Here is a 72,089-nt window from a genome sequence, read left to right on the forward strand (position 1 = left end):
AAACAAGTTGGGCAAGTTTAGAAACTCATCATTTTTGCTAAATGAGATAATCAGAGTATCTGGTAAGCAAAAATATTCTAAAAAGGGTATAGCTTTTGTTGAAATTCCACCACCGTTTTATAATGATTATACAGCAAATCCTTTTGCTAGAAAAGAAAAAGATGTGATCATGAAAGAATCTATTGTTTCTGACAAACCTAAACCAGTAAAATCTGAAAATGTTAAAACCCAACCACCAACTCAAAAACCTCATGTTGAAAGCAACAAAGTATTTGTTGAGAATGTTGATAAAGTCATCATTTAGGACGTGTTTGAACCCGAAGTTATACACAAGAACCAGAACATTCCAAGTTCTAATCACATTCTATGTGAACCTTATGAATTTAAGGAGGCCGTGTATGGTTCAAACACAACTCATGTGAGAAAAGAAGATCAAGTCAAGGTAAAACCAGTGAAGGCTAAGAAACTAGAAAAGCCTAAAATTTTATGATAAGGATTTGATACGTTTCATCAATCCTAATGTTTCCAAGTCATCAACGGGCCGTGTGTTTAAATTAAAAGGCATAGACACGATGTTCACTGAGAAAGACATTCCGATTAGCATTATCAAACTGGAACTGATTGAAAGTGTCTTTCACAATGAAACCACCAAGATACAAGATCTTGAACGTCAGTATGCTTCTGCCAAAACATCAAACACATCAGACCCATTGATTAAAGCTAAACAAGTATTAAAAATTGCTAAGAAAGTTCAGTTTGTGAAATCTACTGGAATTGACACTTTGCAAAGTTATTCAAACTGCTCTAATTTTGATTTCTATTTGAAAAAGAAATCGGTGTCGTCTGATGATTGGCTAAGAGTTTTACTAAGAACGTGAGTCATCAACCTTCTAATGAATCTGTTTATGCTAAATCTCAAACTGATCGTGTGGACATGCGAAGTTGTTTTCTTTGTGGTCAACAAGGTCATGTTGTGAGAAACTGTGGAGAGAGAAATCTCAGAATCTTCATCCGTTTGTCAAGGACCAATCAAAACCGGTTCCTTTGATAAAGGAGATTTTGAAGCGACCTTTTTCGTGTGATGATGATACTCACATCATGTTCTCAAATGTGAATCAACGGGCCGTGTGTTTAAATTAAAAGGCATAGACACGATGTTCACTGAGAAAGACATTCCGATTAGCATTATCAAACTGGAACTGATTGAAAGTGTCTTTCACAATGAAACCACCAAGATACAAGATCTTGAACGTCAGTATGCTTCTGCCAAAACATCAAACACATCAGACCCATTGATTAAAGCTAAACAAGTATTAAAAATTGCTAAGAAAGTTCAGTTTGTGAAATCTACTGGAATTGACACTTTGCAAAGTTATTCAAACTGCTCTAATTTTGATTTCTATTTGAAAAAGAAATCGGTGTCGTCTGATGATTGGCTAAGAGTTTTACTAAGAACGTGAGTCATCAACCTTCTAATGAATCTGTTTATGCTAAATCTCAAACTGATCGTGTGGACATGCGAAGTTGTTTTCTTTGTGGTCAACAAGGTCATGTTGTGAGAAACTGTGGAGAGAAGAAATCTCAGAATCTTCATCCGTTTGTCAAGGACCAATCAAAACCGGTTCTTTGATAAAGGAGATTTTGAAGCGACCTTTTTTCGTGTGATGATGATACTCACATCATGTTCTCAAATGTGAATCCACGAAAAGTAGTTCATGTGAATGAAATTTATGGTCAAGTGAAACCGAAGTTTGTTCCAACTGAGCCAATATGCAAGAACGTGAACTCAAATGTCGTTCAAGCGGCCTATCTGAGACGAAAGTCTAAAAGGCCTGTAACTTATTCTCAAGTTACTGAACAACAACTGAATTCGGCTAAATTTACTTCTTCTCATGAAAATCAAAAGGTGCCCAAACTGAGGCCTTGGCTGCCTTTTTGAACTAATCGCTTTTACTTTGTGTGTAGGGTACATCCAAGACCGTGTCTGGTGAAAACTGGATAATGGATAGTGGATGTTCTCGTCATATTACTGGAAATCTCGACCTCTTAATAAATGTAAGAAATATTCAATGTGTTATGTCGCGTTTGCTGGGAATTCTGGGGGTATGATCACACAAGAAGGTGAAGTTTCAAATGGTCACATTACATTTGAGAAAGTCAATTACTGTGACAAGGTAGACCATAACTTATTAAGTGTGTGCAAATCTGTGACAAGAAGTACACTACAATATTACCGATAAAGAATGTCTGATTTTGAAACCGGGATACGTAATTCCCGAGGACATGGTAGTCATGCGATCACCTTGATCGAATGATATTTATGTCTTAAATATGAGTTCTAAAGTATCAACATCAATTGAAACATGTTTTGTCTCAAAGGCAATCGAGAAGGACTCTATTTTATGGCATCGTAGAATAGGTCACATTCATGTTCGAAAGATGAATTATTTAATGGCAAATGACTTAGTTGAGTGTGTTTCTTTGAAGTACTTTAAATTATCTGACCACGGTGTTGCTTGCAAGAAAGGAAAATAGAAGAAAAAGTCACATCCGTCTAAGTTACTATATTCCATTGATACTCTTCTTGAATGACTTCATATGGATCTTTTCGGTCATGTGAATCATGCTAGTATCTCTGGAGATTGGTACTGTCTTGTGGTTACCGATGATTATTCAAGATACTCATGGGTCTTATTTATGAGTTAGAAAGATCAAACACCTGTTCTTGTTCAAAATTTAATCACTAAGATCGAATCACTTTACAAGAAAAAGTGAGGAGAATTCGAAGTGACAATGGTACTGAATTTAAAAATACTGTATTGGATTTCTTTTGTGTACAAAAAATAATTCATTGAGAATACAGTGCCCCGTATGTACCACAACAAAACGGTGTTGCTGAAAGGAAAAACAGAACTTTGATTGAAGCTGCTAGAACTATGCTTGCCGATTCTAAGCTTCCTGTCCAATTCTAGAATGAGGCTGTGAATACTGCTTTTTATACTCTTAATCGGGTTCTGACTATTAAAAGACTCAAGAATACAAGCTATGAGATTTTGAACAATCGAAATCCTAACTTAAAGTACCTGGAACCTTTCGGGTGTCCTTGTACGATGTTGAAAAGGGATGTGGGTAAGTTTGATGAAAAAGCTATCGAGGGATATTTTTTGGGTTATGCTTCTCCAAAGAAAAGGGTATTTAATTTCACTTCTGGTTGTGTTGAGGAGTGGTACCATGTGGACTGTCAAAACTACACCACAAGTTCTCAAGGGAAAGGTCCCGACTAGATGTTTGATTATGATAGTTTATTTAATTCATTTTCTCCAATCACTGAGCAACCAGATGAAGACTTGGTTCGTGCATACTTTGAAGATCAATTCGTAATTCCAAGTTTTCAAGTTCTAATGATGTTGAAGCTCCAACTGTTGCTCCAACTGAAGATCCAAGTGATGATCCTCCAGCTTCTTTTGATAATGCTACTACGTCTTCTGATGATAATCAAGTTGTTGATCAAGTTATTGAACTTGACAGTGATGATTCATATCATGAGCTTGGAGAACATTACACTAACTTATTCGAAAACGTTATTGGTCCTGAGAATCCCACTCTTAGGAATCATAATTATCATCCAAAGGAAAACATTATTGGAGAACTTGATGCGGGCGTTCAAACACGTCATCAAGTTGCGTCTTCGAGTGAGAATAATGTATTGTGTGCTTATGCAGATTTACATTCTTCTAGAGAAACGTGGCTAAATTTACTTGCTTTCTATCCCAAGTTGAGCCTACGACGCCTCGTATGGCACTTCAAGATCCTTCTTGGGTAGAAGCGATGCAAGAGGAATTGAAACAATTTGCACGATTGGACGTATGGGATCTTATCGACAAATCCGCTCGAGTTAAAAAGCCTATTCCAACTAAGTGGGTATTTAAATGCAAAAAGGAAGATCGTGGGGTTATCGTGAGAAACAAGGCCCGACTAATGGTGCAAGGTTTTCTATCAGCAAGAGGGTATAGACTACACTGAGGTATACGCTCCGGTTGCAAGATTGGAAGCTATACGTATTTTTCTTGCTTATGCGGCTTACAAGAATATTAAAGTCTATCAAATGGATGTTAAAAGTGCTTTCTCAACGGTGAACTACACAAGGAAGTGTTTGTGTTATAGCCTCCTGGCTTTGAAGACCCTGATTATCCTGACCGAGTTTATCGCTTAAACAAGGGTCTTATGGTCTACATCAAGCCCCGAGAGCTTGGTATGGCATGCTTGCCGACCATATGACTAATAACGGCTTCAAACGAGGGACTGTTGACTGCACTTTATTTTATTAAAACATTGGTGATGATCTTCTTCTCGTTCAGATCTATGTCGATAAAATTATCTTTGGGTCAACAAACGACGCGTTATGTAAGGAATTCGAAAATTCAGTGCAAACCAAGTTCAAAATGAATTCGGTGGGAGAGATGAACTTATTTTTAGGGTTGTAGGTTCACGAGTCTGCGAAAGGAATTTTCTTTCATCAGACCAAGTACGTGAACGATGTCCTGAGCCAATTCAAGATTACTGCCGGAAAAAACCCCTTCTACTCCTCTCCCCGCGGGTCACAATTTATCACCCAATGAATTGGAGGAGACTGTCGATCCTACCCTCTATCGAGCTATGATTGGTTCTTTGATGTATCTTACTGCTTCTCGATATGATTTAATGTTTGCTGTTTGTTTATGTGCTAGGTACCAAGCTAGTCCCCCGAGTGACTCACCTGGCAGCGGTCAAGCGTATTCTTCAATATCTGAGGGGTAATCCAGACATCGGGTTATGGTCCCCAAGGACGATACCTTTGATCTTACCGCTTATTCTGACTCAGACTATGGAGGATGCAAGATTAACTTTAAATCGACTACAGTAGGGTGTCAATTCTTAGGAAGCCGGCTTGTTTCCTGGCAGTGTAAGAAGCAGACAACAGTCTCCACTTCAAACCGCCAAAGTTGAATATGTTGCAACCTCGAGTTGTTGTTCCCATGTTTTGTAGATACAACAACATCTTCGTGATTACGGTTTGAAGTTCCTTACTACTCCCATTTTAATTGATAATTCTGATGCCATAAGTTAGCATCACCAAAAATCCCGTGCAACACTTTAAAACGAAACATATCGAAATTCGATATCATTTCATAAGGGATTGTTTTGAAAAGAAATCGATTGACCTTGAGAAAGTGCATACCGATTTTCAAAAAGCCGATCTATTTACCAAAGCATTTGACAAAACGCGTTTGATTTTCTACTTGGTTTAAATGGATTAAAAACCCCTGCTGATATCCTGAAACAAGTATGATTATCTTTATTTTCAGTTTATTTTTCTTTAAAATTTTTGGTTTTGGATTTTAGAGGGTGAAAAATAGAAAATACAAGAATATTGTGCTTTTCGTTTGTATAGATAAAACCCAAAAATATTGAAAAATTTCAAAAATCAAAAATATTGTTGTTTCATGTTTTTAATATTTTTCTTTTAAATTTTGAAAATCCAAAAACATTTTAATAAAACTGAAACACCAAAAATATTGTGTTTTCATTTGTATAGGAAAAATCCGAAAATCTAAAAAGATTGTGAAGTTTTATTTTATTTAAAAGAAAATTTGAAATATAAAAAAGATTGTAAATCTTTCGTTTTGTATAGAAAAATCCAAAAAAGACAAAAAGATTGTGTTTTATGTATGTAAAGAGAAAAACCAAAAAGATTTTTGAATACTTTGGCTAAAAAGTATGTCAATTACTCATATTTGAAGGGCATATACTTGTATATGTTTGGTCCTGATATTTACTCGTAAATGTTCGGGATAGCCATTTACCTGACAAAGGAAAGTAATTGGGGCGTTTGTTATGCGTTTTTACTTAATTTTCTCGCTGAAAACTATGTCGGTTATTTAAGTATGTGGAGCATGCTTGCATGTATTGGTCCTGTTATCTACTTGTAGATTGATAGGATAACCACTAATATATAGACTGAAAGTGACAAAGAGAAAATGATAGTACATGATTGTTTGACCCCATATCCAGCAACAAATAAGCTTAAAAGACTGAGTGTTTAATCATTGGTGCATTGGTAGGTCTTAAACAAGCTGTTAGAGTATAATATATTTGATATAAACATAAAGAAACGCCAAATTGAAAGATGTGTTAGTCTCTAGCAAAAATCTCGGTGAGGATGGCAGAAATGTAATAACCTGTCATACTCAAGCCTTATAGTTGGTTGTTCACCCAAAAATATAATAAAGCAAATAACAAGCGTTAGGTTTCTTGACACTGTTAGTCTTTATGCGGCTTAATCATCTAGGTATTCATATGCATGAATATTACATTCGATTTTAGAGGAAACCAAAAGTCATTAAACTTGATCACTGTTGTACGCTATCTTTTCATCGTTTCTTCTTCGGGCGGGCGCCCGGACCTGCAAATTCATAAATAACTCAAATAAGTACCGAATACAACAAATTTGCATTGAGTTTTACCCAAATAAGAGGATAATTTGATACTTAAATGTGTACACTATATGTTACATCAAACATCCCTACACTTGAACTTTGCTTGTCCTCAAGCAAATGAAACAAACTCCACAAAAACAAGAATAACCGCAAACAAGCCTATTAAAAATAAAGACATAGTCTAAAGAACATTACATTTGTTTCCATCACCTTCCCACCTTGCAAACCTCACAATGTTCGCTCATACACTCGGCTATATTTAGTGATCATACATGTAATATTGTATGTTAAGAACGCTCGATGCCAAGACGATGACCAAACAAAGCATAGGCTTGCTTAAGGCTCAAATGTAACCAACACATACATAGCATAAAACACGAGTACGTGAGGGTTGTAATTTGGCTTAGGGTTAGGGTGAGGATTGTTTTTGGGAAAAGTGACTAATAGGCTAGAAAATCAGGAACTAAGTTAGCTATAAATAAAAAGTAACTACTAACTAAACCTAGTGATCTAAACGAACCGAGAGCTAATGAACCAAAATTTGCTATTTGGAATCAAACTTCATCAATATGGGATGAACCAAATTTCTTATTATTCTCTTCTTTTCTTGTAACATTTTTGTTAGCTTTTTTTTTTTTTTTTGCTTTTTTTTTATAAAGACTATACAAATGAATACAAACTAATAAAACACTTTGGTAGATAGCATTGTGCTTCTAATATTCCCAAGTGATAAAATACATGAAAATGAAATGAAAAACAAACTAACTTAGCCGAACCGAATTTCTAACTAAAAATGGGTGAAAAATATAAGGATTTATGGCTAAGTGGGCGATAAAAAATAGGGCGAAAAAGAAAAACACGGGAAAAGGCTAAACATGGGCTACTAGGGGAATAATGTGGTTAAGGGAAATATAAGTGAAAAATGGCTAGACATGGGTTTATCCTAAATTCCTCAAATGGTTTATACTATGTATGTGTATATGGTTTGCAATGCATGCCAAAAGCAATTTCTACTTTGCAATAATCACCTCGGCTCACTCAATTGCCGGAAAAAACATGAGCAAAAACAACTGACGAGGCTAACTCACGGAAACGGGCGGAATGGGTAATTTTTGCAAAGTAAGAAAGTGAATCTATTTATTTGTCATGTTTAAAGGTATGTCTTTTTAAAGATTTTCGGCTTGAATGCCTTAAAGATTTGCGCTTCAGGACAATGCAATTAAAGTTTGAATTAAAAATTGCTTAATGGTTATTATTTGTTACAGAAATATATTTAGGAATTTTGCAAACAAATTTAATTTTAGACAAACAAAGTTCAAATTCCCTCCCCATACTTGAATTGTACAACGCCCTCGTTGTACAACAAAAAAACTATAAAAGTAAGTGCAAAAGAGAGAACAGAAAAACTCCCCTGAAATCCAGAAATCTGCCAAAACCAAAGACCCGTAAACGCGTGAAAGCATCCAAAACCTAAGCAACTAAAACATGCCACTAACATACTAACAAACACATTATAAACCCATCATATTTAATAAAAGCATCCAACAAACATCATCCCAAAACCAACATAATCCAAATCATCAAAATATAGTTTGAAATAAAACAGAGTACTTAAAAAAACACACAAATGGGTTGCACCAACGAGGGAAAACGGTGCAACCCTACATACTACCATAACCAAACACATGAAAATCCTAAACATGCTAATTACATCGATAATATTATATTTTGATAATGATTTATCATGGTTTACCCGAATTGTGAAACTCACCAACTATTCGTAGTTGACCCGTTTTCTCACATGCTTTTCAGGTACAATTAAGATGAAGTGATTGCTTACGTGCTAAGTGCTTGATGTGTGTAAGATTTGCGTGCGGGATGTTAGGATACATTATAATAAATAGAATTATGTATCGTATTGTATGATGTGTCACACCCGGCCCTGAGCGGCGGAAACAGCCGGGCGCGCGCGAGTGGGGATTGATACTTAAGCACGGGCCATTGCAAAACATTCAAAGATTTTTATTGCGCATGAGAAGTTTAATACAAATACATTACATTGTTTAAGTATTACATAAAAACATCCAAGTACAAAAACTGAAGATTTTCCTCGCCATATCCCCTTGCGCGGCGGGTAACCGTGCGCATCGAGGGGATAAAACCAAAATCTTCCAAAAAGCTTGTTTTAGATGTTCAGCGTGTGGTGCTCTAAGTGTGACTCCATGCGCTACCTAGTTATCTCCTGAAAGACACGTAAAAACATTTGAATCAGTATAAACTGAGTGAGTTCACAAGTTTTAGTAACTTGATAAATCGTATTGCATCATAATCATTCTGAAACATAATTCTGTTAGCATCATTAAAACACATGCTTGGTAAAACATAGTTCTATCAACATATTCTGATAAAATCGTTCCGCGGGTTACGCGCGAACATTTCTGGGAACTGTGCTCGTCTGTGTAAGTGGCGCTGCCACTACGAGCTAAAATAACGTAATACCGTCCCGCGGGTTACGCGCGGACACTTCTGGAAAAAAACTGTGCTCGTCTGTGTAAGTGGCGCTGCCACTACGAGCGAATATATGCTGTAATACCGTCCCGCGGGTTACGCGCGGACGTTGTGCCGGAAAACAAGGCGCTCGTCTGCGTAAGAGGAGCGACCTCTACGAGCGGGCTCAAACCCATAGTACTGCCCCATGACCATACTAGGCACTCGTCTATGTAAAGAGGTGCGACCCCTACGAGTGGGCGGATCAAACCAGCAGTCCCTACCCTTAGAGTTCCAATGGTAAAGTGATCACTTACTCGAATCTGGTGCACTATCATCGAAAAACCATAGATAACTGTTCGCATTGCTCATCATGAAACATAACTTAAACACGTAATCGTTTGCTTAGCTTGTAAATATACCATGATAAAACATTATTTAAATACGTGTCCCCTCGCCCCGAAAGCAGTTTAAAATGGTGAAAACAGTGAAAATAGGGGCTGTGAGACTCACCTGTGGTTCTTGTTAAGGGATTAATCGAGATTCGGGTTTTCTTGGTGTTGGCCTCGGAATCGAAGGTCTAGAATACGATTAAATAACAAATATATATATTAAGATCAAGATATAAGGGTTGGAAAGTAGATCTCAAGGTTATAATCTCGGCTTACCTAGTAACAGGATCGGAGCTGGAAACAACGGATGCTTGGGAAAGGATTAGTGCAAGTTTGTAGTTCTTTGAAGTGTGTTTTGGGTGATAATTTAGGCTACAAATTTATAGGCAAACTCAAGGGAACATAATCCCTTGCTTTAGGGAATTGTAATCTTTTGAAATGATGATAAAGTATGGAAATTATTATTATTTATTAAAAAGAGTAGAAAAGTAGATTAAAGATTCTGATTTGATATGGACAGGACATGCAGGGCTGTGGTTGGTGAGAGTGGGTGGCTGGCAGTTGACTTTTACAGTTTGCTTTTTCAGTGCTTTAGACAGTGTACAGTAAAAAGTAGAAGTTTTCTGAAACACGCAACCGCCCTCTTTTGGGCGGGGACAATTTCCTTAAATCTGAACATTTTGACTAAGTGTTGTTCTGCGCGTATAACTTGGTGCGCATAGCTTTCTGCGTGTAGGACATTTCTTTGCTGCGGGTAGGTGCGTAACCTTCTCGCAGTTAGGGACGTTTGAGTTTCATTTGTAGATTCTCCAGGTGGTTTTGGTATTTCAACATAGTGATCAGTCATGTTGAAGTCAATTCCATCCTGGAGCTTCAGACAAACTAGCTCTCAAAGTTCCCGCCATGCGGGTAGGTTAGTTCCCTTCCGCACGCGCATAAACGATGTAGGATGCACCCCGCCTTAGCATCATGCGGGATGGTCAACCCATAGACAACATAACGTTTAAGTTACATGAAAACATAAGGCCAATACGTTCACGCATGGCGCATATAACATATGCTCACGCTGGTTCTTAACATGGTGCGCTCGCGCAGGGCGCACATAACACATGCACGCGCTGACTAACATGGCGCGCTCCGCGCAGGGCAAACATAAATGCCCGCGCTGATTCTAACATATGCTCGCGCCGGGCGCACATAATGTGCCCGCGCTGATTCTTAACATAGCGCGCTCATCGCGCAGGGCGCACATAACAAATGCACGCGCTGACTAACATGGCGCGCATAATATTTACAATCACCTAATTATTAGGTTGATTACTTAGTTTAAGGGGTTGGGGAATTTACCGGGTGTCACATTCTCCCCCTCGTTAAACGAATTTCGTCCCGAAATTTAGGAGACGTTGCTGGCAGAAGCCATATTCTGAAAGAGGTGTGGGTATTTTATGCGCATCTGATCTTCTCTTTCCCAAGTGAATTCAGGCCCACGCCTTGAGTTCCATTGAACTTTTACCAACTTGATTCTGCTTCTGCGCAACCTTTGTTCTTTCCAATCGGTTACTGCTATAGGCTCTTCTACGAAGTGCAGCTGTTTGTCAATATGAATTTCTTCCACCGGTAAAATCAACGTTTCGTCAGATAAACATTTCTTGAGGTTGGATACATGAAACGTATCATGAACTCCACTGAGTTCGGCGGGTAGACGGAGTTTATAAGCAACTGGACCGATCCTCTCCAGGATCTCAAAAGGTCCAATGTAGCGCGGATTTAGCTTTCCTCGCTTACCGAAACGGGGGACTCCCTTCCATGGAGAGACTTTCAAAAGTACTTTATCCCCTACTTGAAACTCCAACGGTTTCCTTCTCATATCAGCATAACTTTTCTGTCTGTCGCGTGCTGCCTTAAGGCGATCCCTTATCTGAAAAATCTTGTCTGTTGTTTCTTGGATCACTTCTGGACCAGTCATTTGCTTGTCGCCCACTTCAGCCCAACACAGTGGGGATCTACACTTGCGCCCATATAAAGCTTCGAACGGCGCAGCCTTAATGCTTGTGTGATAACTGTTATTGTAAGAAAATTCAACCAACGGGAGGTGGGTATCCCAACTACCTCCAAAATCGATCGCGCACAGCGCGCAGCATATCTTCCAATGTCTGGATCGTTCGTTCGCTTTGTCCATCCGTTTGGGGGTGATAAGCCGTACTCATGTCCAGTCGAGTACCTAACCCCTCTTGTAATGATCTCCAAAACCTTGAGGTGAACCGACTATCTCTATCAGAAATGATGGACACTGGGACTCCATGTTTTGAAACTATTTCTCGAATATATAGTCGGGCTAGCTTTTCCATTTTATCAGTTTCTTTAATCGGCAGGAAGTGCGCTGACTTAGTTAGCCGATCTACAATAACCCATATCGTGTCATAACCCCCAGGTGTCCTTGGTAGTTTGGTGATGAAGTCCGTAGAGATTTGTTCCCACTTCCACATGGGAATTTCTGGCTGCTGAAGCAACCCCGATGGTTTCTGGTATTCAGCCTTTACTTTTGAACACGTCAGGCACTTACTGACATACATCGCGATGGCGCCTTTAAGATTGGGCCACCAATACAGCGTTTTAACATCTTGGTACATCTTGTCTGCGCCAGGATGTACGGAATATCGCGTCTTGTGAGCTTCGTTTAATACCTGCTCGCGCAATCCTCCCTTGAGAGGGACCCATATGCGGTTGGCAAAATATCGAGTGTTGTTCCCTTTAAGTTTCCAAATTCTTAATCATACCCCCAAGGCATTCGTTTTTAACAAACTCTGGTTTCAAGGCTTCTTGCTGAGCGTCTCGGATGCGGGTAGAGAGATCTGCGTGAATGGTCAACCTTAGAGCCTTGACTCGTAGCGTTTTTATTCGCTCCTTTCTGCTTAGCGCGTCTGCTACCACATTCGCTTTCCCCCGGATGATACTTGATCTCGCAATCATAATCATTCAACAATTCAACCCATCTTCGTTGCCTCATGTTTAATTCCTTCTGATCGAATATATGTTGGAGGCTCTTATGATCCGTAAAGATTACACATTTCGTACCGTAGAGGTAATGGCGCCAAATCTTTAGCGCGAAGACAACAGCTCCAAGTTCTAAATCATGCGTTGTGTAGTTCTTCTCATTGGTCTTAAGTTGGCGCGAGGCATACGCTATGACTTGTCTCGCTGCATAAGGACACATCCGAGTCCTTGATGTGAAGCGTCGCAGTAAACAACGATGTCATCTGTCCCCTCGGGCAGGGATAAGATTGGCGCACTACATAACTTCTGTTTCAACATTTGAAACGCTGCTTCCTGGTTTTCGCCCCAAACAAACATCCTGTCTTTCTGAGTTAGCGCGGTCAGAGGTAGAGCTATCTTGGAGAAGTTCTCAATGAAGCGTCGATAGTAGCCAGCTAGTCCAAGGAATTGCCTCACCTCAGTTGGGGTTTTTGGTGCTTCCCAGTTTTCGATGGCCTTGACTTTGGAAGGATCAACGTGAATTCCTTTCTCGTTTACAACGTGACCGAGGAAGTGAACTTCTCTAAGCCAAAATTCGCACTTGGAAAACTTCGCATACAACTTTTCTTTCCTTAACAATTCCAAAATCAATCTCAGGTGTTGCTCATGCTCGGCCTTGGTTCGAGAGTAAACCAAAATATCATCTATGAACACAATCACAAACTTGTCCAAATATGGTTTGCACACGCGGTTCATCAGATCCATGAATATAGCCGGCGCATTAGTTAGCCCGAAAGGCATCACTAAGAACTCATAATGGCCATATCTGGTTCGGAAGGCTGTCTTTGGCGCGTCTTCCTCATGGACCCTAAGTTGGTGGTATCCTGACCGTAGATCTATCTTCGAATAATAACTGGATCCCTGCAACTGGTCAAATAAGTCGTCAATCCTCGGTAAGGGGTACCGATTTTTGACTGTCAGCTTGTTCAGCTCCCTGTAGTCAATACACATTCTGAACGAACCATCTTTCTTCTTTACAAACAGTAACTGGAGCTCCCCAAGGTGAAAAGCTTGGGCGTATGAAACCCTTATCCAATAGTTCCTGTAACTGATTGGATAGCTCTTGCATCTCAGATGGAGCTAAGCGATAAGGCGCTCGAGCTACTGGCGCAGCTCCTGGGACCAAATCAATACGAAACTCGACTTGTCGCGGCGGCGGTAACCCGGGCAAATCTTCAGGAAAAACTTCTGGAAATTCGCGCACTACTGGTAAGTCTTCAATTCTTCGCTCATCTCCTTTCTTTACTACATGCGCCAGGAAGGCGTAGCACCCTTTCCTTAGGCACTTACGCGCCTTTAGGCATGAAATCAGTTTCGTCGCAACTCCCCTTCTTTCCCCTTGAATCATCAAAGTTTCTCCGTTCAACAGTGGAATTCGAACCTGCTTCTCATGACAAACAATCTCCGCGAGATTCTCGACCAACCAATCCATACCTACCACAATATCGAAACTTCCCAAATCTATTGGCAACAAGTTTATATTGAACTCATGACCTCCCATGACTAACACACATTGCTCAGTCCTTTCATTCGCGCATAACTGCCTACCATTGGCTAGTTCTATAGTATAAGGTTTGTCTAGCCTACTGGTCGCTAAGCCCAGGGAGTTTTTAAACTCATGGGATATAAAACTTAGGTCAGCGCCAGTATCAAATAAGACAGATGCATAATGACCGTTAAGCAAAAACGTACCGGTTACCACATTCGGCTCTTCCTTTGCTTCACCCGCGCCGATCACAAAAGCTCTCCGCGAGCTTGGTTTCCTTTCTGTGGGCAATCCCGACTGAAGTGTCCAGGCTTCCCGCATGCGTAGCAGCTGTCGCTCGATCCAGCTTCTCTGATGCGACAATTCATCGCCTTGTGTCCTGGTCTGCCACATTTGGCGCACGTGACGTTCGCGCATCTCGCCTTCGTGGTGATACTTGCATTTGTTGCACCATGGGTAAGGCCCGCTGTATCCTTTCCTTGATGGTTCCGCGGCTTGAATCGCGTAAACCCTTGTGCTTTCCTGCTTCTTGGGCGGTGGCTGCTTGAAGTCTGATCCTCGGTGGGAGTTCCATTTCCTCTTGGAGTCAGAGGTTCGCTGCTCGTTCAAGCGAGCAGTCAACATACCCGCACGAACCGTATCCCTTGTAAGGGTGATGGCTCGCGCAACCGCCTCGTCAAAGGTCGGAGGTGCGGCGGCGTTGAGCGGGACCCTAACGACAGGAGGTAACCCAAAGATGTACCTCTCGATTTTCTTTTCTTCTGTGTTTGCCATGTCTGGCACCAGCTGGCAAAGCTCGTTGAAACGATTGGTGTAGGCATCGATATCTGTTCCTACCATGGTGTGGTTCCAGAATTCTTGTTGCAAGCTCTGAATTTCTGCGCGAGAGCAGAACTTTCTCATCAACATTTCTTTCAATTCTTCCCAGGTCTTGTGAAGAGCAACTTCTCGCCCCAAAGTCTTTACTTGGAGCTTCCACCAAGATGAAGCTGCTTCTTGGAACATGCAGGTCGCGTAAAGGACCTTCTGGTTTTCACTACATCCGCTGATGGAGAGAACTGTCTCCATCTTGTCAATCCAATTGTAGAGCCCAATGGCTCCTTCGGTGCCTTTGAACGGCCAAGGCCTACAGGCCATGAATGTTTTATAGGAGCAACCTTTGTCCAAGGCTCCTGATTCGGGTTCTGGGGTCTCGTTCTCTTGGCGACCCTGACTAGATTCGGCCTTGCTGGCCTCATGCGTTGCAATCGCCTGCGCGATTATTTCTGCGAGCTCCTCGGGTGTCATGGTAATTCCCTTGGCTCTGGTTGGAGGCATTCTTTTCATAAAAAGAAAATGTAACAAACTTAGCGCATGTACTCAGAGCACATAATGTTCTTATCTCTAGACACTGTGACCCGTGTTCCTAAGTGCGTGTGTGATTTTTCTTTTGAAAATATTCTTTGAAAAATATTTCATGCGATTCCCCAAAGGTTATAGTCTAGGTTAAAAACTTCTTTTCCTAGTTCGCTATAACCAGTGCTCTGATACCAATCTGTCACACCCGGCCCTGAGCGGCGGAAACAGCCGGGCTGCGCGCGAGTGGGGATTGATACTTAAGCACGGGCCATTGCAAAACATTCAAAGATTTTTATTGCGCATGAGAAGTTTAATACAAATACATTACATTGTTTAAGTATTACATAAAAACATCCAAGTACAAAAACTGAAGATTTTCTCGCCATATCCCCTTGCGCGGCGGGTAACCGTGCGCATCGAGGGGATAAAACCAAAATCTTCCAAAAAGCTTGTTTTAGATGTTCAGCGTGTGGTGCTCTAAGTGTGACTCCATGCGCTACCTAGTTATCTCCTGAAAGACACGTAAAAACATTTGAATCAGTATAAACTGAGTGAGTTCACAAGTTTTAGTAACTTGATAAATCGTATTGCATCATAATCATTCTGAAACATAATTCTGTTAGCATCATTAAAACACATGCTTGGTAAAACATAGTTCTATCAACATATTCTGATAAAATCGTTCCGCGGGTTACGCGCGAACATTTCTGGGAACTGTGCTCGTCTGTGTAAGTGGCGCTGCCACTACGAGCTAAAATAACGTAATACCGTCCCGCGGGTTACGCGCGGACACTTCTGGAAAAAACTGTGCTCGTCTGTGTAAGTGGCGCTGCCACTACGAGCGATTATATGCTGTAATACCGTCCCGCGGGTTACGCGCGGACGTTGTGCCGGAAAACAAGGCGCTCGTCTGCGTAAGAGGAGCGACCTCTACGAGCGGGCTCAAACCCATAGTACTGCCCCATGACCATACTAGGCACTCGTCTATGTAAGAGGTGCGACCCCTACGAGTGGGCGGATCAAACCAGCAGTCCCTACCCTTAGAGTTCCAATGGTAAAGTGATCACTTACTCGAATCTGGTGCACTATCATCGAAAAACCATAGATAACTGTTCGCATTGCTCATCATGAAACATAACTTAAACACGTAATCGTTTGCTTAGCTTGTAAATATACCATGATAAAACATTATTTAAATACGTGTCCCTCGCCCCGAAAGCAGTTTAAAATGGTGAAAACAGTGAAAATAGGGGCTGTGAGACTCACCTGTGGTTCCTGTTAAGGGATTAATCGAGATTCGGGTTTTCTTGGTGTTGGCCTCGGAATCGAAGGTCTAGAATACGATTAAATAACAAATATATATATTAAGATCAAGATATAAGGGTTGGAAAATAGATCTCAAGGTTATAATCTCGGCTTACCTAGTAACAGGATCGGAGCTGGAAACAACGGATGCTTGGGAAAAGATTAGTGCAAGTTTGTAGTTCTTTGAAGTGTGTTTTGGGTGATAATTTAGGCTACAAATTTATAGGCAAACTCAAGGGAACATAATCCCTTGCTTTAGGGAATTGTAATCTTTTGAAATGATGATAAAGTATGGAAATTATTATTATTTATTAAAAAGAGTAGAAAAGTAGATAAAGATTCTGATTTGATATGGACAGGACATGCAGGGCTGTGGTTGGTGAGAGTGGGTGGCTGGCAGTTGACTTTTACAGTTTGCTTTTTCAGTGCTTTAGACAGTGTACAGTAAAAAGTAGAAGTTTTCTGAAACACGCAACCGCCCTCTTTTGGGCGGGGACAATTTCCTTAAATCTGAACATTTTGACTAAGTGTTGTTCTGCGCGTATAACTTGGTGCGCATAGCTTTCTGCGTGTAGAACATTTCTTTGCTGCGGGTAGGTGCGTAACCTTCTCGCAGTTAGGGACATTTGAGTTTCATTTGTAGATTCTCCAGGTGGTTTTGGTATTTCAACATAGTGATCAGTCATGTTGAAGTCAATTCCATCCTGGAGCTTCAGACAAACTAGCTCTCAACGTTCCCGCCATGCGGGTAGGTTAGTTCCCTTCCGCACGCGCATAAACGATGTAGGATGCACCCGCCTTAGCATCATGCGGGATGGTCAACCCATAGACAACATAACGTTTAAGTTACATGAAACATAAGGCCAAAACGTTCACGCATGGCGCATATAACATATGCTCACGCTGGTTCTTAACATGGTGCGCTCGCGCAGGGCGCACATAACACATGCACGCGCTGACTAACATGGCGCGCTCGCGCAGGGCAAACATAAATGCCCGCGCTGATTCTAACATATGCTCGCGCCGGGCGCACATAATGTGCCCGCGCTGATTCTTAACATAGCGCGCTCGCGCAGGGCGCACATAACAAATGCACGCGCTGACTAACATGGCGCGCATAATATTTACAATCACCTAATTATTAGGTTGATTACTTAGTTTAAGGGGTTGGGAAATTACCGGGTGTCACAATCACCAATTTGTTAAATTGAAAATGGGCGTCAATCAAGCCATAAGAATTGAATTGATTCGAGAAACAACCAATCGGACTTATAATATTTAAGATAAGTTGAAAGTAGCACGAGATTGGCAAAGGATTTATGCCAACATTCAAAGGAAACCATTGTCACGAGAAGGAGGTGACAAGGCATTTTTAAGGTATCACCTTCGAGAGGTAATATGAGGTTTGGCAAAATAAAAAATAGCTCCTTAATATATTGGGCCTCATGAGACTATCTCCATGATTGGTCATTTAGTTTATCGATTAAAGTACTCCAGGGGCTAAATACTATACATGATGTTTTGCCATGTATACGGATTGAAAAGTACCTAAGCGATGAGGCAACGAAAATACTAGTGATGGAGGTACTCATAGAAGACATGCTTGATATGATAAAAAAATTCCGTAGAGAAAGTAGACGGGAAAACTAAACAGTTTGGACACACCAAGCTTTATTGATCAAGATTAAGAGGAATTCACAGCGAGGACCAGATTATACCTGGTAACGCGAGGGTGAATTCTGAAGGAAAAACCCTCACCTTTCTCTCGGAAAGGGATAGTGGACGTGTAAAATTTCGAGGACGAAATTTCTTAACGGGGGGAGAATGTAACGATTCCGACGAAACCCGGTATACCCTAACCGGTAGACAATAGTTACGTCATATTTAATGTCGGGTACATGAGTTACCATAGTAATTATACGAGAATACATGGTTCACTGTATTGATTGTACGTTAATATATAATTCATCGTATTGAATATGTGATCAATCGATCGATAGTTATTGAAACCCGAACAAATCGAGGGTTCAATTATAGACGATATATATAATATTTAGTGATTTTACGAAGCATTAATGCTTCGGGATAAGTAAAGTACGGCACAGAAAAAGAATTTCGATTTAATGGTACGACGATACATTAAACGAAACCTTTAATACCAAACCGAGCAAGAGACAATCGATCAAGCCGAAAAAGATGCGCGATAATTAATAATATGATGTTTTAAGTTAATAAATGTCATGGTTTAAGTTTTTAAAGTTTTTAAATCGGTTTTATATAAATTTCATTTCTTAGCCGAAAAACAACCGTTTTGGCCTCGTTTTAAGCCGAATTAAACATTTAACCGAAAAACGAACTGAACCAGATTATCCAAAACATTATCCAGATCTCCGATATCCGAATGTGTGGCTAGAAATGAAGAGGTGGGTCCCACCCCACCCCTTTACTTGTGCCGATCGGACTTAAGGGGATTATCCCCATTTCCTTGTTGTTTTTTTTAACCAACATCTCCAAGATTCATCAATCCTCTCAAGATCATGATCCAAAACCCGAGATATTTAGCAAGAAAACAAGGTAAAGAATCGAGTTAATCACGTTTCCATCTTCGTTTCTTGAGTTTATTTGCAAGAAAATGAGGTTTCAAAGATGAAAACCGATTCTTGCATGATCAAGTGATGTATACGGGTTACACAAGGGATCTTGGTCCAAGAAAGGAGTTAAACGAATCAAAAACGAATTTTTACGGTTAAATCTTTGTTTATGAATCATAACCGTAACCATGAAAGAAATGGCTTGATCGTGAGTGTAACTTGCTTGGTATTGTGGTATGTTGGTTGTAGGTTCTGTATTTAGTGGTAGATAAGGCGGAAAGACGAGTTTGTAGTGGCGGAAAACGAAAGGTATATTCGGTTATGTTCGGTTTTGGGATATTTAGACAGATTGTGATACGGTTAGAGTTAGGTCATGAAATTTTACAGGGATGATCTACACATGAAAATATGAGTTCTGTGAATTTTTGGTAATTTTTGGATAAAGGATGAATATTTGGTGAATTTAATACTCGGTTTTGGCCAAAAATGGTGAAAAATAGTTAAATATCATGAAAAATTCTGGAAAATTTTAGATAAGCTTTTTATATCATGTATAAGTCACACACAAAATTTTAGGTCAGTTGGAGAAGTCTAAGTAGGCTTTTCGGTTAAACGAGTTCTAGGGTTTTCTAGCTCGGTTTTAGTGAAAATGGCATGTAAAAGAAGATTTTGGTTATGGAAAAAATTACAGGGGACTATGTGGATGGCAGGGGACATCCAGGAGAAATTTGGGAGTTTTCTAAGATCGTTTGGTATTTACGACATATTTAGTGTTTAAATGGTGTTTAAAAATAGATAAATAAATTTTAAATATAGAAATTAATTCTGGAAATATTTTTATAAAATTCCCCACTGTCAAAAAGTGATTTGTGCAAAATTTCAAGATCCGAGATTAAACGGATAATTATTTGTGCAAAAACAAACTTTTAAGGTTTAAAAAGCGTAAACCGGTAAAGCTCGCTTAAGCGAGCTGACTGGTGTATAAAAACCTTAAAAATGAACTATTTTCATATAATTGAGTTAAACAAGTAAAAATGAATCATCCGAAAATAATTCGGATGATTTGAGTAATTTTAACTGATTTAATAGTTTCCGGTACGCTAAAGACGGAAACGGGTCACGCGGTCAATCGAGGCGTCTAAACCGAGTACAAATTTCACCACTTTAACTAAATTATCTATCAACAACTATTTTCGGGTCGTGTGTGACCAAACTCACTTTTGAAACGTAAAAACGGATAACCGTGCTAGGCACGCAAAACAGGAAAAACGACTATTTGTAATTTTGACTGTCGAACTCTAAACGATATCACAATCTGAGTCCGGAGAAGTGTTCTGGGTTAACCTTGCCCCCGGAACGGGTACAGTACTGGGTTAACAGTGTCCCCAGATGTACCGGTTGATACGGTTAAAGAGTATATAAATAATAATTGTATAATAACGATCGTAGGGATCATATTACAGATTGGACGTATTAACTGATAATGATTGTTGTTACCTGCTTGCATGTGCTAAGGTGAGTTTCACGAGCCCCTTTTTCTGAATTGTTTTCAAATATCTTCCCGGGGCGGAAGCATGTTATTACTGAAATGTTTAAATAAATACTGAACGCATGGATTTGCGTGGATTTACATATATTATATTGTAAGGGAATCGTACGGAAATGTACTAAGATGGTAATTGTCTGAGTTGCTAACATTCTAAGGCCTCGGAACACGAGTGATTAACTGAAAGCCGGTAGAGTGTGGATAGTACTATTGGCCTGACAAACCCAACTGGTCCGGCATGGATTTGCTGATGTTTCCCAGCCAGTTGCACATGTCTATTTTGTTGTTATATATATTTTGCTATGTAATGTTAGACATAGCGGTTTGGGGCAGGTCCGTGGGCGGGGGATATGCCACGGGGGTTGCGTGTGATAGTCAGAGGTTTCACTTGTGGGCTCAGCATAATTACATCGTGTTTCTGGGTTAACATTGCCCCCGGAATGAGTACAGTGCTGGGTTAACCGTGTCCCCAGATGTCCCTAGAAGTGTTTCTGGGTTAACGTTGCCCCCGGAATGGATACAGTACTGGGTTATCAGTGTCCCCAAATAATATTATATTATGATATGGTTTTATCATGGTTTACTCAAATTGTGAAACTCACCAACTATTCGTAGTTGACCCGTTTTCTCACATGCTTTTCAGGCACAACTAAGATGAAGTGATTGCTTACGTGATAAGTGCTTGATGTGTGTAAGATTTGCGTGCGGGATGTTAGGATACATTATAATAAATAGAATTATGTATCGTATTGTATGATGTGTGTATCACCTAGACGGTAATGAAATACAAGATAATGTAATTTGAAGTATATTAATGCATTCAGTTTTCTTTATAAACAATGTGGTTGATATCAGAGGTGTCTGTCGCATCCCGTTTACATTTCCGCTGCGGTTGCGGGGTGTTACATGTTATGAATGGGAATTTGCATTTTAATTTCTTTGAAACCAAACTTGGTGCAATCGACAGCTCCTTCAAAGTTCTTTACAACTACTAGAGCTTTAGATAGGCACGCGGCTTTGTTCTTGAATGAATTTAATACTATTGAATTAACTGGGGACAAAGCGTCTTGGCCTTATAGTTACCTATGGAAAATTAAGCAGATTTGGGCTGGGGGCTATAACGGTCCCTTGTCAATCTGGTTAGAAGGCCATTTCACAAATCCCAACATACCTTACATGAGATCCGCCATGGATAAGGTTACAAGTGTTGGAATTATGGACCGGTTCGGGTAAGTCAATACGGCCAACCGAGTTATGACCCGTGAGAGTTACACCGTGAGGTAACGAGCCATTGACCTGCTTAAGTTAGTTAACTGGGTTAGATACTTTAACGAGATGAAATTACATGGAGCGGGCTTTGGAGCAAGAAGTGGACTTGTTGGCCCATTAGGTTTATAACTAACTAAGTTAGTTAAACCTAATTATAGGTTATATAAACACATGATGTTATGGACATAACCTTAACCCTAAGCTAATCAACAAGTCCATCTCCTTTCTTCCTCCACCCCATCGCCGGCCAACCTGCACCACCGTCGCTGCCCGACCACCGGCGCTGTCCAGCCACCGCCGCCGCCGCCGCCGCTGTCCGGATACCACCATCACTACCGGTGCCGTCGTGCACCGCCACTGATTGGTCGTTGGATCTCGTTGTGTCACCTAGCTCGGTTCGTTAGCCTTCGGTGTCTCAACCGGTTAATTATTAACCGAGATAAACTTAAATATATTGTTAGTTTATATTTAATGCTTTGACTCGTACTCGTATTGTATGTAACCGGATCCTGTTGGGTTTAGTTTTCAGTGCTGATTAAATCTATATTCCGTTGCGTATAATTATTAATTAATATGATTAATTATTATTTATCACGTTTATTGAACCGGTTTTAATAAACAAAATTTTAACTGATCACCACTAAAACCCAACAGTGGTATCAGTGCCTTGGTTACAACATACGAGTCGAATCCGGTATTTTCACCGGTTATACATCATAAACTTCAAGGTCGTTGACGTTTTTTGATCTAGTAAAATATTAGGGACATTCTAGTTTGGTCAAAATTTTATTTGACCAAAATATTGCCCGACTTATTTTTCATTGAATATGTAAATCTGGCCGGACCTTGTTTTTTTGGTTGAATGATTATTATTTTGGCCATATGGATGGTTCAAAAGTCGTATTTAGTTTTCGGTTTTATTTTATGGTTTTTGGCCACCTTGATGGTTCAAAATTGTAATAGATGGGGTTTAGTTTTTCATTACTTGTATTAGTGTAATTTTGTAATGAAGAAGACCCGAAGGAAACCGAGGACGAGGACGAGCTCATGGAGTTCTTGAAGTCAGTGGGAGTTACCAAAGATGACGGGATGCACCAAGAGTCCATCCTTATGGTTGTTTTGTGTTGTGACCCCTTGACCCGATTGATCTTGCTAATAGGCTCTAGCAAGATCAATCACTAATCTTGGCCATTTAAGATTTGCATATTCTGTTTTCTATTTTGGTTGCTTGCTTGCTTGATTATAATAGGATTATAATACCACCAACCTAATACCAAATATATTAAAATAAATTAACCAATCAAGTTTTGCAAGATTAAACTAAATTTAATTTTCCATAACTAATAACTTAATAGGTAAAACTATTAACTTAAAATTGGTTGGTATTATCGCGACAAACTTAGTATTAATAGGTTATATAAAACTAAGTGTCCTGAGAGATGAAAGGGTTCATCAAGTTGTCTCGATCAATAAAGTAAAACTGGACTTTTACTCTATTCGGTAATATTTAAAATTAATCCCAATTTAAATCAATAGTCTATGCCATCCTACTATAAGTTACACTTGAGGCATACTACGAAACTTCAAGTGTTTGGAGCTACAACACCACACTTGATTTCTAGCCTATCCCTTCAAGGTGAAAGGATTTCGTTGACACATCCAGCTCTTTCACAAGTGACTATACTAGGGCGACTATTACATTACTCTTTTGTTACGTGCTACAGCTGTCTGGAGACTAAGGTGGGCATAGATGAGGCTCAACGTATCTACTTAGGCAAATGTTGTCTTAATAGGCCTCATAAACGAGAGTTGTGCTCTATCCACAATTGGCAATCGTTGTCTGTCTGCCTAACCACTTGCTAATGTTGTGTGCTACAGCTGCCATTAGTAACTGGAAGCCAGATTCTCAAGTTCTTATTAACTAATGTCATTGGGTCATTAATAATAGGACTAAAACATCGAAAATACTATAAAATTTACTTTTGCTTAATTGAACAGATATCTACTGCTAATAACTCCTCATTCACCCTCAAGGCTATCCTTGAGAAAGAAAAGTTGAATGGCACCAACTTACTTTCTTGAGTGGCACCGCAACTTGGGACTTGTTCTCAAGATGGAAAAGAAGCACTATGTTCTTGATGGACCTGTTCCAACCGAGCCTGAAAACAATACTGCTGATGCTAAGAGGGTTCTTGACAAGCATATGGATGACTCAGCTGAAGTCGCCTGTATCATGCTAGCCACCATGTCTTACGAGCTTGAAAAAGGCTTGGAAGACTTTGGAGCCTATGAGATGCTTGAGCAACTCAAGGGCATATTCCAAAAACAAGCCCGTCAAGAACGCTATGACACCATGAAGCAGCTTATCAGCTGCAGAATGGAACAGGGATCACCTGTTAGTGCGTCAAGATGAAATGGTACATCGAACAACTAAGGAAACTTGATTATCCCCTGTCAGATGAAATGGCAGCGGATTTCATTTTGAACTCTCTTCCCGGATCTTACGACCAATTCGTAATGAATTTCAATATGAATGGCCGGGTGAAGACAGTGCCGGAGCTTCATAGAATGCTTAAGACGGCTAAGATGAATATTCCCGCTAAAAACAGTCAAGTTCTTATGGTTCGATCTGCTGGTGTCATCAAGCCAAAACCCAAGAACCGGGGTCATAACGGTAAAGGCAAGAAGAAGCTTACTGTTGCTACCAGGACTGCCACCAACACTAACAAAGGTGTTGCAAATGTACCACCGCCGCCTCCTGAGGAGCGCCAGTGCTACAAGTGCAACAAAATGGGACACTGGAAACGTAACTGTCCCGACTACCTTGCTGAGCTGAAAAGACAGAGGACCAATGGTGAAAGCTCCTCTAAAGGTATTTCTATTTACGTTATTGAACTTTTCACTGTCTTTAGCAACACATGGGTATTTGATATCGGATGTGGTTACCACATCGTTAATGTCTTGAAGGAGCCTGAAAACTGGAAGAAGCTGAAACAAGGCAGCATGGAACTTATCGTTGGTGATGGGAAGAGAGTCCCAGTTCTTGCAACTGGCACATATCATTTAGCTTGTCCGTCTGGCCTTGTAGTTACTTTGGATAACTGTTTGTTTGCACCTGGTTTGACCAGAAACATTATTTCAGTTTCTTTATTATTTGATCAAGGATTTAAGTACGTTATTAATAGTAATGCTATTTCTGCCTACTTAAATGATATCTTTTATTTTGAGGCTAAACCTCGAAATGGTATTTATGAGGTTGATGTTCAAATAAACAATAATGTATATAATCTTTCTAAACGTATCAGATCTGGCATCAATGATACATTTCTATGGCATTGCCGACTTGGCCACATAAGCAAGGCACGAGTTAAGAGACTCCAATCCGAATGGATTCTTGAATCCACAGGACCTGACTGTTTTGATGACTGCAAATCCCGCTTAGCTGGCAAACTCGCCAAAGGATCCTTCACTCATAAGAATGAACGAGCAAAGGATCTGTTGGGAATCATACATACTGATGTATGCGGTCCCTTTAGAACCATGTCTAGGAATCATGAAAGATACTTCGTTTCTTTTATTGACGATTACAGTCGATATGCCTATGTGCATCTCATGAAACACAAGCATGAAACCTTTGAAAAGTTCAAAGAGTTTCAAAACAAAGTGGAAAACCAACTCAGGAAAACCATCAAAATGCTTCGATCAGATCGAGGCGGAGAGTATCTCAGCTCAGAATTCATACATCATCTGAAAGAGCGTGGAATTGTTTCACAGCTCACTCCACCCGACACACCCCAACACAATGGCGTAGCGAGAGGAGAAATCGAACCTTGCTAAACATGGTCTGGTCGATGATGTGTAGAACTAACTTGACTCACTCCTTTTGGAGCTTTGCCCTTTTGACCGCTGCCTGCATTATCAATCTGGCTCCAACTAAAGGGGTAAGCAAAACCCCATATGAGAGATGGCATGGGCGAAAACCCAATTTGTCTTTCCTTAGAGTATGGGGATGTGACGCTTATGTCACTAGTGATTTTAACGATAAGCTTGATCCTCGCGGCGTAAAAGTTGTTTTCGTTGGATACTATAACCAAAGCGGATATTATTTCTTCTATCAAAAGGAAGGGCCACTTTCTCGAGAATGAAATTCTTGATCGAGGAACTGTAGATAATATTGTCGATTTTGAAGAAATTCAAGAACTACAAACTACCGCTGAGGAAGTTGGAACGTCTGATCAACAAGTTGTTGTTGCTGATACATCGGACATGAACACAAGCGTTCACAGAAGTAATAGGACTCGCGTACCAAACTCTAAATACCTATGGCATCTAGATGGTCCCGAGGTCCTCTTAGTAGCCGAGTCAAGTGACGAACCTACTAATTACAAATCTGCTATCTTAGATCCGGAATCTGAGAAATGGCAAGATGCCATGAATGCCGAGATGCAATCTATCAGTGACAATCAAGTCTGGAACTTGGTTAAGCTACCCCCCGAGTGTCGGGCAGTAGGGAGCAAGTGGATTTTCAAGAAGAAAACCGACATGCATGGAAATGTGCAGACTTATAAAGCACGGCTAGTCGCGAAAGGTTTTACTCAAACTCAGGGTATTGACTATGATGAAACCTTCTTGCCCGTTGCTATGACTAAGTCGATAAGGATATTACTTGCCATAGCCGCGTACTATGACTACGAGATATGGAAAATGGATGTCAAAACTATTTTTCTTAATAGACATATTTCTGAATATGGTCTATATGGTTTAGCCTGAAGGTTTTGTCAATCCTAAATATCCTAACAGAGTGTGCAAACTGAATAAGTCCATTTATGGACTTTTGGGGTGCGAACGAGCCGAGCTACTCGAGATCGGCTCGTTAAAAAGCTCGATCGAGCCGAGCTTAATCGAGCCTGAGCCCAAGTAAGCTCGTTTAATAAACGGGCCCGAGCCCGAGCTTCACTTATCGAGCTCGAGCCGGCTCGCGAGCCTAAACGAGCTTGCCATTTTATATAATTTTTTTAAAAAATATATTTAATAATTATTAATTAATATATATAATGTTATGAAAAAATAATTAAAAATAACTAAATAATATATATTATTTTATACTTAAAATTATAATAGAAAAAATATATAAAAATAATTATAATTATATTTATATAAAAAATAATTGATATATAGTAAATGAGCCGAGCCCGAGCCGAGCTCGAGCTTGAAAATCTACTCACGAGCCGAGCTCGAGCTTTGAAAATAGAGCTCGAAACGAGCCGAGCTCGAGCTCGAGCCCTGTATAAGTTAAACGAGCCGAGCTCGAGCCTAGTCGAGCTCGGGCTTGGCTAGTTTGCACCCCTAATGGACTTAAACAGGCATCTCGCAGCTGGAATCTTCATTTTGATGAGAAAATCAAAGAGTTTGGTTTTATCAAAAATGAAAATGAGCCTTGTGTTTACAGAAAGGCTAGTGAGAGCACTATATCATTCCTCATCCTGTATGTGGATGATATACTGATCATTGGAAACAACATCCCTATGCTTAAGGAAGTTAAGAACTGGTTGGGATCTTGTTTCGCAATGAAAGATCTTGGTGAAGCTGCTTATATTCTGGGAATTAAGATCTACCGAGATAGGTCTAAGCGGCTTCTAGGGCTGAGTCAAAGTACATACATAGATAAAGTAATGGCACGCTTCTCTATGGACAACTCCAAGAAAGGAGCTCTCCCCATGGCTAAAGGAACCGTGTTGAACAAATCGCAATCTCCGGCAACGGACACATGCAAGCGATTCCATATGCTTCAGCGATTGGTTCTATCATGTGTGCTATGTTATGTACTAGACCTGACGTCTTGTATGCACTGAGCATGACTAGTCGTTTTCTGCAGAACCCTGGCATTGCCCACTGGACTGCTGTGAAGAACATTCTGAGGTACCTGAAAAGGAAGAAAGACATATTCTTGGTGTTTAGAGGAGTGGAAGAAGAACTCACTGTAAGGTTTTACACTGATGCTAGCTTCCAGAATGACCAAGATGTTTCTCGCTCACAATCTGCTTGGATGAAGAAATTCATAGCCCACCTCGATCTGGTTCCAAGTTTTTTGAAACCGATCGACGTAATCTGTGATAACACAGGAGCCATTGCTCAAGCCAAAGAGCTCAGATCTCATCACAGAGCCAAACACATTCTAAGTAAGTTTCACTATATACAGGATATATTGGAATGAGGAGACATCATAATAAGCAAAGTAGACACAGATCAAAACCTAGCTGACCCGTTCACTAAACCGATGACTCAGGACAAGCATGATCATCACAGAGATGCTATCGGTCTTAGATTAGCTAGTAGTTTATTTTGATTTAGTATTTGGATGTGTGAACATTTCAAACAGTTATACTTTAAGTTCTCTTTTGATTTAATGGTTAAATGCAAATGCTGAATGATATAACTGTGTTCATTTTAATACGTTTAATCCGTGAATATTGTATTCTAAATTATCCGTAGTCGATCAGACTCGTGGGAACGACTCTGAATTAAGACTATTCTGACTTTGGACTCAAGGAGTTGACTTCCAAACTCACAGACCTCATTATGAATGACATTGGATGTAACTCGCATCAAATCATCTTCATGGATCTTAGTCATAAGATGTTTTGATACCGGTATACTCATTTAGTATCCTCAGACCTGAGATACATATTAGAACTTTCGTTTACTAAAGGTTATTCTTTGATCTGTGTCAACCGCTGTAGCGTAACTGCCAGCTATAAAGGCATTGGTTGGAAATAATCTGAAGTTCAATGGGAGTTGTATGTATTCAAGATAGGATTCTGTACTCTTGCATGATATGTAACAGTTAGACATCTTGGCGCCCTCGTTGATTCAAACTGGTAAAGTGTGAGGCCTCACCCAAACTAACTGTGTGTTGATTGGACCACTTTGATTCTAGATCGAGAACTATAATAATTGAACGCCATATGAGATTGAACCTGATCCATGTCTCATTGTTCAATTGATGTCTTATACAGAAAGGATAGATGACAACGATTACCATAAATTCATTATCTTGCAATAGTGTATTCCAAGATTATTTTGGTTAATGAATTTAAAATGTTATAACCTGTTAGGGGCAGCTATGTGTAGCTAGAGCGCCGCTGGCTGTCAGTATTGAGTAACTTAACCAGAACTCGTCCAAGTGGGAGACTGTTGGAATTATGGACCGGTTCGGGTAAGTCAATACGGCCAACCGGGTTATGACCCGTGAGAGTTATACCGTGAGGTAACGAGCCATTGACCCGCTTAAGTTATTTAACCGGGTTAGATACTTTAACAAGATGAAATTACATGGAGCGGGCTTTAGAGCAAGAAGTGGACTTGTTGGCCTATTAGGTTTATAACTAACTAAGTTAGTTAAACCTAATTATAGGTTATATAAACACATGATGTTATGGACATAATTTTAACCCTAAGCTAATCAACAAGTCCATCTCCTTTCTTCCTCCACCCCATCGCCGGCCAACCTGCACCACCACCGCTGCCCGACCACCGGCGCTGTCCAGCCACCACCGCCGCCGCCTGCCGGCGCCACCGACGCCACCTGTCGCCGCTCACAGCCGCCGCTGTCCGGATACTACCATCACTACCCGTGCCATCGTGCACCGCCACTGATTGGTCGTTTGATCTCGTTGTGTCACCTAGCTCGGTTTGTTAGCCTTCGGTATCTCAACCGGTTAAATATTAACCGAGGTAAACTTAAATATATTGTTAGTTTATATTTAATGTTTTGACACGTACTCGTATTGTATGTAACCGGATCCTGTCGGGTTTAGTTTTCGGTGCTGATTAAATATATATTCCACTGCGTATAATTATTAATTAATATGATTAATTATTATTTATCATGTTTATTGAACCGGTTTTAATAAACAAAATTTTAACTGATCACCACTGAAACCCAACAGCAAGTTCAGGACTGCCTATTTGGATCACTGAAGTAGATGTTCAATCCGGTCCTAATCAGGTATCTTTTTCAAATTCAATTCAAACGCTTACATGTTATATGTATATATAATTAGTTTTTGGAGCCGGGGTCTTAGCAAAAGAGGAGTAAGCTTGACCCTATACATAGCAAGTTACTGGTAGGGTTTAGGGTGGGCATGATGGGTCATTGTACCCTCCACATACCCTACCAATGACTTTCTATGTGTGAGATTTACTGGTACGCTTATTTAGTTTTGATTTGGCATGGACGTGAATTCTACAGGAAACACTTTTTGATCAAGTTTTGAGAGAAGCTCATGCACATCCATCAGTCAAAGGGATAATATTATGGTCAGCATGGAGTCCACAAGGATGCTATAGAATGTGTTTAACACATGGTCACATAGTTTGCGGTTCTCATCGGTACGGGAACGCAATTCGCTGGTGGGGAGGGGGTAGACTCATTTCGGTAAGAATCGGTATGGCCCGGTACGATGTACCATAGAATCCGGTTTGATGTTCCAAATTTAAAACATAATTTACCAAATTCAGTTTACCATAACATAGTATAAACTTACCAAATTTCAAAATCTGAATTCTATAATATAAATTGCTATAATTAATTATATGATTGAAGAAAAAGACTAGGGCAACAGACACTAAAAATATAAATGACTCTAATTGATTATATTTATAATATCAATTGCCCTAATTTATTGACTATCTTTGAATTTTGAAAACCCAGTAGTAATTGGAAACGGGAATTAAAGAGCTTCCAATTTTCCACCAAAATTATTGGATTGATTAAATTGATCGGCGCTATCGGCAGTAGGAGAACGACGAACCAGGTCAATTGAAATCGATTTCTCCATCAATTTAGAACAACGAACCATTCAATTGAAATCGATTTCACCATCAATTTGGAATGGCGAACTGGTCACAAGAAGTCGCGAATTATTAGCGATTTGGAACGCTAGCGATGTACAAAACGATCCAATACGAAAATCGCGGCTTCCCTAGCGAATTATGTGACTAACAGATAAGAATTTCAAGAACTTGCCCGCTGGTGACGTTATGGACAGGATGATTCACAAACATTTCAGTGGTGTATTTACAGCAACCACTGATGACAATGGTTTTACTGAGACTTCGCTAATTCATGGTGATTATGAAGTTTCGTTTGCAGACTATAACCAAAGTGAAAAATATATGACGTCTGCACGGATGTCTCAACATTTTGAGATTGAAGCATCGGAAGACATCTTGCATGTCAAAATCTTGGCTTGAGAAGAAAATATAAGTGTCTTTTTAATGAAATAGTTTCATTTTTAGCTGTTAGATTAGTAGTTAGTACGTGAAGCACAAGCAGGACCATCAATAATTAATTTCCTTATGAACATTTTACTTCTTTTTTGGCCTCTAGTATATTTGATTTATTGGTAATAGAATATATGATTAAAATACCAAAATACTTTTAAGGAAATACATACATCTAAAATTTTCGTCAACCAAACAAATATACTGTGGATAAGAACTCAAATTAAGACACAAAAAGATACAGAAAAAGCAAAAGCAAATTACCATTCTTTACATCAAAACATAACATTTGTTAAGAAATTAAATTAAAATTAAAACGTATATTAGAAGAGGTTTATTATCCTTAAGCATCTCTAAAAGCTTTCCAACAAAACATAGTATCGCTCTATAAATAGATTGAGAGGCATTTATTTTTTCTTATCCGTTAGAGCATCTCTAAAGCATATTTCCGTCTCTGTAACTAAAGTCAGCAGGAAAAATTAATAAATTGGCACTATAAACTTCACTCTTTGTTCGCCTTCAACTAATTTTCTATCACGTACAATTTCACGTGGTCAAAGAAGAAAAGCTGATACGTTATGTTAATGTTATCATTAAGTTTAGTTGGCTGGGTGTACGTCCCCTGACTCCGCCAATGCTTTAAGGGTTGGGGTTTGAGTTGAGTTATATGGTGGACAATAACGTAGATTAGAATTAGGATTAGATGAATAATAGCGCATCCCATTGATCGGACACCCTGGGAGGAAAGCCAAATTGAAGTCAATAAATATCCCGCGAGAGTAGTGGCGAAGTATGAACAAAATCACGGAGGGGGCCGGACTAAATACGTATAAAGAATTTCGTAAAGATGGGGGCATGCTCAAATTTTCGGATGAAAATGGGTATATATACATTATGTATAAAAAAGTTCCGATTAAAACAAGTAATTTACAATATTGAGCAAAAAAACAGGGGGGGTGGGGCTGGGACCCCCTGGCCATACACTAAGCTACGTCCATGTGCGAGAGCACATCATAACTATATGATATGCATTCTCGGCTATAGAAGCATCATTGAGTGATGTCAACTGAAAAAGAGAAGAGAAAAGGTCCCCGAGTCGCTATAAAATTTCTGCGCAACCCCTTGATCAAGCGATCCAAGTGACTACTGATTCTAGAAAATTCACAACCAATTGACACAATGTTTAGTCAAACCACTTTAGTTTTTTTGTCACAGAAGACAACAAAACTTAAATTTCGGAAAGTAGGATCATAGTAAACGAAGCTTCAATGCTATAAAGGGATTAGTGAAAGTTAATTAAATTTGTGAACTAATAAATATGATATTAAAACGAGAAAAGGAAATTTTGTTTCTTAAAAAAAAACAGATTTTATTGAATTAAGTTTATAACAAAATTAGACACCGATGGGTATATGTAACCAAACTTGTCATATCCTGCACCAAATTACCGGAAATCATGGGATTCGAGGATCACGTCTCACAGTCAGTTACACATATATACTTTAAAACCCTAACCGAAAATACATATGTCTGTTACTTTATTTTCCAATAGCTGCTAACAGGCATTGCTATCCGATCTCCTTCAACAATTTTCCCATTACGTACACTATGTCCACGAATCAGGTAGTATTGTTTTCTTTAACTAAAAGTTATGGTTCGGTTTTGGTTATATGTCGTTCCAAATCGAACCAAACTCTGTAACTAAACAATCAACTCTTTTGAATGCTTGTTATTGGATTTATGACCTAACCTCGTTATTTGGGTCAAAAAAATTTAGGCGGTCAAAGAACTGGAACCGAACGGATTCTTTTCCACTTGGAAATCAGTTTGGAACAGGAAAACTGGTTTTGACTTTTATTGATTCAAACCCGTTTGAAAAAAATGTTATGTTATGCTTGTGTAATTACTAATTATATATTATATTTATGAACTTCTAATCAAGACTCATAGTTACTATTCATTTTAAGGTACAGCAGTAGGTACAAGTTTTCATTGCCTTTTAACGTGCAGGTGTTAATGCATAATTTACATACCTCCAATGCACTGTAATGAACTAACGATGGCCAGCCTATACTTAATTATCTGCGCTACATGTGTTGTGCACTTTCCACGTGACATCTTAATGTCTTTTTACTTACTTTCATCTTCCCTTCACCTTCTGGATTATTGTTTCTTTCTCAGATTTCAGCCTCAGGTGATTATTGTTTCTATTGAAATTTGATATGCGTTAGATTAGTGCTTTCAATTTTGTTGGTCCTAAATGACACTATAAGGCTTTTCATTTACAGTTTGACCTAATTCATGATGTCTGTCGAATCCTAAACTTTATTAATTTTCCCCTCTCCAATCTGTTTAATTCTTGATTTCTTATGATTTTTGTTGTGTTAAATTGAGATGGGATTATTGTCTTCTATCATTGAAATTATGATCTTTCTACTGTTTCTTTTCTCAGGAGTTGTAACTGTTTTGTAGGGTTCAAATGGATGCATTCTCTGATCTACATGGAACAAACTATAGTGAAGGGGCAATTTCATTTATGGCCTATCATATCTAAAAAAAATGTGTACAACCAAGTTGGACTCTTGAATCTTCCAAGCTCAGAGCAAAGACTAAAGTACTTGAGATTAACAAAAGGTAAGCAATCTTCAATATTAATTGCAATATGTAAAATTGGCTAATTTATTTGCTATTTAGGTGACTTTGTTACTCCCTCTAATTAATTAATCTCTATGGTAAATCATATCTTACTCACAAATTTAGACATTATGTCGGGGAAGATTCAATTAATATTGAATCACAGATTTGTTCTTTTAACCTTATTCATTAATTTCTAGCCAAAGCTAAACGTAATCTCAAAATATGTGCGGAAAGAGTCTCAATTTCAGCTAGAGATTGGTTAAACAAAACTCAGGTTTTGTTAATAGCTAGCTAATTACATATAAATTTGGGGGGGTTTTTGCATTGACTAACGAAAGAGGGTGGGAGATTGCATTGGTTTAATTATATCCAAATGATATATATTGTGCATACTACATAGTATCATGTGCTCAACTTAAGCAGACACATCGTGGGTTAATCCATAGATATTTTAAGCGTATTGTTGCAAGAAGAACCCATTTGTATACCTGGATGTGTGATGTGTCTATAGATGGATATCCCATTGGAAGCATGGTTTTTTAGGTGGTATTTTTTTTGCTTCTGCTGTGATAATTTGTTCTTTTAGGTGTTTTTTAGTAACACTATAAATATGAATACTAATCTGCTACTATTAAGAATATTAAATGGTTAGTGGGCGTAATTTGGGATTGTTTAAATTATGAACTCATACTCTTATAGTACTGATTGCGTTACTTTTCAGGGGAAAAGTGGAATAGTATAAATACTAGAAGAGCATCTTTTATCGCATAACTAAAGGGTCATTGGTTCAGGTTACTTCTTATATATTATATGGTGTATTATATCAATAAAGTAAAACTGATGTTTCACATCCCGCAGATCAGTTTGTTTATGCCTCTTACCTAGGCTTTAAAATTGAGTGTTTGAAAAGAACTTGTTGATGTGTCCTTTAAAGCAAGTTAATTGGTTGATTTGGTTTATGGCTTGAATGGAGTTCAAGGTTGTGATCCGATAGGTTGTTGGAGACATGAGGCGGTGGGTTGGGTGTTCACGGCTAACTACTGCTGCCGGGGTCTTTTGTGTGTTGCCGGTGGTGAGCCTCTCGACTTTATCTAATTACGGGCTGAAATGATGAGATTATTCTCATTTGACTGGCGATTTTTGGGTGTTGATGGCTTGAATGGTGTTCAAGGTTGTGATCGGGTCTGTTTGCTTTGTGTCCTTTATGTGGTTGCTGCCAAAGTTTGGCTATTTTGGACCTTTTTAATAGTGTTTATATTTACTTATAGTTAATATCTGTGTTTTTTAAGTCTCTAAACTGCTATTTAAATGTTTTCAAAGTTGAGTAGTGAAATTATTTGGAGCATTACTTGGACAATTGAGTTCATTGAGTGGTGTTGCAAATGCGCTCAAAGCAAATTGCAAATTGGTGCTTGGACACGGGGGTGTTGAGTGTTGTTGCAGATGTGTGCAAAGCAAGTTGGTGATAAATTTGTTGAGTGTTGTTGCAGATTTGTTAAAGCAAATTGGTGATAAATTTGTGCTATCGAAACATAAAATTGTATCTTTTTCCCAACTTTACACCACCCGCCGATTGTATCTTTTTTCCAACTTGCGGCGGGTCTATACACTAGTTAATATTTAATCATGTATTGCTACTTTGAAACACTGGTATAAGTTTTTTAGAACTTTAATACAAACTTTATACCATCTTGTTTTCATGGAATGTTTTCATTTCGAATATACATACTTCCGTTTCTTATCACATTTGTTTACTTTCCGAAAACCAAACCACCTGACGTCATCTCACTCATTATAAATTGAATCCTTTATAATAACCTGGAATTGAACCACATGTCTTCTAAAACTTTAGATAACTTTAAAATGAGAAAATAGGGAGTGACAGGGAACTATAAATTGCTTATCTAATTATCATTAATCGCATCATCAGCAAATTCGTATGGCGTGATGATTATTTCTTGATCGACAACAAATATGTTCATATCAAGAAGAAAACATGAACCTGCACACTATATGCTCAAGGTCAAGTCTGTTTCCCTTCTTTCCGGAGCTAAAATGTCTAAGATTGAATGTTTTGAAGCCAGCGGTCATAAACGGTGAGCTTTTTTATTTTAAGCTCCATTTTTTTCATAAAAATGAAGTTGTTGTGACACTTTTAACGTCTTTTTGCCATTGAAATACTTAGGAGACTAGACATGTACCCAAACGGAAATGATTCAAAATACGAGGACAACTAAATTTCTCTATATGTTGTAACGAGGACGACTAGACATGTACCCAAACGGAAATGATTCAAAAAACGAGGACAACTAGACATGTACCCAAACGGAAATGATTCAAAAATGATTCAAAATACTTAGGGTGACACTTCAAAAGGGTGAAAGGTCTGTGCTGATGTCAGTTTTTTTGTTTGTGATCATATACATCAAAATTATGTAACCTTTCAAGGTAATTTTTTTTTTCTTTCATACATTTTCTTGTTGATTTGTATATTCTTGAAGAATATCACACAAGTTCATAATATTACAAAATTACTTAATTCATGTCTTTCAAACCAAATGTTTACATAAATTATTGTCTCAAATTATAAATGTGAAAAATCCTAAAACTTACAGAACTCTACACCCGGGAATGATTAAGGGTGGATTAGCCGCTCAGGGTTATTAAGACCATCTTCAATTTTTTTTTGCAATCTTCAAATATGTCAAGCGGTGACATCTAATGATGTTGTGTTCTTCTAAAAATATATTTGTTCTTCACTTCTCCCTGCCGTGCGTGCTCTTTTTATTGTTGGAGTCCACCCTTTTGTTAAATGGGGTCAAAAGTAAAACTCCCAAATAAATGGAATCATTAATTATATTTCATTCCTCGTACTGTCGTTTCTTCTTTTCTTTTTTAATTCCCATCATTGGTCAGTGGACAACATTATGTTGAACTCTGAAATCAAGTCCCGGATCAATAATCAACACGAATAAAACGACTAACTCTCGTTTATATTAATCAGAAAATATAACTCAAAAAACTGATTACAACTCTCAAACCCTAACTCGGTTTGACTCTTGATGAACCCTAACTCGGTTGCACCAACTTCTTATTCTAACATCTAACCATAACTCGGCTTATATAGACTAACCAAACTTGCTAGTCAATACATTACCAAATATAATAAAACCCTAATAATTCTTGGGCTGTGCTTTACACTTGGGCCAAACAACAATTGAGCCAACAATCACCCCCCAAATTGTTGTATCCAACTCACCCCCTAATTTCCTATTCGAAATTGGCGGATCTTCAACTTCACACTTGTCATCATTCTCTTGATTCTCCCGAGGCTTTTCTGGATCTCTTGCAATATTCTTTGGGCTCCACTTGGCTTGAAGTAACACTTGTTTCGTTTGATCATTAGACGCTTTCTCTTGAGCTTGAATCTCTTCCTTGACCACGTGTTTAGTTTCTTGAACACTCTTCTTTGGACTTTGGACTTTGAATTTTGGAACTTGGATCTTTGATTGAAATTTGACTCGTAATCGGCTTGTCTTCTTTCAGTCCAACACTTTGAAAATCCCGACCTGTAAAATTCTTCATTCCAATTATAGCTTGTTTACTTGGACTTGTTATCTTCAAGCTAATCTTGTACAATCGGTTCTTGGTCCTTGTCACTTTCATCAAAAGCTTACCTGTATCACATTTAATGGTTAGCAAATCATGTTTCATGTGAATCTCGCATCCACCTTCCGTTGCTTGACCAAGACTTATGGTATTGCACTGTAAGCTTGGGATGTAGTAGATATCGGTTAACAGGCGCTGCTCCCCCGTTTTCCCTTCAATTAAGACCGACCTTTTTCCCCGACTATCAATGCAAGATTCATCTCTGAACTTCACCGTTCCCGTTTCTTGTTCATTCAATTCATAAAAGTACGATTTATTACCCATCATGCGATTCGATGCTCCGTTGTCGAGATACCAAACATCTTTCTCTATCGGCTCGGTTTCGAAACGCTTTGAATCACACCGTCTTCATTCAGTACAACTGTCTTTTGATCACCTTTAATCATAAATAAAGATGGATCAAAATTATCAACTTTGTTCAAATTAGAATCTTCCTTTTTCTTCATACGTTCCGGGCACATAGATGCAAAGTGACCAAACTCATCATAACGGTAACATTGAACCTGTGATCTATCCTTTCTACCCCTTTGACGATCATTCATTCTTCTTTGACCTGTCTGCCTTGACCCACGATGTTGACCATTTCGGTTTTTGCAGCCATCTTGGTCCTCATCATCTCGGTCTTGACCTCCGGTTTCACGGCCTCTTCCACGCCCCTGCGAACTCGGACAACCCTTACCTCGGCTACTGGACTGATCATATGACTTACCTTTGTAACTACTTTCCGATCGATTGAAAAAGTAACTGACCTTGTGAATTTGAAGCTCATTTCTCCCTCGCAAACGTTCCTCAAACGCCTTAAGTCTTCCAATAGCATCTTCAAACATCAAACTATCGAGATCAACACTTTGCTCGATTGAGGCATTCTTGTATTGAGAAATCTGAAGAAGAATATCACCATCCACCACTTGAAACAAAAACGATCTTGCTGTTTTATTCTTCTTCGCATCAATAACCGCACCATCTTCTGGTTGAACAACTTCCCATAGGTCTTGATCATCCAATATCGCTTCCACTACAATCACCCATATGATGTAATTAGTTTCATTCAACTTTGGAACCTGCAGCGATACCCCCCACTCGCTTTGGGTTGGATTACCGGTCTTTCTTCGTCACCTGCCATTGACGTCGAACCCTTTGCTCCACTTCTTTGAAACAAATACAAGTCAATCAATTCTGAACAACTTTTCAGAACCGAACCCACTTGCTCACCAAATAAATCAAACCTTGGTTAAAACCTTACTCGTTTAACCCAACAAAATACAAACTCTGAATTGAACCCACTTGTCTGACCCAATTTTACGATCTCAACTTGATCGATTAAACTTGTTCTTCGATCATGACTTTGATCGAACACAAAAAACGAGTCTCAAACAAACTCCACCAAAAACCCATACGCGAAATCCTACTCGATCTCAATTCGGAACCTTGTCGCGAAACATGCTCGATCGCAACCTGCCACCTTTCCTCTACGAACCAGAGCTTGTTTGAAATCACCAAATAAAAGAAAAACACAAAACTATATTTTATTTTGATTTCCTTGTGTGCACAGCAAAATAAAAAATAACTTTTCTTTCTTAAAACCACTCCGTAACATGCATGTGCAAGACCCAATTTCAACAAACATTACGATAGGAAAACCCAACCCTTTTCTTTTGTACCTCACGCCGTATATTGAAAAACCCGACCAACGGAATCTTCTTGTTCTTCCGCTCGTTGCCTCAAAACAATAAGAATGTCGCCACATGTCGACTTACCGGACGTCGCTCGTAGATACCGCAACCGTCGAAAGTACCGTAATCCCCTGTCGGAACAAACAAGTCCACTGCTTTAACAGATAGACCCCGATTTGTAACCCAGCTTGGTTTCGATTCCGATATCCGCTGATTGATAGCTTCTCCTCAAGCCACCGCTCTTCCCGACCTTCGTTAACTCGATTATCGATTTCTTGAACTTGGCTCTGATACCAATTCAAGTCCCGGATCGATAATCAACATGAATAAAACGACTAACTCTCGTTTATATTAATCAGAAAATATAACTCAAAAAACTGATTACAACTCTCAAGCACTAACTCGGTTTGACTCTTGATGAACCCTAACTCGGTTGCACCAATTTCTTATTCTAATGTCTAACCATAACTTGGCTTATATAGACTAACCAAACTTGCTAGCCAACACATTACCAAATATAATAAAAACCTAATAATTTTTAGGTTGGGTCTTACACTTGGGCCAAACAACAATTGAACCAACATCAAAAACCGCCAAAACTCTAATATTTATTTTTGTTCTTCTTATTTTTTCATTTTTATGAGGTTTAGGCCCAAAGTATCTTTTAATTCCAACCCAAATTTCATAAATGCTCTTTGTATGCCGCATATTTACTTACATGATGTCATGGATATCAGCAAATGAATATTGATTGAATCCATAGAATAAAACTTGATTATGTTCCCACCATAACTTGCTTTTCTTCAATATTTATGAGTCAAAGACTCCAACAAATCGTTTATGATGCTAAGAGATCAAAACCCATTTTCTTTGCGGACCTCTTAAACCGTTCTTTGATTTCCACCCAATTCAAAACTCATTTTGTCTCCAATATAATCATTTTAGCTTTTTATCACTCGAGACCTACAAAATATAAAAACATACTTGAAGTATCACAATTTTAACTAAAAACTAAATACAAACTATAAAATAAACTATTTAAATACATAAAATACATCCGACATCATGAAAGTTATCCTTATAAACTTGCTCTCTCACTTTATCAATTATTTCCTTTTGGGAAACATAGGACGAAAAAGAAGACATTTTTGTTCTATAGAAAGAAATGTTTGAATTTAAATTGATCTGGTTTGATAGTATCTTTTTATAGACCAGAATAGCATAATTATATCATAAATGTACGGCCTCAACTAATTTTAAATAATTAACTTGAAAATACAACATTTTCAAAGAAGGATATGAACCATCTAATTCATAATTACAATTGGTAACATAAAAACTGGTGTAAATATATTAAACTTTTAAAAACGGTTTACAAGTAACCGTTATACTTACTAATATTTTTAAAACAAAATCAACGGTTTAAAAAAAACGATGTAGTTTTATACTTTAAATAGGAAATACAGATGTTAAATATAAAAAACGGTGTAAAATGTTGAACTTTTAAACACTGTTTACATGTAACTGCTATAAAAACAATGTTATAAACAACTTAACACGGTTTAACTAATCACGATGTAAATACATTTTTTAACATTTAGTTCGCGCAAAATAGTTAACCGTCAAAATTCCATTAAGGCAATTATAGTCACTATTAAATTTTCAAATCAAGGATTTTTGAAATTAATTATGGCAATTCAAAAGATTTACTAGTAGTAGGCTGATTGATTGCCATACATAAATTTAAGAACGTGTCTATATATAAAATATATATCACGTATATACCCACAAAACCATAATATTACCAAAAATGGCTCATCAAGGTTCTGATGCAAAAATTAAGAACATGATGAGGGATTACGGCCTCGTTAGGGCTGTTGACGATGATGCGAATACTACAATATCAATGCAAACTCTTACTAAGTTCGCCAATGAAAGCGCCTGTTCTAGCCTCGGTGCATACAAGGAACAATTTGATAGGTCAAGGGTGCAACTTAGTAGCAATGTCGACCCCCCAAATATGGTTCAATACAGATCCCAAATCCAACAAGGTGAGAAGATTAACAAGGATATGCACGAAGTTAACAATGTTGTACAAAAAGTCACAACTATGAAGGTTGATTTTCTGGATAAACTTTTTCAGTTTTAGGGATTTTTAGGGATCTTGTTGTATTTTCTTGTATTATTTATGTTTCGTTGTATATATTTTATTAACTATGAAATGAAAGATGTTTAGTATATTTAACCGTTTAGTTTAGTTTTATAACTTTTGCTACAATGTATGAATATTTATTATGATTTATTTGTAAATATGATCGTTTCATTATGCTGAAATTGTTAACCACATTAAAATACTCGTTAAAAACCGGTGTATAAACTTTTTGTTCACTAACAACGCTTATTGCTTTCTAGCTATTTTATCCACGGGTTTGGAGAATTCTTCATTTAAAACGGTTCTTCACATTCTATTTCAATGGTTGAACTTCTTATCGTTTTAAATACTTGTTAAAAATCTATGTATAAACTTTTGTTCAATATACAACGCTCGTTTCCTTCCAATTTATAACGGGTTTGGAAAAATTCTTCATTTTATAACGGTGTTTAACATTTTTTTCAACGGCTAGCCTTCACACCGTTGTAAGTCTTTTTTTGACTGGTGTTACTAGACGATTCTATAGTAGTGTTACAAATACAAAGTAATAGTTTTAAGCATGCAATATTGACATGAATATAGACGAAATAAATCAAACAAACAAGCAAGCATGTGAACATGATTATTAAACGTAAAATCACCATTCAAACATATTATATATCATAAAAGAACGTATGTTACGTTTAAAAGGTGTCATACGATTAAATAATAAATAAACCCGAAAAAAGTCAAATTATATATTGTAGGTGTGTTCATAAAGCCCTAAAACTAATAATAAATAAACCCCTAAAAAGTCAAATTATATATTGTAGGTGTGTTCATAAACCCCGAAAAACTCAATGTCCATAGCCTTTAGAGTCCACCGAGCCAACTCGAGTTTAAGTTTCCAACTCAATTTAAATTTCTAGTCAGCTGAGCTAGCTCGGTAAGAAGTTCGATTCAAACTCGAACTAGCCTGGTCTCGGCTCGGCTAGTCCACTTTTTTGCACATCACCAAGAAGAATAAAAAAAACTCACTTAAGGTTGTTCAAATTTTTATACCAATTGTTGGAAATCAAGTCACATAAATCAAACACAACAACACATAATTTGAACAACTCGTTTGGCTTTTTTCTTTATTATGATAAAACTGAAAACTTGAGCTATACATTAACCCTACCGATCTATATACATTAAATTCAAAACCTAAACCAACTATGACTCATACTTTTAAAAACATATCAGAATAGAAAAATACACATAATAACTAGATAAAGTAAATAAATACTCAAATCACTTACGCTAGCTGATTGTATGTAACATCTCATAATATTGTAGTTCCATACTTCCATTAAAAAATAAAAAAAGAAAGAAAAAAAAAAGAAAATCTTCAATGAATATTTGTGTTAACTTTTAAAATGAAAATAAAACGGACGGGGAATCACTTTTTATTGGGATGTGTGATAAGAAAAATGGAAAGGCGCGTTTAAGTTGAGCCGAACCTTGGGAGTTACATTACAGAGTCGCTTCAATACCCCTCATACAGTGAGAGCAACACAAACTTATATTAAGGGGGTGTTTGTTTTTTCTTCAAACATCTTCAAGGGAGCTAATGTCTGCACGCGCGCAGACATTACCCTTGAAGACTGTTTGTTTTTTTTCTTAAAACAGATCTTAAGTTATCTTCTTTCATCTTAAAAGAAAAGCAAAGAAATCTTGCTTAAAACATCTTCGCAAAAAAATCATACTCTTATCCCTTTGAAGCCACCCTCTCATCCACTCCTCCCACCACCGTCCGCCACCACCACCCACCGTACGCCACCACCACCATCCCCCACTGCCACCGTCCACCACCATCCACCGCCACTACCCACCGTCCGCCGCCACTACCAGCATCCACCACCACTACCCATCGTCCGCCACCACCACCACCACCATCCATCACAGCCACCACCAATCACCACCGTCCACCACCCACCACAACCTTTCATCACCACCACCACCCACTGTCGGACGCCATCACCGTCAACTACCACCGTCCACCACCCACCAAAACCGTCCATTACCACCACCCACTGTCCACCACCACCATCCATCGCCACTACCCACCGTCCGCCGCCACAATTTTATTATTATATTTTCTATGTAACTTGAATAAATGACTTCTATCTTGTGAGATAAGTTTGACAGTTATGCACACAGTATCAGCTTATAAAAACAAACAGTCTTATATTTTCAGCTTGCAGATCTTCAGACCACATCTTCAGTTGCAGACATGAAAACAGATGAAATCAGCTTGCAGACAGTTTATGTCTGCAAAAACAAACAGCACCTAAAGCTAAGGGAATCAAGAACTCGAAGCAGAAAACTAAATTCTACTAGTATCAAATTAATGTTCTACAGAAGACATGTTCATATCAAAAAGAAAACATGAACCAGCACACTATATGCTCAAGATTGAGTCATTCTCCCTTCTTTCTGAAGCCAAAATGTCTAAGATTGAGTCTGATGTTTTTGAAGCCGGCGGTCGTGTTTTTATTCAAAGCTCTTTTCATTAGTGGTTTCTGTAACACTTTTAAGGTCTTTTCACCATTGAAATTTTCAGGAGACTAGATTTGTACCCAAATGGAAATGATGAGGACGGCCACATTTCTTTATATGTGGTAATATGCGACACCGAGAGTGGCTCAAAGGGGTGGGAAGTCTGTGTTGATGTCAGTTTTTTTGTTTATGATCATATCCATCACAACTATGCAACCTTTCAAGGTAATTTTTTTCGTCTATTTTTTTGCTTGTGTGTATGCTCTTGAAGAGAATATCAACTACCAATATGTTAATCTATGTATTGTTTATAGATGTGAACGGGCATAGGACAAGGTTTCATGAGAAGAAGACAACATGGGGCTTTGACAAACTAATATCTTTAGATTCTTTGAAGGATAACAAAAATGGTTATCTTTTCAATGATTCTTGTGTATTTGGAGTTGAAGTTATTGCAGTTCCAGTGTTTACACAAGTAGTCCGGTGCCTAACTATGAATAGTTACACCTGGACAATTAACAAATTTTCAGCTGTAACAGAGAGTTTTGTGTTCAGATGTGTTTAAAGTTGGCAAAGTCAAATGGTTTGTTCTCATAATCCACAAGGCGATATCTTGAGGCTGTTGTTTTGTTTTTGTTTAAATAAAAGCATCAAAGTAATAGATTTGCAATGATCTAATTATGAATATTGTTTTATTTTGCTTTATTGACTCCAGGAAACTAATACTTTATCCTAAAGGAAACAACACAGGCAAAGATACACATTTATCAATCTATTTAGGTATCTTCATGCAATATTAATTAACAGCGGCTCAACTCATTTATTTTTTATCATATACGCTTTTAATTAGTTTTATGCATTTTGTGAAAACCTTATGCAAGCTTAAGCTTGGCTCGAGCTCATGCAGTTCTTTTAACGAGCCAAAGCTTACTATGTTTTATTGCGGTGTGAAATTGTAACATAAAAGTCCAAAAAGAGGTAAAACTTAAGAATACAAGTGACTCGTTAAGGCTCAACAAGCCAAAATGAGTTTTCCATACAAGGCTTGAGATTGGAATCGATAACTAATTAACGATCTTTATTTAAGGCTTAGGCTTGGCTCGGGCTCAAAAAGCTCGATTCGTTTTGAGCTTTTAGTTTGTCTAAGCTTAAGCAGCTCTATATCGGCTCGGCTTGTTTGCACTTCTATCTGTTTTACAAATGCTGTTGGTATAATGCTATTGCATTTCTTTTGTTTGTTTATTTATGGTTTCTTTCCCATATTATCATGCAGAAGCTGATAGTTGGTTCTGCAACTCTGCTGAGGACTGGGGCTATTGTAAATTTATGCTTTTGAGTGAATTCAATGACTCAAAAAATGGTTTTTTGTTGAGCGATGATCTTACAGTTGAAGGTGTGTTTCCAGTGATGGGGGCATATAGACATTTCCTTTGATTTGTGCTTTTTTGGTTATTTTCGCTGGTTATTAAATTGATGTCATGGATTATATGTAAACCGTTGACTGCATTTCATCAAGAAATGAAAATTTTGGTAACTGGAATATTACATTTTGCATGTGTCTAGTCTACCAGTATTCTTTGCTCGGTTGTGGTTAATTTGGTTTATGGTATGAATCGTGCTTTTGTGATTAAATTCAGTTTATGGTATGAATTGCGTTATTATGATTTGATAAGTTTTTGCATGAATTGAATTATTATGACCATTTAGTTTTCTGTATGAATTGAATATTCTTTTGGAGGTGAAGATGACTTGTAGCTACTTCTTTTTATGGTCATTTACATAGTTCATCGATGAACATATTTTGTTATCTTGATCTGGAGTTAGAGCATCCACAACATCAAACAGTCACGTAAGCCTCACATTAATTTCCAAATTTTTCTCAAAAACCCCTACTTTTTATACAATGAACTTACTCCACAATAGGGGTGTGTTTTTTAACTGTACCTGAATAACAAACCCGAACCGAAGCGACCGAGACCCAAATAACCCAACCCGAATTCACCTGAACCGATTAAACTCCTAACCCGAACCCGAGATAAAATATTCGGGTCGGTATTTGGGTTTAAATACCTAGATTTGGGTTGACCCGAATAACCCGAAATATAATGCATTGATGCATGTATCACTAATTTTATAAGGTAGTTTAGCGTTGAAGTAGCACAATGACCTTATGTATTCTTGTTCGGTTGTTCTCAAGACTCCAATTAATATTGGATTATCACATCCCAATGTATTGGATTAGGTTCGATTTGACCATTTTGCAAGAGAAGGACCCGGATCAGTTTGTAAAGCATTCGGTGGACCAGTAATAAACTCTTCTGGCCAAGCAGATTGGGTCCTTCCATTCTTATAAGCTAACATGGGCTGATGTGTAGCAGATGAAAACTTAGTGAAGTCTACGCAACTTGTGATGGGAACTATAGTGGTCTCCAAAATTTCCACTAATTCTTCACCTAAGTTTATACCATTTTTATACCAATTCCAACCATGTTTCCCATTAAAAATTGCATCTCGGGATACATGATTTTTGTGTCGAACCGGGTCGTTCATTCGCTGCGCTTTCGTCCCGGGTTCGGTACCGAGATAAGCCGTAGAGGTACTTCGGTCATCAAGCTTTTTAACCGAAGTAACTAATAACAAACACATCGGTGTTTCAACCCGAATCGGTGTTTCGACCTGAGTCGGTGTTTTAACCCAAAGCCTAACCTTGTACAAACGATTTCTTGATCTAACCGACATCATAATCACTTTTCTCGATTTGTCAAGAATTAAAAGTTGGTCATCCTCCATAATCACCTTGCACCCATGTTCGGTTGCTTGTCCCAAACTTAAAATATTGCTCGTTAAGTTCGGGATAAAATAAACGTTTGAGATAATTCTCTCAACACCATCATCACAAGTAATTGTAATGGAACCTTTCCCCTTGATGTTGACAGACGAACTATCACCAAAACGCACTTGCCCAACAACAGTTTCATCTAATTCAAAAAAAAAAGATGTCATACCCGTCATATGGTTGCTCGCTCCATTATCGAGATACCAAAAACCATCCTCCATCGGTTCCAATTCGTATTGCTTCGGATGCACGCTTTCTTCATTCAAAAAAAACTTGATCATTAATGCTAGCATTCATCAAAACTTCCTTATTTGTTGCTGGTTCGTTTGCTTCGGCCCGTTTTCCTCTTCTTTCCGGGCATACCGAGGCGAAGTGACACATCTCATCACAGCAAAAGCATTGAACCCCTGAATAATCCCTTTTCTTCCACAAATTACCTTCTTTGTTTCGGTCACCTTTTGAGTCATCACGGGATTGCTCAGACTCTCCTTTGCTCTTCCCTTTAAACTTCCCAGTTTTTGCCCTAGTAACTTCCCATTATTCTCGGGTTCGTCATCAACACTTTTCACACGATCCTCGTAGGCTTTTAATCTACCTACCGCTTCTTTTTATGGTTTTCAAGTCAATAACCTGTTTTAATGAGGCAACAACGTTTATAAAACGCTTAGGCATGCTTGTAAAAAACTTTCTTACTAGCCTTTGTTCATCGAGTGGAGAACCGAGCGAGGCAAACTTTAAGGCTATACCAGATAGTCTCCCGGAAAAGTCGTCTATAGACTCGGTATCCTTCATCCTCGTTCCTTCGAATTCGGTTATTAGGATATGTAAACGTGCTTCTACAACCCTCTCCACTCTAACATACCGGGTTTTTATGGCATTCCGAATCTCTTTAGCTGTTTCGTATTGGGCTACTTGCATGATTTGATCTTACGGTATAAATCGGTATCAGAGCTCGGTTTAAACACGAGTTCGTTATATAATCCCAAGATCTTCGACAAGGTTTTGTGCAACACAATTTTCGTTCCCAACTAGTTCAGATCACGTGGGAGGTTTTATTATTATAATACCATTAATTGTTCCACAACAATTAATTAATTAGTTATCGTCTTGTGTAGTCCACCAACCACCAAGGAATTGTTCCCAGATTGTGTTGTCCACCAACCACTGTTCACAAACAATACGACGGTGGTATTTTTTTCTTCTTTTCAAGATCAGCGTTGAAGACCGGTCACAATCAAAGAATTTTTAAAACCAATTATTGTTCGCTGTTCAAGACCAGAGTCACCATCGGAGTGCTCGTTCTTTTCGATTACACGAGTTCTGTTACAAGATCGATCCAAGATTCTAGCAAACCTACAGTCGGAGACGAACCATGGCAAGCCAGTCGAGTAATCAGACCACTATTTCTCTACAATGTCCGATGCTAACCAAAACGAATTACTCCACGTGGGCTGTCCGGATCAAAGCGGTGTTCAAGTTGGTGACCTGGATTGATAAACATAAAAACGAAAATTTAGATCATAAGCTCGATCTCTATAATTTTCATTAGCTCGAAAATTTCAATACATAAACTCTTCTTTATAATGATATATCCCACAAGCTCGGGTATATGTACTAATTTAGATTAGAATACCCAACTAGACTAGAATACAAAAACCATAATCATACTCAAATACTAATTGGTAAAAACATATCTAAATAATAATTAATAAATAAATTCCTTGTTGTCCAAGTCATTGGCTTGACTTGTTCACCAAGTAATTTATTCCATGTAAACCAAGTCACCTGCTCAACTTGATAAACAAGACACTTATCCATCATAGGCTTGATGGGTTGGCCCAACCCGCCTCATTGACTCGAGGACGGGAATTAATTCCAACATAGAAAAAGGTGTTATAATATCATGGGCCGCTCCCATGCAGGTCAGCTCTTAAATACTCTGATCTAATGCTTGAAAACAACATAAGACCAAATGACATTCATGAAGTTCAACAAGCTGAATTCAATGACACTTTTAAGTCTTCATGGGTAGCTTTGACAAATTTTTGACCAAGGAATGCCGACCCGTTACCGCAGCACAATATGATGAGACATGTCATCGCAAAGTGTGCAAATTATGGTGGATTCAATGCTACCGAATTTTTGGCAATTGCCATATATGCTCGGTGGCGCAAGCGGTGCCACTTGGGACCCTGACTACACTTCCATTCACACTTGATCATGATTTTGCTGATGTCTTGTCAGATCTTGGGGTTGCAATACGAGTGCAAATCGGACATATACTTGCTAATTTATATACGAAGACTATTTGGATAAACCTTGACCTCACAACAAATGAACTTGTTCTTCTAGTGCAGCCTTCTAAAGTTATATATCACATGAACCATAAGACAGTATTTGATGGTAACGATGGGAGTCAATACGCGTTGGCCGGCAGTCCCGCTTTACACGCACTTCACGTCTTTATTAAACACGTTATGTTGATATTATGGTTGCAACATTGGAAGCGGATGTTATATTGGGTTTGGGTGAGAAGAAGTTAACAAAAAGATTCTTTACAGGTTTATGTTTTGATAGTTGGCATGTAAAGGATGATACTGATAAACTTTATATTGGCATATTGCCAAGGAACATAAGAGGTTTTCCTTTCCGAAAACGAATTCAGATACATGCTTTGGTCTCCACATCCAAGTGGAATCATCTGAACCAACAAGAACTATGAATCCACGTGGATACCACTTCGCCTGCTAAAGAATCACAAATTCGGACCCTTAAATTTGAGTCAAATATGGTTCTAGTCCATGTGGACTCAAATAGTTTGATGCTTTAGGTTTTTAGTCAATTAGTTTGATATTTGTCTCAATTAAAGCTGTTATCTATTTTGTAAAATGCCTAATATACCCCTGATATTAAAAATAGACCAAAAAGAAAAATAATCTCAAAACATGTAATCATATATAAGGTGATTATGAGTATATATGATCCATTAATAGCATTGTTTGGAACTATTTCTCGCCTTGTTTGGAATTAGTTACAACAACTAACTGCTTCAAGCCACTACTATAAAATTGTCCGACTTTCTACACCATTTTCCGTTGAAAATGCATAAAAAATCATTGTTTCCAACAAATTTCCAACAAACAGGTTTGTGGGAAAAATATTTTTACACATTTTCCTACACAATACCCACAAAAATATACCGTTGGAAGTTTCTAACGCATTTCTGACACAAATGATTAAACCTTTGATTTTCACTTTCTTACACCCTTCCTACGCATATTTAGATTCTACGCATTTCTTATGAAGGTATATTATTTTATATTTTAAATGCTTTCATATGCTTATTTTCTTAACTTTCCTACACATCTGAATAATTTTTGTTTTTATTTTCCTACAGATTTTCAACACATCTAATTTTTTTTATTGTTTTTTACTATTTTATTTTCTAAGCATTTTCAACGTCAATTTAAATATTAGTTTAAATTTTTATTTTTATGCACATTTAAACCATCAATACAATAATTTAAATAACTTAAATGAATGCAGAAAAAATCTATCTACTCTAATAAAAGATTACCCATTTTTGTTACTTGTCAATCTCATAGCCTTCGTCTTTTACTTCAACTTATTTTAATATATGGTTCTTATCTTTTAAGTCATTTCAATCTATGAATTCAAGTGTATTTTTATTAAATGTAAATCATAACTGATTTATTCATTAACATTAATGACGAAATAAAAATAATAAGGAAATGCCAAAATTATAATAAAATTTTAAAGTCAGAAGTCATTGCAAATTAAATAAAATAAAGGTGGATCATTGTCGAAGAATTTCGATTCGTATGGTAAACTACAAATTGATTTTAAAATAGGATTCGAACAACACTGCATAATTTTTTAATATAATATTGGTTTCAAATTTGGATTTAAAATTTTCTCATATACATTTGAACTCAGTAAAATGTGTATTTTCTTTATTTTCTCCACCCATTTTGTATAAATATTGCAAACATAGAGAATACATATATATATATATATATATATATATATATTGGCGTTTAGCATTAAATCATTGAGGTTGATTATTATAATCATAATCCATATGTATAACGATTTACTATATGAACTAGGGGTGTTCAAAGTCGGATATTTGCACTTTCGAATATCCGAACTTCTGATATCTAGACCTTTCAGATATTAAATTTCACTGTTCGAATCCGAATCCGAAATTTTGGAAACTCGACTAAATAGTGAAACCGGATATCCGAAATATTCGAAAATATTAATTATTATAAATAAATTTTAAGAACTACTTTTAAAAATATTTTAGATATCCAAAATATCCAAGCAATTATCTGAAGTATTCTAAATATCTGAAAATTATCCAAAATATCCAAAAAAAATATCTGAAATATCCTAAAACTATCTGAAATATCCAAAAAATTATCCTAAATATCTAAAAACTATCCGAATTTTATAAACAATATTTATTATTTAATAATTAAAAAAATATTTCGGATAGTTCGGATACTCGAACTATCTGAAAATTTTCAAAATCACTATCTGAATCTGAATCCGAAAATTTGGATATCCGAATTTTTGGATAATTTCGATTCGGATTTTTGGGTATTTCGGATTCGGATTTTTTTTTAACACCCATAATATGAACTATTTGTCATTTATTTATAGGGTGTTCAAAAAAATCCAAATCCGAATCTGTTTTAAGACTCATTTAAGTTCGTTTAAGCAACGATATGACCTTTTATCCATCGAACCTCAATAAAATTTAGCTATAGAAACCTTATAAATGTTAAAAGCATGTATAAGGAGTTAGAACACATAAACAAGTGTTGTTTTAATGTTTAAAAGGGTTTTCACAAAGTTCAATTCTGTACAGACGGTTAGACGAACCCTCAATGATACGTCTGTCTAATAAAGAGAGTATAATCAAGTTAGACACCCATCACACACATACGGACTATTTAAACATGAGAGAGCATGTCTAATATGAAGCGGCGCATCTGACTTGTAACACCCCCGTTATGACACCCGGTAAAATAAAACGTATTATTATATTCCATAATCGAGATTAAGACATGCTTAGACTAGGTTAAGTAAGAAATTAAGCCCGTAAGTGAAAATATTATTTTATTTTAAGAATGAAGGTCATATATATATATATATATATATATATATATATAAAGGAAAGCACGCGAGAGGTCAGGCTAAATAATGAAAATTTGGTGATAAGTTAGAAGAAACGAACGTTTTCGGTTAAACATGCGAATATTCAACCTGACATTCGAGAAAATATCCATGGGCGGATCCAACTGATTAGTGTAGAGGATTGAAAACCGAGAACGAAGGCGAAAACGTGACTTAATTCGGAGTTATAGCGAAGCGGGAAAATGCAAATTAGTATTTTCGAGCACGGTCGTTAAAGCACATATACCGATGAGCTGTAAAAGTTAATACTATTTCCATATTCGAGAAATATTATTTGGATAAAATAAATCGAATAGACACCATAAGTTTGGATGAGTTGTTTTTGGGAAAAACAACTGTACTATTTTTATTAAGTTTGGAGTCGCACGGAAATGACAACTGAATAAAAATCGACAATAATTTATTAGCGAAGATAATAGCTAATGAGAAAAACTTAAGTCGGAAACGGAATACATACTTTGATGAAATATATTTGGAAAATACAACGTCACTCGAAGTAACGGGATCGTTGGAGCGAGAGATCGAAACGAGGTCGCAAAACGCGTTTAAAACCGCACTATATATGCGCTACCCCCACATATTATTCGTTTCTCCATCATTCAGCTGAAAACTTAGAGAGAGAGAGAGAGAGGTTAGAGTATTCCAGCAAGGCGGCCGGCGGCGGTTCGGCAGTAGTGCATGGTGGTAGGTGGTGGTCCGGCGCGGTGGTTTGGTGGGGGCCAAAGCCCGTCTTCTACTCGTAAACATTTTCGATGCCCCAAATGAGTTGGTAAGCTCCGATCGTCCTAATTTTGAGCTTAAGTTAATTAAAAATTATGTTTTAAAATCTAGACAGATTATATTAGTTTTGCATGTCTGCAAAGATTGGTCTCTAACGAAAGATCTAACAGTCCGATCATCTTGATTTTTTTACAAAGGGTTCATAACCCATAGATAATCATTTTCAACAATGGAGATGAGGATCGGAGTAGTTTAAGTTGGGTTTATAGACCCGTTTTCGTGTTCAGTTTGCTAGGTGGATTATGAAAACACAGCTCTAAATAAATGTAGATTCCCAAAGATCCTACCGTCAGATCAAGCTGAAATTTAACGTGAACCCTCACAACATAGAGAGATTTGATTTCACCAAAGGAATAGATGATCAGATTTCTAGATGGTGATTTATAAGCTTTGTAAGTTACTCGTAGTATTTCAGAACGAAAATAGTTTCTTAAAACGAGTTGCATGTAGGTTTTGAGGTGTTGTACGGATGATCCGAGACTGGAGAAACGTTTGTGACACAAAAATGAATGCGTTGGTATATTCGAATCGCATTCCATGTGGGTTTTGAGCAGATTTCTAGACTCGAACCATACGCGAGGAGGTATATATTTTATATCTATAGATGTTGAAATAGTTATATAACGAGAGATCCTTATAAATATCGTTATCGAAATAACTTGGATAATGAAAAGGTTGTTAATAATTAATTAGAAAACCGTTAGTTAATATCGAGTGTTAAAAACGATACAATCGAGACTTGGATGATTTCGTTTAAATTTATGATAAAAAATATATACGATATTTGAACAAAATATTTTATTCAGATAATCGGTTAATTAAAGGTTATTATATTTTAAAAAAATATATATACTTTTTGTTAAATAGCGTCCATGTTTAGTTTCGAGAAATATATTAATTATACAATGATTATTTGAAACTAGGTTGTTTATAATTATAGGATATTTTGAAACATTCGATTCGGCTACGATTTTCTAAAATGATAAAAGTGCGTAATTTAATCATTATAATTATGATAAATAAGACACGCGAGGATAAACGAGTTAAGTTAGGATGCGTTCCTACTTGTATATGTGTTTATGTGTTAATATATTTTGTATTAAACATAAGAATCAGTTATCATTGGATCAGTGGCGGATCTTGAGTATCTAGTATGAATGGGCCAAAATTCACGAGAGACAAAAAAAATTTCTTCCCCTACTTTTATGTTTCGGGTCGGCAATTCGGTTGGGTCGGGTCAACAATAAAAACTATATTCAATCATTCAACTCAAATACCAATTCAATAATTTAAATTTAAATTCAATAATTCAAATTACCGTACTTACACAAAAGAAATCAATATTTTAAACACATCAAACCAAGATGAAAGGAGAAGAATGAGTACCTGGAAAAGAATCACAACTCAGCCCGGCAACCTTTGAGCTCTCTTTGAACTCATCAATTACGGATGTTGAATCAAAACTTTCAACAAGTTCTTTTTCGATGTAAATCACCAAGTTATTCGCGAGATAATCATCGGACATCTTGTTGCGAAGACGATTCTTGAATATTTTCATTGCTGAAAATCCCCTCTCTGTTGTTGCGGTAGAAACCGGAAGTGTCAAGATTAGCCGAACCACTCTATCAAGCAATTAATATTCATCACGTAATTGAGTTTCCACAAGACTTTTGCATAGATCAAAAATAGATGATGCACCACTTAGCTTGGGATTATTTGGCATATGAAAATTAAAATAATTCAATTGAACTCGTAATTGAATTATTTCTTGCTCTGTGAAATCTTCGGGATAGTACTTCTCAACAAGAAGACAAATCTGATCAACATCAATCAGTTTTGGATCTTTTTTACAAACTAAAGTAGAACTAAGATTTAACAATTCCATCGTTTGATCATTGAATCTAGCATTTAACTCATGCAACTGTTTGTCCACTGTGGCTTTAAAAAGATCTACTTGGTAGTAATGTTCAAAAGTAACTTGATTATCCTTTTTACGAGGCCGATAACGAGTAGAAGTATATGGAGCATTCATGTCTGGGATATCTACTTGATGTTTGTTACAAAAAAAAAGTAACATCTGTAAGAAAAGAATCCCACCTATTTTTGAAATCATTTAGATCGTTTTTTTGTGGCTTTAACCAACTCGATGGCATTAAGAATATCTATGGATTTCTTTTGAAGAGAATAAGAAAGTATCTCTGTTCTTCCAATTACTTCCTTTATCAAGTGAAGAATAAACACAAAATCAAATGATTTTAAGTTAACATAACCTGCATCAGCATCTGCACGTTGAGTAAAAGTTGTAAATGGCTCATCAATAATTCCCTGAAACGAAAACAAGTCAAAAGAGTTACGATAAAAGAATGGACTAAAATGAATAACGGGTCAAATGGGCTAACCTGAAGAACAATACGAGTACAATTAAACATGTCAATCATACTGCAAACAAACTGATAGTGAGAACCCCAACGTGTATCACCCGCTCTTCTTAATGTCTCAACTTGATTCAATCCTTTTCCCGTTTTAATTTCACCAAGTTCAATTAACTTTTTAATCTCCTATGTCTTTGCCTTTTGTAATTCATCACGACGTTTACTAGAACCACAAACTGTATTAATTGTAGAAACTAATTTATCAAAAAATTGACTCACTGGAACAACCTCCCTTGAAGAAGCTACCAAGGTAAGTTGTAATCTGTGAGCAAATGTAAGGCCCCTAACCCCGGGAACCCCACAGTTGGTAATCATTCAAACACTTGTAAAATTAAATAAACTCAAAAACCATTTCTTCCATTAAAACAAGCGTATCAGAGTGTAAATTTTGCGGAAAACATGAAAAATGAAATAAGTTCCCGAAACCCGGGAATTTTGCCCAAGAACCAAAATAAGTATAACTGTTATAAGTTTCCTTGAAATAAAATATTCATAAACAATTCTTCCTTCCAGTATGCCCTTCACCATCCAAGTAGCTCCGTGCACGTCCAAGCGATAAGGCATCCTCTTCCAAACCTGAAACTTACACTAACATGCACACAAAGTCAGCTTGAGCTGAGTGAGTTCAAGTTTTAAGTAAAAGATATCAGTATTAAAATCATGATAGCCAAAAGGTCTTAAAAGTAAAAGGGTACATCCATCTAATCATCGTTATCGAACTTAAACATCCTCATACATACATATACAAAGGTATATGTAAACATCCATTCAATAACATCCCTATATACATAACAATATATATATATATATATATATAACATCCACGTATAACATCAGGGTCGAGCAAACGTACAACCCAAACACGTAACATCAGTGCATGCAAACACGAAGTAGGCATACACAACATCAGTAGTCGAAACGACTACAACATCGCCAAATAGAGGCCAAGAAATAATGTATATACACATATATATATTTAACATCCCAAGGCTTACCATATACTAGCAAGCCTATATAAAATCATTTTAAAAACATTTCATCAAGTAAGCAAATATTTAGGTGCGCATGCTAGCCCAAAAGTCAAATGAGTAAAAAGGGCATCATGAACTCACCTGAGGTCGATCGAATACTTGCAACGAGCTAGGAAGTTCTTAAGGGCAAAATCACAAGCAAGGGCCTGTAGATTATACATAACGCGTTACTAAACTAGACTGTAGGAACACTCTAGCCTAATGGGCTGTACAAGCCTAACACTTTGGCCCAAGGCCCAACAACTTGGCCCAAGGCCCAACAACTTGGCCCAAGGCCCAACAACTTGGCCCAAGGCCCAACACTTGGCCCAAGGCCCAAAGATAGTCAAATCGGGTCGAATGCGCGTGAAATAATTCTTAAAACCATTTGTTAACCGAATCAGCCCCGAATGGACCAAATTCCGTCTTAACTCTTTTTATTCATCATAATTATGTCACCCGAGTTGATAGGGTTGACGGTTCCTTTTTACAACTCTTACTTTAACGTTTAAACGAAAATTCGCGCATCGCCGACTCGATTGACGAAGCACTAACCACAACAACCCCGAGCATCAAAAAAATAATTTTCCCACAGCCCTTAGACTCCCCTAGGGCCATGCAAACTGATTCGGTTGGTCATCCAACCGATTAACGCATCAAACTCAACAATTCTAGACAACCGAACATAACAATCAAACTACAACTAGTTGATCAACTTAACGAACACCTAAGAACATGATCTTTGAGTATGATATACGGGACATACCTAGGAAGATTGTGGTGCAAAAACTCACTTCAAACAGCCCCGACAAGAACACAATTGAACATCCACCGGTTAAGCCTAAAACGAACTTATCGATCAATAACGAGTAAAACGTGTAGATTTTAGCATGCGAAGATGCATTTAATTACATAGGATAACCTTTGAAATAAATTATTAAATTTTTACCAGATTTTAATAAATATCTTAGGTTTATAAAAATATTTTTATTATATTTTTATATTGGACACAAAAATCATAAAAATTCCTCCAACACAGAAAGGTATGTGCAGCTATTTCAGCGCGCAATAAAATGGTTTTATTTTTATAAAATTCATTACCGAACCAAATTAAACGATTCCAATTGGGTTTGGTTCCTAACTCAAAATACTAACTTCCAGAAGTGAATCCAACCAATTTGGACCTGTCGAAAAAAGGTTATGACGTCGAGAAGACAGACCAGAATCCGTCATCCCTCATCAGCTTTGACACTCGATTTTATAAATTCATAAAAACCATTCAAATCTCGTCCAAAAATTACGTATTATACCTTTCTGGAAACTAGACTCAAAGTAGAACATCATGGAATCAAGAATCTATCAAAAACAGTGGATTAACATCGCGTTACGGACCCTACAATAAAGGTATACTAATCTGTCAGCAAGCTGTTATCATCAAAACTCAATCTTAACGACCAATAAACGCGTTAATATGATCAATTAAGGTGTAAAAGACATGGGGAATCATAAAACCGACTTTGAATTGAAGTTTTCACGGCTGAAACATGGCGGGGCAGAAGAAAAACGAGCAGGGGGGGTTCTTAGCTGCGATCGGCTGCACCTAGGGTTATGAGTTAGGGTTTTTCATTCTTTTATGATATAAAATAAGAAGTTTCATTCTAGCCCCTCAAGTATAAAGTGTGTAGCAACTTGGGTGAAAAGTTACATAATTTTAACGTACCGGGATGACGTAAAGCCTCCGAGGAAAGTCGGATAAATCCAGAGAGATGTACATACTTTACATGCTTTAAATCACTTATCTGAAATTAACGGGCGTTACAGCAAAGCAATGAACAAAATAAGCATAAGGACTATCCTTACCAACTAGTGCTTGTAATCCATTCCATTCCCCTCTCATGTTACTAGCTCCGTCATAACCTTGGCCACGGATTTTACTAACATCAAATTGATATTGCAAAAGTTGGTTCCACATATGTGTTTTCAGGGTTAATGCCAAAGTATCCCTAACATGAACCAAATCCAAAAACCTTTCTCGTATGATCCCTTATGCATCAACAAATCTCAAAACTATGGCCATTTGCTCTTCTTTTGACTCATCCCGTGACTCGTCAACCATGACACAAAAGAATGAATCTCCCACTTCACTACGAATATGCTTTCGCACTTTATTTGTGTTAATACATGTTTTGTACGTCTCGATCTGTATCAGGATTATTAATGTAATAGATTAATGTATAGGGGTTATTAATGTAAATATGCCTAAATGTAAGGCACATTCGTTACCCTGTAACGAATGTGTCACATTCGTCTAATGTACGTCCCATTCGTTAACCCAGATTAACGAATGGAACATAACGAATGTTGGCCATTCGCTATCACTTAATGTATTAACGAGTAAGCTTGTTTATTCATTAAAGTTTTTGTAACGAATGACCTATTCGTTAAGTTAAGTTTAACGAATAGGGTCATCTTCCTATATATACCCCTGTAATCTATTTTATCTTTAACAGTTCTGATATTTACGATTTCTCTCTCGTTACTCTGCTGAATTGTCCTCTCAATACATACATCATACATATTAACGTATACAAATCTAATCGTATCCTAATCAGCAAATGCATCGTTGTTATCACAGATCTATATCGTATTAAGCTCCATCAAGTGGTATCAGAGCTACAGGGATCTGATCTACGATGCTATTAGTTGATTTAAGTAGTATAATTGAGTTCGATTGATTCGTTACATGAGTAATTGATTGAGTTTGAAGTTCTATTGAAGATTTGTGAAACAGAGACTGATTTGAATGAAGAATTGAACCAGTCTGACATTTGTTTGTTAGTTCGGACTAGGTAAATGAGGTTTGGATTTCGTTTAGGCACCGTTTTATAAAGGTTTAAGGTGATTTAAGTTTGATTCGGACGGATTTGAAGTTTGAAATTTTGATGAAGATTCATTCATTATGATGAATACTCATTCGTTAAGATGAATACTGATTCGTTAAGGATCTAACTGCCCATTTGTTCAATTCTAAACGGCTAATTCGTTAAAGTTTTAACTTCATTTGCTAAACCCCATTCGCTAAACCTCATTCGCTAAAACTCATTCATTGAGCCTTTAACGAATATCACACATTCGTTAAGACTTTAACGAATATCACATATTCGTTGAGCCTTTAACGAATATCACACATTCGTTAAAATAATTCTCATTTAACAAATATCACTCATTCGTTAAGTAATTTTCTCATTCGTTACTGTGTCCATTCGTGTGAACAGTAAACAATTAACTTTGAAGATTTGACAAAATTACCCCTTGAAGTTTAAAAGGTTGTTTCATCATGGCTTCACAAAACGCGTCTTACTATGCGTTAGCCTCTCAGAACGTATTATTGCAACAGATGCTAACCATGGATAATGAAATCAGAAGTCATAACAAATGTCCCAAATTATTAAAATTGTCAGACTTTGCTTGCTGGGAACCAAGGTTCCGTGCTCATTTGGGATCTGTGCATCCTAGTAGTGTACGGTTTCTAGACGACGTGTATGCAGCACCATTGATTGGAAGTGACAATATGAACTCCGAAAGCATTCAAAGATTATGAGACTCAAGAGTTAAAAGATTTTGAGAGTGAAACTAAAGCGTACTCAACTCTCACCATGGCATTACCAGAACAGATTTTTCATCAATATAGTACCATCAAGATCTGTGCTTCTTTGTTCACAATGTTGAAAACGAGAACTTTGAGAAGACTCTCGTAAAATTTCAATTTAGAAATTTTATTTTGATGTAAAACGAGACATTTGAAGAGAAGATTAACCGATTTAGTCATCTGATTGTGGAGATGTCCAGTGTCAATCTTGAGCCAACAGAAACAGATAAGATTGATACACTGAAGAATGCGTTACCTTCATATTCGACTTTCTTGTTTGTATTAAAAGAAAACGGTTTCTTTAAAAACACTGAGCTTATGGCTGTGCAATTTATCAACAAGATCGAGGAAAGGGAGTTTGATATCAAATGTCAAAACTCATTGAAAGAAAATCAAAACCAGCATTCTTTAACACAAAACCCTTTACTTTGTGGAGGTGCTTTGCTTGCAAATCATTCTTCAAGTTCTGTGCCAATCAATGCATTCTTTGCTCAATCTCAAGACGATCCTAATGTAAACTGTTCTCCTAATGTATGCTTTATGGCAAATGGAACTAATGCAAACACAAGTGCTCCATCATCAAGCTTGCCTAAAGTAAATCTTCAAGAGGCTGAACAACAGTTTGCATTCTTGTGTGCTTTCATGACTTCATATGAACAGCTTGTTGGAAGCAAGATTGCTACGAGTGAATTAACAGATGAAGATTATGATCAAATTGACCCGGATGATCTTGAATTAATGGATCTCAAGTGGAACATGGCTATGATCGTTAGAAAGGTAAAGAGATTCATGCAGCGTACTGGGAAAGATCTTCCTGCTTTGAATAAAAGGGTCGGATTTAATAAACTGAAGGTGAAATGTTACAATTGCGGGGACTTTGGACATTTTGCCAAGGAATGTGATAAGCCAAGAAAAGAATATTCTGGGCCACGCAATTCAGAAAGATCTTCAGGAAAGAATTCATCTGGTGGGACTAAGAGTATAACGACTGTAGCTGGTGGTGAACAAGATAAGTCTCCTGCTACTCAAGCTCTGTTGGTTAATGAAGTTGTTGACTGGTCTCAACCTTTGTCAGGAAATCAAGCAAATGTGGCAATTGTTGAACCAGTAGAGAAATTCGAAGATGCTAGCAGTGATAATGTATCTGAGGGAACTGATTCATCTGATTCTGAGACAGATACTGATCCAAGCCTGTCTTCTCAAACTGAATCAATCCCTGATTAAGTTGAATCTTATGCATGCATGGCTAAGATTGATGAGGTATGTGTTCAACCTCAAACTAATGTATCTGAATCTTTAACTAAAGTGATTGATTGTGCTGAATGTGCTGTATTTAAAACCAAACTTGAAACAGTCGTAAATCTGAACAATACTCTCACAAAAGATCATTTTATGATCAATAAATGCTACAAACAGAAAACAAAATTGCTAGAGCAATCAACTCTTAAAATTCAAAAACTGTCTGAAAGCAATCATGATCTTAAAGCTAAGGATCAGTGTAAGATCATTAAAGTTGATCAACATATTAAGGAGATTCTTTGACTTCGAACTTGTATTTCCAATCTCGAAAATGAGGTAATGGAACTTAAAAATAAACTTGGAAAATTCAGAGATTCTTCATTTCTTCTGAATGAAATAATCGTAGTTAACCATTCACATAAGAAAAATGGAAAACAAGGTTTGGGATATGTCGAAATTCCACCTCCTTTTAAGCATGATTACAGTAGCATTCCCGATGTGGAAAAATGTTCAGATATACCTACTGTTAAATCTGAAAATGTTGATACAACTGAAACTACTCGTGAACCAATTCATGTCAAAAGTAAAAATGTTTTTACCAAAAATGAATTGGATGGTTCAATCGAGGAGTTGACTGAACCAAATGAGATTGTCAAAAACAAAGATATACCTGTTGACAATCACATTCTGTGTGAACCCGAAGATTTTGAACAAGAAGTGTATGGTTCAAAGCCTTTGGGTGTTTCATCAAACCCTTCAGATATTCCAAAGGTAATTTCTAAGGTAACTTCTAATGTATCTCAATTAGACAAACCTTCGGTGTCTGATGAGGAGTTAATGAGATTCATTAATCCTAGACCGAAATCTTCAAGTGGAAAGATTTTTAAATTAAAGGGATTATCAAAAGTGTTCTCAGACAAGGAAGTTCCTTTGAACCTTCTTTAAACCTGAAATGATTGAAAGTGTATATCAAGATGATACTTCAAAAGTTACCGAACTTGAACAAAAATTCTTTCAATCAAAATCTGCAAATGTTCAAGTGAAATCTCAAAATAATGTTTTCAAACACATTAAATTTGTCAAATCTTCAGGATTGAAAAATTCTTCGAATTCTACAAATCTTGAATTTTATAAAAACAAAAAGGGTTTAAAACATGAAGTCCCAAAGTCGGTAACGTTTGAGAAACCCAAAAATGATGTTCGTCAATCTTTGCTATCAAAGACTACTTGTGCTTCATCATCAAAATCTTTGGACTCTCGATTATGCTTCAAGTGTGGTGAACCAGGCCATGTTTCCAAAAATTGTAAAACAAAGATAGATGATATCAAATGTCCATTAACTCGAAAGACTGATTTTTTTCCAAACATAAATGAAAATCAAGTTGATGAGTGTGTGTTATAATGTATTCGAATATTAATCCGAGGAAGGTTATTTGGGTTGATTCTGTTAATTTATCAAACAAATGTGTTGACCATGCTCAACCTATTTGTTCCAACACTGATTCGGGTAGAATATGTGATGGCTACTTAAAGAAGAAAAACAAGAAACGTGTCACTTATTCTCAAGTACCGAATACAAGTGTTAAGTTATCAAATTCTCCAAAAGTCTCAAAGGGAGAGCCCAAGACTGAGGCTTGGGCTGCCTTTTTGAACTAATCATTTTACTTGTTTGTGCAGGGCACATCTAGGTCCGTGTCCAATTACAAATAGATTTTGGATAGTGGATGTTCTCGGCATATCACCGGCAACCTAGATCTTCTGAATAATGTCAAAGATATTCAAGGGGGTTATGTTGCGTTTGCTGGTAACCATGGTGGAATGATTACGAAGGAGGGAGAAGTTTCAAACGGGAAAGTGATGTTTGAGAAAGTTAATTATTGTGAAAAGGTGGATCATAATCTGTTGAGCGTGTCACAGATTTGTGTAAGAAATTCACCACTATTTTCACTGACAGGGAATGTGTCATCCTTCAACCGGGATACACGATTCCTGAAGACATTGTTGTCATGCGATCACCTCGATCAAATGATATTTATATACTTGACATGAGTTATGATGTACCAGTTTCACCCTCAGCTACTTGCTTCGTATCAAAAGCTACTGAAAAAGATTCTATTCTTTGGCATCGACGTATGGGACACATTCACTTACGAAAGATGAACTTTCTTATGGCAAACGAGTTAGTGGATGGTGTGTCCCTCAAACAATTCAAGTTCAATGATCAATGCGTCACGTGCAAGAAGGGGAAACAAAAGATGAAATCACATCCAAGCAAGGCACTAAACACGATCGTTACTCCTCCGGAACGACTTCATATGGATCTCTTCGGTCCGGTGAACCGTGCCAGTATTGCTGGAGATTTTTATTGTTTGGTGGTAACAGATGATTTCTCACGTTACTCATGGGTGTTATTTATGGGATCGAAGGATCAGACTCCTGTCTTAATTCAGAATCTTATCACAAAGATCGAATCACTTTATAAACTGAAAGTGAGACGAATTCGTAGTGACAACGGAACTGAATTCAGGAATAATGTATTGGATTTCTTTTGCATTCAGAAAGGAATTAATCGGGAATTCAGTGCACCTTATGTTCCTCAACAGAATGGTGTATATGAAACAAAGAATCGTACGCTGATTGAAGCTGCAAGAACGATGCTCGCTGATTCAAAGCTACCTGTTCAATTCTGGAACGAGGCTGTGAATACCGCATGCTACACACTGAATCGCGTACTAACTGTAAAAAGGCTCAAGAAGACGAGTTACAAGCTTCTGAATAATCGTAAACTGAACTTAAAGTATTTGGAGCCATTCGGGTGTCCGTGTACTGTTTTGAAGAAAGTTGCTGAAAAATTCGATGAGAAAGCTTTTGAGGGTTATTTCTTGGGATACAACTCTCCTAAGAAGCGGATATTCAATATTTCTTCAGGTTGTGTGGAAGAATGGTATAACGTTGATTGTCAAAGTTATACTACTCCACCAACGGGTACTAGTCCCGATTGGATGTTTGATTACGATGGTTTATTTAATTCGTTTAGATTAAATGTCGAAGAAGTCCCTGAAGATCTCATTAGATCTTATTTGGAGGAACAATGTCTTCCGAATTCAAGGTGTTCTTCAGTTAATGTAAATGACTCTCCTAATGTATCAGAAACGTCGAACGAAGTTTCTGAATCTTCCGATGATGCTGAGTTTGTGGATTCATCGTCTGTTATGTTAGATGAAGCTCCAGAGACAACTGAGCAAATTCTAATTAGTGATGATTCACTGTCTATCTCTTTCGATTCAGCAGAGGAAAATATTACCAATTTGGGTAATAATGTATCTGTCCCTGCCAATCCTTCCTTAAGAATTCATTCGAGTCATCCGCAGGAACAGATAATTGGTGATGTGAACGATGGGATTCGCACAAGACACCAATTAGCTAATGTATGTGATGATCAAGTTGATTGTAATGTATCCCCTACTAAGGATTCGATAGTTTGTGCTTATGCGGATTTCCACTCTTCGAGTATCCTTAGTATCGCACAATACACCTGCTTCCTATCACAGATAGAACCGACAAGTGTCGTAATGGCACTCAAGGAACCGTCATGGGTTGAAGCTATGCAGGAGGAGCTGCAACAGTTTATAAGATTGGGTGTATGGGACTTGATAGATAAACCCGATCGCGTAAAGAAGGCGATTCCAACTAAATGGGTCTTTAAGTGCAAAAAGGACGACCGCGGGGTGATCGTGAGAAACAAGACACGATTGGTCATACCTGGATATAATCAACAAGAAGGCATAGATTACACTGGGGTATATGCTCCGGTAGCACGACTGGAGGCTAAACGTATCGTTCTTGCCTATGCAGCCTATAAGAATTTTATGGTTTATCAAATGGATGTGAAATCGGCGTTCTTGAATGGAGCTATTCATGAAGAAGTATACGTAAAGCAGCCTCCTGGTTTCGAGGATCAAGACTTTCCCGAGCGTGTTTATCGGTTAAACAAGGCTCTTTATGGTTTACATCAGGCCCCGAGAGCCTGGTACAGCACGTTGGCTGACCATTTGATAGAGAGTGGATTCACGAGAGGGACTGTGGATTGTACGTTATTTTATAATAACGTGGGTGATGATTTGCTCCTCGTCCAAATCTATGTGGACGACATAATCTTTGGTTCGACGAACGACTGCTTGTGTAAAGATTTTGAAAAGACGATGCAAACCAAATTTGAGATGAGCTCGATGGGAAAGATGAACTTTTTCTTAGGATTGCAAGTTCACCAGTCCGATTCCGGGATTTTTATTCATCAGACAAACTATGTGAACGATGTCTTGAGCCGATTCAAGATATCTGACGGCAAAATTCCTTCGACACCTCTTCCTGTGGGTCACAATTTATCATCGGATGAATTGAAGGATATTGTTGATCCAACCCTATATCGTGCTATGATTGGTTCTCTCATGTATTTGACAGCATCGCGACCTGATATTATGTTTGCTGTTTGTTTGTGTGCTAGGTACCAATCGAGTCCTCGAGTGACTCACCTGGCAGCAATAAAGCGCATCTTAAATTATCTGAGGGGAAATCCAGACATCGGGTTATGGTACCCCAAAGACGACAAGTTCGATCTCACCGCTTTTACTGATTCGGACTACGGAGGATGCAAAATCAACTTCAAGTCTACATTAGCGGGATGTCAATTTTTAGGAAACCAGCTTGTTTCCTGGCAGTGTAAGAAGCAGATAACGGTCTCAACTTCAACAGCCGAAGCGGAGTATGTGGCGGCCTCGAGTTGCTCACAGGTTCTCTGAATCCAGCAACACTTGTGGGATTACTGTTTGAAGTTTCTTACTACTCCCATTTATATTGATAATTCTGCTGCAATTTCAATCACCAAAAATCCGGTTCACCATTCGAAAACCAAACATATTGAAATCCGTTATCACTTCATACGTGATTGTTTTGAAAAGAAATTAATATCAATTGATAAAATTCACACGGATTTTCAACAGGCTGATCTTTATACCAAAGCATTTGACAAAACACGTTTTCAATATCTGCTGGGTATAAATTGTTTAAAAACTTTACAAGATATTCAAAAGCTTGGTTAAATCATTTTCTTTCTTGTTTCGTTTCGATTTTTTTTGTTTTTAGGGAGAGAAAATATAAAATCAAAAAAATATTGTGTTTTCAGTTTCTACAGAGAAAATTAAAAACTCCAAAAACATTCAAATATTGAAAATTTTCAAAAACAATGAAAAATGCTCCTCAAAATTGAGTTTTTGAAGCAAAAAGGTAAAATGATAGTACATTGACGGGATTGATCTAGTACATGAATAAATTAGATTAAAAAATTAACGTAAGGCCAGCAATATGATATGCAAAGATAGGCTTGACAAACTATATAGGAACTGATAAGATATAAAGATAATGAATGTCAACCTAGTTGAATTACATCTTGAAAGATTGATACTATATCTTATTTAAAGAAAAATCAAAAGTCAAAATGATTACTGTGTGTGCATGTTTTCATTTTTGAAGAAAATTCTGTTTTGTTTTTATTTTATTTTGCAAAGAAATTCAACTTTATTTTTTCTTTATTTTTATTCAAATATTGGATCCTCTCCTGCGCGATAAGATTATCCAACCTGAGGGTTAGTATTTGGATATTCTGCTTTATTTTCTTGGTGTTTTGTATGAAATATTGGACTTTCTCCGCGCGATAATACGGGATTATCTGAATTGAGGGTTAAGATTTTATGCAAATTCAACTTATTTTTATCTTTTTATTTTGTTGAAATGGAACCTTATCTGCGTGTAGTAATACCGATCTTAAGGGAAAATTTTGACATTCTGCTTTATTTTTCCTTTTATTATTTTTGCATGAGTCACAGTTAATCAAAATTTGGAAAATCAAAGAAAAACGTACATGTGAAATTCAATGTATAAGAGATAAAAATGTTATATCTGATTGATGGGGTCAACATATGGTTTTGTGCATAATTGAACCAAATTAAAGCATATCGTAAAGTTTCCGACAAGTCTGTGAAAAGTTTAAGAGGACAATATATCTGCAATCATCGTTGGGTTACGTGTATAATAATCATCGAAATTGAAGTGTTACTTAGTGATATTTTCGTCAATATGATTCCCTGCTCAACTCACAAAAATATGTACTACTTTAATAGTTTATTCATTTAGTATTTTTTCGTTATTTGTTAGTTGAATATGATTTTGAAAATCCAAAAAGATTTTTCTTTCTTTTTTATTTCTGCTTTAGTTTCGATTTACCAAGCTAGCGAATAATTCAAAAAGAAAAGGAAAAGAATTGATCCCCAAAAAGATTTAAGTAAATCATGCTTAATGTAATTTACAACTGGTATCAGTTATGGTTTTTAACGTAAAAATCCCCTTAAGTTAACATTACCGATCCTTGGTTAATCGGGTATTTTTAATGTATGCGATTAAACCCTAAAATTGGATTTAATTGAATATTTAATTCATTATTTAAAAAAATATATTTAATTCATTATTAAAACCTAATTTGTTTTAATATTATTTAATTCCTTAAAAGAGATTTGTATCTCATTCGCTAAGGAAAACAGGGTGATTAGTTAAAATGATTAACGACTGTAAAGCCATTCGTTATTTAAACATAACGAATAAGTTTCTCATTCGTTATAAAGACATTCGCATCCGTTGTGCATAATGAATGGAGGACATTCGTTTAAACATTTAACGAATAGAATATATAATGTATCATTTGTTAAGACGAATGACTTCTTTATTCGTTAAAAATTTAACGAATAAGAGAAGGTAATGTAAGATTAGTTAAAAATTTAACGAATGAGAGTCCTATTCGTGTAAAGAGTTGACGAATCAGGATCATAAGTTAGCAAATGAGGCCATTCGTTAGTTCAAAATTTGAACGAATGACCTCGGGCCTTGTGAAATTATTGGGTTTATAATCCCAATACTAGACGAATCATCTCTCATTCGTCTATTCGTATTTCATCGCCTATACTCCCAAAACTCTAGCAAAATTTTCTAAAAACACAGTGCTTTCTTGTTTGAACAATTAACTAACTCATTCGTATTCAACAAGTATTGACGAACATTCTAATATGAAAAGCATGGAATTTTGTCGGATATTAGAGGATAAATTGTTAATTTGCTGAGTGCATGTTTAATCAAACAGTGAATCAAAATTAACTCTAATATCTGATTAAAATTGTGACTGATGGTTCATAATTAATGTTTAATCTACTTTCCAATAGCAATAGTTATGGATAATTACTATTCGTAATAGATCCTAATCGTATCTGATTGATGTATTGTAATAATTGACTTTGATAAGTCAAAATTAAAAGTAATTTGACTCTGAATTAGTCAAAGTGATTACATGAATAACGAATGAAGTATGATTCATTATTAGTGTAATGAATAATAGTCTGATTCGTTGATTAGTTAACGAATAACTATCTGATTCGTTAAGATAATGAATAGATAGTTAATTTTTATAACGAATCAGATTTGATTCGTTAATGAATCTGATAACGAATGTCATATAACGAATGTCACTTAACCAATCTGAGTTGATTCATTTAAATGTTAAACTTGATTTGTTAATTGTAACGAATAAGTTAACAATTAAGGGTAAGTAGTTACTTGTAACGAATGTACCATTTAATGTACGAATGTTTCATTCGTTTAAACCTTTTAACGAATGAGATTGACATTCGTTAATCAGATTATTATTTTTGAATATTTTACTAATGTTTGCTCGTATTCAACAGAAATGGCAGACGAAAATATTCAAAACCCTGTGATGCTTTCGTGGAACAAACGCCACAACATCTGTGCCTATCTTGAGCCGAACTTTGAAGATTCTCCGATATTCGGGGGTATGATTAGCTTTCTATCACGCTCGAGAATTTACAAAGCCATTTCTACTTGTGCAGTTGTGTATCAAAAGATAATTCGAGAATTCTGGAATACTGCTAAGTTCAATGAAGAAGATAATCAGAAAGAAGCGGTTATTCAGGAAAAACGGGTGGTGATCGATATTGGCGTGATCAGAGACTCACTGGGATTTATTGACACTATTGATGACAGATGCGAATTCGATAGGGCGTTGATCAGAGGGTTATTTGGTTGTGTAAAGTATAATGGTGATTTGGGAAGATCTATGTACAACAAAGCGAACTTGTGTGAACAATACAAGTATCTACTTCACGTATTGATTCATTGTCTTGGTGGACGTAAGGGTGGATTTGACGAGTGCCGAGTGATGCTTCAATCCGCGTCTGTTGCTCTTGTTCTTAATAAACCATTCAATTTCTCCGAATTGGTTTATTATCATTTGAAAGTAAATATCACCAGCAGACATAAGTTCTTAATGTATCCCAGATTTGTGCAAATGATGATTAATGATTTGGTGCCTGATTTGGAGAAAGATCAAGCAGATGTGATGAAGCTTGATCATATGAATGAAGAGACGATGCGACGTTTAAGATCATACAGAGGTCAGATTTTGGCAGATCGACCAAAGTTTAAACGATTGGTTGGTCATCTAGCGAATATTGATTATGTCGTGCCACCTAATGATCGTTGGGCTCATGACGATTCAGATTCAGAACTTGAAGGTGGTGATGGTGGAGATGATGGTGGTTATGGTGGTCCTGGACCACAGGCTGAGTTAAGTTATGAACAGAAGCGTAAGGGTAAAGAACCGATGGTTGATAAGGGTGAGAAGCCGAAGAAGCAACGTGTTCGACGTGGTTCGGGTATTGAGATACGGAGTCAGCCGTTTGTGCCTTCTACTACTGTTTCTACTCCTATTATTCCTTCTACTGCTTCTCCAGTTCCACAAATTCCACAATCTCCTACTCCTACTACAATGTCAGATTTTCCTCGTTCCCCAACACCTGTGCTTATGCCTACTTCTCCGATGCCTCCAACTCTGACTTTGGCTACTACTGTGAGATCTTATTGTCATTTTGGAGACATTTTACATACTATTTTGGCACGAATGCCTACACCACAGCCAACTAATCCTGTTACTCATGTTACTCCGACAATGTTGCCACAACCTGAGCATTCCTTTATGTCATTCAGTCGTCTTCAGGGTCCTATGCAACCGGTGCATCTGAATTTCTATCTTATGGCTCCCCAATCTCAATGGTTTCATATGATGAATCTGTTGCATTTACAGCATACTCAAATTCAAGCAGATAGAGCTACTCATGAGCTAGCTCAAAGGAATTTATTGCGGCATATCCAGTTCACGCAACGTGAAAACAGGGAACTTCGAGCCCTGATTGCTGCTCAGGGGGAGAGATTAGATAAACAGGATGAGATCATTCTTCAGTTGACTTGTAAAGAAGATGAATTGAAGAAATTAAAGAATGATGAAGATGATCAAGATGGTGCAGGGGGTGGGGTAGATCAGCAACCGGGCGGAAGTTCCACACCGTCGGCTGGTAATAAGACTGATGCGAGTGTTGGTGGTGGGTCTGAAGCTAGTAATCTACAGATTGTTCCATATAAAGATTACACGAGAGCCAAGCCAATAGATGTTATTCCGGCTAACATGCTTCTATTTCTAGGAATGGATGGACTTGTGTATAGTATGGTGAATGCAGATGAGATCGAAGAAGGTGAATTTGTTGATCACTCATTAACAAAAGAACAAATTGCCTTGCTTCTGGATCTAAATGAAGAAGAGATGGATGTGTTGGATAAGAGTATGGATATGGAAATGGAAGAGAGTGATAATACAGGCATTCCTCAAGAGAATGTGCCTGACTTTGAAGAAGTAGAAGTTGAAGACATTACTGCTGAGGAGTACCCTGAGTTTTATACCGACAACAATACCAACAACTCAGGTATTCCATTTTTACTACTGAGCACTTTAATGCAGCAGAACGTCGTTTGCGGGAAGAGAAAGATAAATTTAAAGCTGCTGAAATAAGTCATACTGATAAGAAGCGTAAACGTGCTTTGGATGGTATGTTTGAACATAATGTTGCAAAGATGAACAAGATGATTGAGACTTTTCGTTATCACGAACGAGAAGAAGTCAAAGTTGAAAAGGCTCGAGCATCAGCATACCAAATGAAGAAGTACAAGCCAGCTAAAGATGTGAAAGGTGATTTGGTGGCATGGCAGTATGATTCAAAGCTTAAGGTATATATCGTGAAGTGGGCGCATGGTATTTATTACTTCAAATGCCCACACGATATCTTATCTATGTCCAGATGGGATGTGAGAACACTAGCTAATCGACCATTTGTGAATCGTGGAGACGATAAGTGGGCTAGTTGGTTTTATAAACAGTTATTGCATGAAACCCGATTTGGTTTCAAGTTCTTCAAGCCTCAGGTGCCTACTCATAAGTACATCGATGAGATTGATACTCGCACAGGCTGGAGAAAGTTAATTTTACAGGTAAAGCCGTCGAAGACTATGAAGAGGTTCCAATGAAGACATTTCCTCAGAGTCTATTCACCGTGTTTAATTATTGGTACTACGACAATCGTACAGGTGAAGCGGTTATTGTGTATGGTCACTGTTCTAACACAAAGACGATACGTGTGATTGATCCAATGTGGCTAGTTAAATTATCTGAGTCTGACAACGATGCTTTATTTACTAGTCAGATCAGATTTGCTAACGTAAGTGACTACGAGCTTGCTATGCAGTTTCAGAAGGTTGTTAGAGTCTGTTATGCATACAAGATTCACGGTTGCGTTGACTGGAAGACCAAGATGTTCCATAGATAAGAGATAAAGAGCTCCAGACGAGGGGGAGTTTGTTAATACATGTTTTGTACGTCTCGATCTTTATCAAGGTTATTAATGTAATAGATTAATGTATAGGGGTTATTAATGTAAATATGCCTAAATGTAAGGCACATTCGTTACCCTGTAACGAATGTGTCACATTTGTCTAATGTACGTCCCATTCGTTAACCCAGATTAACGAATGGAACATAACGAATGTTGGCCATTCGCTATCACTTAATGTATTAACGAGTAAGCTTGTTTATTCGTTAAAGTTTTTGTAACG

The 72,089-nt window shown here is 37.4% G+C and overlaps 1 protein-coding gene across 1 annotated transcript; it reads left to right on the forward strand.

Annotated features, from left to right (window-relative positions):
- Positions 1 to 21,569: 21,569 nt before the first annotated feature.
- Positions 21,570 to 31,178, forward strand: LOC143559433 (endo-1,4-beta-xylanase 5-like). Its single transcript, XM_077048013.1, has 5 exons — positions 21,570 to 21,851; positions 22,315 to 22,322; positions 29,877 to 29,931; positions 30,175 to 30,297; positions 30,936 to 31,178. Exons 1-5 carry the CDS (start codon positions 21,570 to 21,572, stop codon positions 31,176 to 31,178), a joined length of 711 nt encoding a protein of 236 aa, XP_076904128.1.
- Positions 31,179 to 72,089: the final 40,911 nt, after the last annotated feature.

This window comes from Bidens hawaiensis, unplaced genomic scaffold (genome assembly GCF_021521415.1).
Source record: "Bidens hawaiensis isolate Kalapana, Puna unplaced genomic scaffold, B.hawaiensis_p1.1 tig00019904_1, whole genome shotgun sequence".
Classification (NCBI taxonomy): Eukaryota; Viridiplantae; Streptophyta; class Magnoliopsida; order Asterales; family Asteraceae; genus Bidens; species Bidens hawaiensis.

Coding starts and splice junctions, on each gene's coding strand:
- LOC143559433 (XM_077048013.1), top strand. CDS start 21,570: ATGGGAATTTGCATTTTAATTTCTTTGAAACCAAACTTGGTGCAATCG. Junction 29,932..30,174: donor TTCAATCCGGTCCTAATCAG/GTATCTTTTTCA, acceptor TGAATTCTACAG/GAAACACTTTTTGATCAAGT. Junction 30,298..30,935: donor GTTTAACACATGGTCACATA/GTTTGCGGTTCT, acceptor CTAACAGATAAG/AATTTCAAGAACTTGCCCGC.